Genomic DNA, 69924 nt, shown 5'->3' with positions numbered 1-69924 from the left:
GCAGCTGAGGGAGCTGGGCTTTTTCAGCCTGGAGAAGAGGAGGGTCAGGGGAGACCTTATTGCCATCTACAACTACCTGAAAGGAAGTTGTAGCCAGGTGGGGTTGGTCTCTTCTCCCAGGCAACCAGCACCAGAACGAGAGGACACAGTCTCAAGCTGTACCAGGGGAGGTTTAGGCTGGATGTTAGGAAGAAATTCTTCACCGAAAGAGAGATTGGCCATTGGAATGTGCTGCCCAGGGAGGTGGTGGAGTCACCACCACTGGAAGTGTTTAGGTAGAGCCTGGATGAAGCACTTAGTGCCATGATTTAGTTGACAGATGGTGTTGGATGATAGGTTGGACTCAATGATCTTGAGGGTCTTGATGGACCTCAAAGGTGTTTTCCCACCTGGTTACTTCTGCATTCTGTAAAACCATTTGCAGGCTGGTCAAAACCAGATTTGTTCCAAAACATTACATACCTGCTAGTAAGGTGGTAGCAGCACAAACTTCTTTTGCACTATAATGGTCATTAAAGAAGTGATACACATGTCACCAGCAGTAACTATAAAGGTAGACATAAAATTTCAGTATAGATAGAATCATAGAATGGATTACATTGGAAGGGAATTTCAAGGTCACCAAGTTCCAACTCCTCTCACCATGGGCAGGGACACTTTCCACCAGATCAGGTTGCTCAAGACCTTGAATACTTCCAGGGCAAGGACATAAACAAATTTCCTGGGCAACTTGTTCCAGTGTCTCCCCACCCTCACTCTAAAGAATTTCTTCCCAATCTCCAGTCTAAATCTCCCATTTTCTCTCTCATCGTGTCACTCCCAGCCCTTGTAAAAAGTCCTTTCCCAGCTCTCCTGTAGCCCCTTCAGGTACTGGAAAGCTGCTCTAAGGTCTCTCTGGAGCCATTTTTCTCCAGGCTGAACAGCCCCAACTCTCCCAGCCTGTCAAAGTGCTCCAGCCTTCTGATCATCTTAGGGGCCTCCTCTGGACAAACTTCAACAGTTTGATGTCCCTCAGATGCATTTGCCCTAGGGCTGAATGCAGTGTTTCAGGTGGAGTCTCAGCAGAGCAGAGCAGAGTAGAGGGGGAGAATCACCTCCCTCATCCTGCTGGTCACACTGCTATTCATAGAATCACAGAATTGTCATCCTTGGAAGGGACCCCAAGGATCATCCAGTTCCAACCCTCCTGCCATGAGCAGGGACACCTCACACTACAGCAGGTTGCTCACAGCCACAGCCAGCCTGGCTACAAAAACCTCCAGGGATGAGGCTGCCACCACCTCCCTGGGCAACCTGTGCCAGTCTCTCACCACCCTCATGGGGAACAACTTCTTCCTAACATCCAACCTCAATCTACCCATTTCTAGTTTTTTCTATTCCTTCCAGCCCTATCACTCCCTGACACCCTAAAAAGTCCCTCCCCAGCTTTCTTGGAGCCCCCTTCAGATACTGGAATGCTGCAATTAGGTCTCCTTGGAGCCTTCTCTTCTCCAGACTGAACATCCCCAACTCTCTCAGTCTTCTCTCCAGAGCAGAGCAGCTCCAGCCCTCTGCTCATCTGTGTGGCCCTTCTCTGGACACCTTCCAGCACCTCCAGATCCTTTCTGTTCTAGGGGCTCCATAACTGGATGCAGTACTCCAGGTGGGGTCTCAGTCCAGTGTATGGTTGGCCTCCTTATCTCTGTACAGCTGGACAAATTTCAACCTGGAATTTTGATTTCAGGAATGCTGATTTGTTTGCCTAACTGCAGCAGTTCCTCTGAAATTTAAAGTGTTTCCCTGTAAAATTTATGTCTTTCTAATACAATTTGCAGTCTGGGAAAAGATACTAGAAGAAGAATGATCAAGTAGGTCAAGAAGATTGATTCCTCTCTTTTCATGGTCTTTATTTCCCAGTCTTACTCCAAGAATATTCACCCCTCCCCAAAAAAATATATTCTGCTCTAATTAATTTTAGACAGTGCTTTTATATGGAGATTATGTTTGGACTTGCAGGGATCTATATGTAAATAAACCCCAGCAGTTCCTTAGCATTCACTTCACATCTTCCCCTCAGTCCTTTTGTGCAAGTACTTAGTTTTGTACTCCTGTGCCTCTGCTACTTCTTGGTTCGTTGCTGACACACTTCTGAGTTTCAGAGACTTATATCTCATCTCCTCATCTGTTTTGCCGTAAGCTATATGTATTTTAACTCTCTTTCCTCACATTTAATTTCCTTCAAGGCTTTTATCACTTGGTAATATTCCATTGGACTGGCTAAGCTGCTGAAGAGGAGCTCTCCTGTGTGCTGTGGCCATGTGTGTGTTATCAGGCGGATATGATAGAAACAGAGAGAACAGAAATCAGTCAGAACTGCACATGGACCTGGGAAGTGGAGTTAATTAAAAACACTACAAAAGCTTCATCTCTGCTGTTTGGAAAACAGGAAGCTGACTGGAAGCTCATTGTACAGAACAAGGGACAGAGTTGAACTGTATCTGAACTTCTTGGCTTTAATTTCTAGAGGGTGGTGTGAAGAAGTACCTGGACAAAGCAGCAAGGAATCATAGAATGGTAGGGGGTGGAAGGGACCTCTAGACATCATTGCCCATTGCTGCCTCCTGTCCATCTTCTCTCCCACCATCACTCCCAAGTCCTTTTCTGCAGGACTGCTCTCAGTCTCATCATCTCCCAGCCTGGAGTGCTATCAAAGATTGTCCCGACTAAGGTGCAGGACCTTGTACTTTGGCTTATTGAACCTCATGAGGTTCTCCTGAGCATCTGCATTACCACTTCAGTTCGTATTTGTGATACTGAAGAGGCAGAGCAGAGCTGGCTTACAAGATCTCAAAGGAAAAAGAAGCAAACAAACAAAAGCAGGATAACCAAATGTAGCTGGAGGACCAGCAGGGTGTCTGCTCTGCAGAAGATAATTGGAAGCGAAAAGTGCTATTTCCAAAATGACAAAACGAAGAGCCCAAGTCCAGCTCATTCTGCTTGGCACACATGTATGCAGTCCTTGAGGACTCTATGCTCTGCCTCTTCAGTATCACAAATATGAACTGAAGTGGTAATGAGGATGCTCAGGAGAACCTCCTGAGGTTCAACAAGGCAAAGTGCATGGGGCTTAGCCTGTCATCTGAAAGAATCCTGTGGGAAATGGACTTGCAGGAAGCAACATCTGATGCTCACATATGTCTTGACCAGAAGGAAAGGGACTTATGTGTTTCCCAAGGTTTGAACTTTTTTGTTTCAGTAACTTCTGTGAGAGTCTTCAGTCCTCTTCATCTCCACTAGAGGCACAAAGCAGAGCAGAAGCTGAATTTCATTCATTCTACTGTTTCAGAATGTTAAGGCCTGGGGAATCTGAGTGTTAATTAAAATATGAGATTTAGAATAAACCTTTATTTAGAATAAACCAAACCAGGTTGGAAGAGACCTTCAAGATCATTGCGTCCAACCCATCAACCAATCCAACCCACCCAAACAGCTAACCCATGGCACCAAGCACCCCATCAAGTCTCCTCCTGAACACCTCCAATGACAGCGACTCCACCACCTCCTTGGGCAGCCCATTCCAATGGGCAATCACTCTCTTTGTGTAGAACTTCCTCCTAACATCCAACCTGAACCTCCCTTGGTGCAGCCTGAGACTGAGTCCTCTTGTTCTGGTGCTGGCTGCCTGGGAGAAGAGACCATCATCAGCCTGTCTACAACCTCCCTTCAGGTAGCTGTAGAGAGTGATAAGGTCACCCCTGAGTCTCCTCTTCTCCAGGCTGAGCAACCCCAGCTCCGTCAGCCTCTCTTCATAGGGCTTGTGTTCCAAAACCCCTCACCAACTTTGTTGCTCTTCTCTGGACTCATTCCAGCAAGTCAACCTCCTTCCTAAACTGAGGGGCCCAGAACTGGACACAGGACTCGAGGTGTGGCCTAACCAGTGCAGTGTACAGGGGCAGAATGACCTCCCTGCTCCTGCTGGCCACACTGTTCTTGATGCAGGCCAGGATGCCATTGGCCCTCTTGGCTACCTGGGCACACTGCAGGCTCATGTTCAGCCTACCATCTCCCAGCACCCCCAGGTCCCTCTCTGCCTGGCTGCTCTCCAGCCACTCTGACCCCAGCCTGTAGCACTGCATGGGGTTATTGTGGCCAATGTGCAGAACCTGGCACTTGGGTGTGTTCAATCTCATGCCCTTGGACTCTGCCCATCTGTCCAGCCTGTCGAGGTCCCTCTGCAGAGCCTCTCTACCCTCCAGCAGATCAACTCCTGCCCCCAGCTTGGTGTCGTCATCAAATTTACTGATGATGGACTCAATGCCCTCATCCAGATCATCAATAAAGATGTTAAAGAGCATGGGGCCCAGCACTGATCCTTGGGGCACACCACTAGTGCCTGGCTGCCAGCTGGATGTGGCACCATTCACCACCACTCTCTGGGCTCGGCCATCCAGCCAGTTCCTAACCCATCGCAGTGTGCTCCCATCCAAGCCATGGGCTGACAGCTTGGCCAGGAGTTTGCTATGGGGGATGGTGTCAAAGGCCTTGCTGAGGTCCAGATGATTCAGCTAATAGCTGCATGGTATTTGGGCATCAGCACAGGCTAAACACAAGTGACACGATAGATCACCTGGGGCATGATGGATACCAGTGGAGATATTTCACAGATTCATAGAATGGGTTGGGTTGGAAGGGACCTTAAAGATCATCTAGTTTCAACACCCACCCCCCACACACACACCACCACCATGAGCAGGGACACTTCCACTAGACCAAGTTGCTCAAGGCCTCCTCCAACCACCCAGGTCTGTTACAGTTTGAAGGGGGAACTTTAGCCTAGAACCTGACTGCAAAGGCTGAGAGTAAAAGAAATTACCATTGGATGCAAAAGGAAAATAATGCTAAGGTCTATAGAGTTCATTGGATTGCTAAAGGGATATAGAGCAGGGGCAGAAACAGTTCTATCTCCTCTCTTATTCTGTTGATTCTGCTTGCAATTTCTCTCTCTTTCTTCCATGGCCTTGCCAGGAGTACCTCTGTTTTAACTCCTGTGTGAGGTAATGGGAAGGAGGGAGGGAGTGGTGAGGAGCTGAACTGTCCCCTGGATCCACCCAGGGGGGTCTGAGGAGTTTCTGTGTTGTTTATACATTGTAAGCATGTCTATATCCTACATTTATTGTATATTTTGTACATATTCATTGCATTTCATATTTCTAGAGTTTAGTTTGCTTGTAGATGTAGTCATCCTGTATTACAAATGCTGTGTCCAGCAGGAGCAGGGAGGGGATTGTCCCCTGGAACTCAGCTCTGGGGAGGCCACACCTTGGGTATTGTATCCAGTTTTGGGCACCTCAATACAAGAGAGATATGGAGGTGCTGGGGCCAGGGCAGAGGAGGTCAGGGAAGCTGTGAAGGGCCTGGAGAAGAAATCTGATGAAGAGCAACTGAAGGAGCTAGGGCTGCTTCATTTGGAAAAGAGGAGGCTGAAGGGACACTCGTGGCTGTCTACAGCTACCTGAAAGGAGGTTGTGGAGAGGTTGGTGCTGGTCTCTTCTCACAGGTGATAGAACAGGAGGGAATGACCTCAAGCTCTGACTAGGTAGGTTTAGACTGAATATCAGGATACATTTTTTCACAGCAAGAGTGGTCAGGTGTTGGAATGTGCTGCCCAGGGAGGTGGTTGAGTCACCAACCCTGGATATGTTTAAAGGTGGTTTGGATGTGGTGCTTGGGGATATGGTTTAGGGGTGACCCTTACAGAGTAGGGTTCTGGGTTGGGCTTGGTTATCCTGATGGTCTTTTCCAACCTGAATGTTTCTGTGATTCTGTTATTCATTTGCTTCCATCCCAAACTGAGCTGCTCTGGCAATTTATTTTGGGGGTAGTTTTCTCCAAATTAATTGGGGTGGTAATTTCAACCCACCACAAGATCCATGTCCCTCTTGTGCTGGGGGCCCCATAGCTGAACACAGTACTCCAGGTGGGGTCTCACCAGAGCAGAGCAGAGTGGCAGAATCACCTCTCTTGACCTGCCCTCTATCTACACTCTCTCTATCATTGCAAACGAAGATTCTAACTGTATGAGAGCACCAGAGGAAGACTTCCTGGGGCACTACTGGTGTAATTGCAATTATTTGATGAGTCTACATTAATTGCAATGAGACTATCAACTCAACAAATCAGATTTGATTCAGTAGTTTCCTGATTTTCCACAGTGTTCTTAGTTTTCCTTTTATTTTTTTTCCATCTGAATGTTAGAGGCCTAATGCCAGAAGCTTTCCCAAAGTCTGAGTGTATTTTATCAGCAGGGCCTCCTCCATTATCTTTCATATTTGTAATCTTGTCAGAGAAAGATCTCAAATCTCTTTGACATAATCTGCTTTCCATTAAGCTGCACTCTCCTTGTTAAACTTGTGAGGAAGGTTCAAGCTTGCCCTGCAAGGAGAGGAGGCTCTGGGAGAAAGCATTAAATAAGTTATTTAAGCACAAATATAGGCTGGGAAAGGGGTGGCTTGAGGGCAGTCTCAAGGAGGACATGGGGACATGAGCCAGCACCGTGTGCTTGCAGCCCAGAAGGCAGCTGTGTGCTGGTCTGCATCGAGAGAAGTGTGATCAGCAGGACAGGGAGGGGATTCTGCCCTTCTGTTCCTCTCTTGTGAGCCCCCAGCTGCAGTGTCCAGTTCTGGGGCCCCCAGCAGAAGCAGAACATGAAACTGTTAAAGTGGGTCCAGAGAGGGCCATTAAGATGATCACTGGGCTGGAGAATCTCTGCTATGGGGACAGGCTGGGAGAGTTGGGGCTGTTCAGACTGGAGGAGAAGAGAAGGCTCTGGGTGGACCTTAGAGCAGCTTTCCAGTACCTAAAGGGGTCTACAGAAGACCAGGGCAGGGACTTTGTACAAGGGCTTGTAGTGATAGGGCAAGGGGCAATGGCTTTGAGATGGAAGAGGGGAGATTGAGCCTGGAGATTGGGAATAAATTCTTTAGAGTGAGGGTGAGGAGACACTGGAACGGGTTGTCCAGGGTGGTTGTGGGTGGCCCCTCCCTGGAGGTGTTCAAGGCCAGTCTGGATATGGCCTTGAGCAACCAAGTCTATTTGGAAGGCATCCCTGCCCATAGCAGGGGGGTTGGAATAGATAATCTCTAAATTCCCCTCCAACCTGATTATTTTATGTTCCTCAGAATCTCTTCCTTTCCCCCTCAATAACAAACAAGTCAGCTTGTTTTGTTGTGAAAGATGGCAAGTTAGTTTCCCAGTCTTAACCCATAGCTGCTGCTGTAATCCAGTTTGTATTATTGGTACCAGGCCTCTCTGTGCTTCTCCTTCCACAGAATCATAGAACACTTGAGGTTAGAAGAAAGCTTTGAGATCATCAAGTCCAACCACTCACCTAGAGCTCACAATCCCACCACTACTGCTTAGCCACTACCACTATACCACATCCCTCAGCACCACATCCACACAGCATATAGAATAGAATAAACCAGGTTGGAAGAGACCTTCAAGATCATTGTGTCCAACCTATCATCCAGCACCACCCAACCAACTAAACCATGCAACCAAACACCCTATCAAGTCTCCTGCACACCTCCAGTGATGGTGACTCCACCACCTCCTCGGGCAGCCCATTCCAATGGGCAATCACTCTCTTTGTGTAGAACTTCCTCCTAACCTCCAGCCTAAACCTCCTCTGGTACAGCTTGAGACTGTGTCCTCTTGTTCTGGTGCTGGCTGCCAGGGAAAAGAGACCAAACTCTGCCTGTCTACAACCTCCCTTAAGGTAGTTGTAGAGAGTGATAAGGTCACCCCTGAGTCTCCTTTTCTCCAGGCTAAGCAGCCCCAACTCCCTCAGTCTCTCCTCACAGGGCTTGTGTTCCAAACTCCTCATCAACTTTGTTGCCCTTCTCTGGACATGCTCCAGCAAGTCAACATCCTTCTGTCATAGTTTGGGCTGGGTGCCCTCTGCTGCAGGGGTGTTTCCTGTGTCCAGAAGTCCAGCCCAGTGGGTGGACACAGGAAATTAGGTTATTTCCTACCATGATCCCTTGCACCACTATAAGTTTCACGGAGGGGCCTGGCACTTCCTCTTTCCTTCCTCTCCGCCACCTGGTAACTGGGGGAGAGATCTCCTGGCCATGGGCCTGGTTAGGCCCAAGGCCACAGGGGGATGGGCAGTCTCAGATCTGGCCAGCTGAGACTAGCCTAGCAGTGGGGGGGGGGGGAGGGAAAGAGGAGCCCTGGGGGTTTTGGGTGCACCCTCAGGTGGGTATGGGATCTTTCTGGGTCTGTTTTGGGGTTCTTGTCACTGTGTTTCTAGTTCTTTGCACGCACTCACTGTTCTCTATTTAAACTTTCCATCACTTTTGCAATCTCTTTGTTTGAGTTGTTATTTCTGCACGTGGTGGGGAGGGGGGGTCTGCCCCAACCCATTACACCTTCTTAAACTGAGGGGCCCAGAACTGGACACAGGACTCGAGGTGTGGCCTAACCAGTGCAGTATACAGGGGCAGAATGACCTCCCTGCTCCTGCTGGCCACACTGTTCCTGATGCAGGCCAGGATGCCATTGGCCCTCTTGGCTACCTGGGCACACTGCAGGCTCATGTTCAGCCTACCATCAACCAGCACCCCCAGGTCCCTCTCTGCCTGGCTGCTCTCAGCCACTCTGACCCCAGCCTGTAGCACTGCATGGGGTTGTTGTGGCCGATGTGCAGAACCCGGCACTTGGATGTGTTCAATCTCATGCCCTTGGACTCTGCCCATCTGTCCAGCCTGTCGAGGTCCCTCTGCAGAGCCTCTCTACCCTCCAGCAGATCAACTCCTGCCCCCAGCTTGGTGTCATCTGCAAATTTACTGATGATTGTCAAGGGTTGGAGGGGAAGGCCAGGCTTTCTCCCCTCCCTGTAAAGTGAAGGGAAAGAAAATTGACAGGGAAAAAAAAAACCACAGCCAGATTAGCAAAGGGATTGTATGCTGTGTTTACAAAGCAGTTTAGGGAATGCAGGTTTATATACAGAATTTACAGTATTTACAATATATACACAGAAATATACAACAAAGTAACACAGAATGAGATTCCCTTCCCCCGTCTGGAGGAAGGGTTTCCCCCTGTACCCCCTTCTCTCCCCTTTTTCCCCAAAGAGGGTTAGAAAGAGGGAAAAAAAGAGCAAATGTTAATTAAAAACAGTTATGTGTTAGAAGAGGCCTTATCTGCTCCAAGGTCAGTCTGGCCGAAAGCCCAGAAGCTGTGAGCTGCAGGAAGGAGGGGGAAAAGTGCAAGACTGAGTGAGACCAGTCTCACTGGGAATCAAAACTGAAGGCAGTGCTCTGCTTTTCCACCAATGAAATTAGTTTAGACCTGTCTTGTTTATAAAACATTCTGCCATGGTGTCCCTTTGTTAAAGGCACCACCTCAAATGGTCACAATGATGGACTCAATGCCCTCATCCAGATCATCAATAAAGATGTTAAAGAGCACAGGGCCCAGCACTGATCCTTGGGGGACACCACTGGTGACTGGCCACCAGCTGGATGTGGCACCATTCACCACCACTCTCCGGGCTCGGCCCTCCAGCCAGTTCCTAACCCAGCACAGTGTGCTCCCATCCAAGCCATGGGCTGACAGCTTGGCCAGGAGTTTGCTATGGGGGACAGTGTCAAAGGCCTTGCTGAAGTCCAGGTAGACCACATCCACAGGCCTCCTCACATCTACCAGGTGGATCATATAAACAACTCCAGGGATGGGAACTCCACCACTTCCCAGGGCAGCCTGTGCCAGTGCTTGAGAACCCTTGCTGGGATAACACTTTTCCTAATATCCAACCTAAACCTCCCCAGGCAACTTGGAGGCCATTTCCTCCTATCCTGGCACTTGTTGACTGCTTCTGAATCATTACTGTGAAGTCTGAAAAATTTTTATGTATTTAAAATTTCCTTTAAAGAATGATCAGAAGTTTAAGGGACTGGAGCACTGCCCTGTGAGGAGAGGCTGAGAGCCCTGGGGCTGTTTATTCTGGAGAGGAGAAGACTGAGAGGGTATTCAATAGATGTTTATATATACCTGAGGGATGGGTGTCAGGAGGGAGGGGACAGGCTCTGCTCAGTTGCACCATGTGATAGAACAAGGGGCAATGGATATAAACTCCAGCACAGGAGGTTCCACCTCAACAGGAGGAGGAACTTCTTGACTGTGAGGCTCACAGTGCACTGGAGCAGGCTGCCCAGAGAGGTTGTGGAGTCTCCTTCTCTGGAGACTTTCAAGACCCATCTGGATGTGCTCCCATGTGACCTGTGCTATGGTCCTGCTCTAGCAGGGGGGTTGGACTTGATGGTCTTCAAAGGTCCCATCCAAGCCCTAACATTCTGTGAGCCTAAGAACTACCACCTGGCTCCAGTCTCCTTCGAGGCAGTTGTATAGGGCACTGAAGTCTGCCCTTAACCCCCTCTAATAAACAGCCACAGTTCCCTCAGTCATTCCTCATCAGACTTGTGTTCAAGAGCCTTCACCAGCTTAGCTACTGTTGTTTGGACCTGTTCCAGTACCTCAGTGTCCTTCTTGGAGTGAGGGGCCCAAAATTGAGCTCAGTATTCAATGTGCAGCCTCACCAGTGCCCAAGGAGGACAATCACATCCCTAGTCCTGGTGGCCTCACCATTCCTGATGCAAGCCAGGATGCAATTGGCTTTTTTAGCCACCTAAGCACACTGGTGGCTCATATTCAGCCAGCCATCAATCAACACCCTCAGGCCCTTCTCCACCAAATATCTCTCTAGCCACTCTGCCCCAAGCCTGTAGCATTTCATAGGGTTGTTGTGGCCCAATTGCAGCTCTCAACATTTGACCTTATTGAATCTCATACAACTGGCGTCAGACCCATTGATCCAACCTGTCCATATCTCTCTGCAGAGACTCCCTGCCCTCCAGCAGCTCTTCACAGCTGCCAAACCTGGTGTTGCCTGAAGACTTGATAAGACTGCACTCAGTCCGCACCTTTGCAACACCCTGGAACAAAGCAGGTGTTTCCCTGTGGAAGCTGACTTTTCAGCCAGCTGTGTCTCACTGTTCCAGACTTGGAGAGCATTTGAGGTAAGGAGAAGAGTCAGCAAGTTAAAAATCTCAGACACATCATTCAGCTTGTCTGAAGGATATGGAAATCAGCAGCCCATTAGCATATTGCCTTCTTACTTCTCCTTTTGCTGTAGTTCACCTTTAGGCAAAAGTGCCTTGGAGAAAGCTTTTGCTGTATCTGTGTGCTGCTGGAACTCAATTATCTGTGCAGTTCAACACTGCTCATAGAGTCATACAATTGCAGGGTTGGAAGGGACCTCAAATATCATCCAGTTCCAACCAGTTCCAACCCCCCTGCCATGGACAGGGACACCTCACACTACAGCAGGTTGCTCACAGCCACATCCAGCCTGGCCTTCAAAACCTTCAGGGATGAGGCTGCCACCAGGGCCCTGGGCAGCCTGTGCCAGTGTCTCACCACCCTCATGGGAAAGAACTTTCTAACATCCAATCTGAATCTACCCATTTCTAGTTTTACTCCATCCCCCCCCAGTCCTATCACTCCCTGACACCCTAAAAAGTCCCTCCCCGGCTTTCTTGTAGTCCCCTTCAGATACTGGAAGGCCACATAAAAGTCCCTTTGGAATCTTCTCTTCTCCAGACTAAACAACCCCAACTCTCAGTCTGTCTCCACAGCAGAGCATCTCCAGCCCTCTGCTCATCCTCATGGTCCTTCTCTGGACACCCTCCAGCCCCTCTAGATCTTTCCTGTCCTAGGAGCTTCAGAACTGGATACAGAGCTCCAGCTGTGGTCTCAGCAGAGTGGAGCAGATGGGGACAATCACCTCCCTTCACCTTCTGGCCACACTTCTCTTGCTGCAGCCCAGGCTCTGCTTGGCTCTCTGGGCTGCAAGTGCTCACTGCTGGCTCATGTTGAGCTTCTCATGGACCAGCAGCTTGAAGACATTTGCAGATGACACCAAAATGAATGGAGAGGTTGATAGTCCAGAAGGGAGGACCGCAACCCAGGGAGATCTGGGCAGGCTGAGTGAGTGATCTAACAAGAACCTTATGATGGAGACAAATGTAGGGTCTTGCACCTGGGAATGCATAACTCATAAGTGCAGCTCAGACTGGGATCTACCTGGCTGGAGAGCAGTCCTTTGGAAAGGAACCTTGGGGGTCTTGGTGGAGTGTGCTGCAGGGGCAAAGAAAGCCAATAAGGACATCAGCAGCAGAGATGAAGTCATCGTCCAATTTTACTCAGCACTTGTCAGGCCACACCTGCAGCACTGTGTGCAGTTTTGGCCCCTGCTGTACAAAACCGATGTGGACAGGCTGGAAAGTATCCAGAAAAGGGCCTGGAGAATGATCAGAGGGCTGGCAGATCTGCCAGGTTGGAGAGGCTGAGAGTTGGGTTTGTTTAGCCTTGAGAAGGCTTAAGGGAGACCTTATTCCCATGGACCAGGATGTAAAGGGTGGCTACCAGGAGGATGGAGAGTCCCTTTCACAACGAGTCCCACGGAAAACACAAGGGCTGATGGGGACAAGGTACTGCTGGGGAGATTCCTGTTGGACTCCAGAAGAAAATGTTTCCCCATGAGCACAGTTAGACACTGGAATCATCTCCCAAGGGAAGCAGTGGATTCCCTTGCATTGGATAGTTTGAAGACTCAGCCTGACAGGCTGCTGGGCCAGCTCATTACACTATCACCTAGAAAGGCTGAACCAGATGATCCTTTGGGGGCTCTTCCAACCTGGCATCTGGTGATTCTGTGATCTTGATGTTCCTGGTGTTTTGCTCATGAGGTTTGTGATAAATGAGTGAAGGTTGTGTTCAAAGCAAGAATCACTCCATGAGTTTCTTCTGTTCAACTTAAAGGTTTTGCCAAATAGATTCTCTGATGTCTTTTTGTTATGTGCATTTAGTGGGAAGGGGCAATAAGAGCAAGTATAAAGTTCCTGCATCTGGGGAGGGACAACCCCATGGATCAGCACAGGTTGGAGGCTGATCTGTCGGAGAACAGCTCTAGGGAAAAAGGACCTGGAAATCCTGGTGATGACCATGAGCCACCAGTGTGCCCTTGTGGTCAGAAGGCCAATGGCATCCTGGGGTGCATCACGAAGAGTGTGGCAAGCAGGTCAAGGAAGGTTCTCATCCCCTTCTACTTTGCCCTGATAAAGCCAGATCTGGAATACTGTGTCCACTTCTGGGTTCCCCAGTTCAAGAAGGACAGGGTGGAGAGGGTACAGCAAAGGTCTACAAAGATGCTGAGGGGACTGGAACATCTCTGTGATGAGGAAAGGCTGAGAGAATTTGGGCATTTTAGTCTGGAGCAGAGCTGACTGGGGGGGATCTCATCAATAATGATTAATAATTCAATGGTGAGTGTCAGAGGGATGGGATCAGACTTTTCTCAGTGGTGCACAGGACAAGAGCTAATGGTCTCAAACTTGACCATAGAAGTTCCATTTAAATGTGAGGAGGAACTTCTTTAATTTAAGGTTGACAGAGCACTGGAGCAGGCTGCCCAGAGAGGTGGTGGAGTAACTGTCTCTGGAGAGATTGCAAACCCACCTGGATGTGTTCCTGTGAGGCCTGCTCTAGGTGAAGCTGGCTTGGCAGGGGAGTTGGACTGGATGATCTCTGGAGGTCCTTTCCAACCCCTACCATTCTGTGACTGGTTCTGTGATTCTGGGAAGGAGAATGGATAGCCAGGAGTCTTTTGGTTTAGCTTTTTTATCTACAAGTAGCTCACACTCCATCTACTGAACAACAGGGCAATGAGCATTTACAGAATACAAAATTAACCAGATTGGAAAAGACATTTGAGATCTTTGAGTCCAACCTATCACCCAACACCATCTAATCCACTAAACCAGGGTACCAAGTGCCTCATTCAGTCTGCTCCTAAACACCTCCAGGGATGGTGACTCTACCACGTCCCTGGGCAGCACGTTCCAATGGCCAATCACTCTTTCTGGGAAGAACTTCTTCCTAACATCAGCCTGAACCTCCCCTGGTGTAGCTTGAGGCTGTGTCCTCTCATTCTGCCACTGGGTGCCTGGGAGAAGAGACGAACATCCACCTGGCTACAACCTCCCTTCAGGTTGCTGTAGACAGCAATAAGGTCTTCCCTTCAGGCTGAACACCCCCAGCTCCCTCAGCCTGTCCTCACAGGGCTGTGCTCCAGACCCCTCCCCAGCTTTGTTGCTGTTCTCTGGACACCTTCCAGCATCTCAACATCTTTCTTAACCTGAGGAGCCCAGAACTGGACACAGGACTCAAGATGTGGCCTAACCAGTGCTGAGTACAGGGGCAGAATGACTTCCCTGCTCCTGCTGGCCACACTATTCCTGATACAGTCTGCTCCTGTAACTGTATCCAACACCTTCATTTTCTACCCTAAGAATGTTGGATGATCCTGGAAGGAGAGAGAGACTGTTTACAAAGGCCTGCAGTGATAGGACAAGGGACAATGGCTTCAGACTAGAGAGGGGCAGATTTAGATTGGATGTTCGGAACAAGTTCTGTACCATGAGGGTAGTGGAATACTGGAAGAGGTTGCCTGAGGAGGTGCTTGGGGCTCCATCCCTGGAGATATTCAAGGTAAGGCTCAACAGGGCTCTGGGAAACCTGATTATGGAGCTAAACTAGAAATGGATGGATTCAGATTGGATGCTAGGAAGAAGTTCTTCTCCATGAGGATGGTGAGACACTGGCACAGGTTGCCCAGGGAGGTGGTGGCAGCCTCATCCCTGGAGGTTTTTAAGGCCAGGCTGGCTGTAGCTGTGAGCAACCTGATGCAGTGTGAGGTGTCCCTGCCCATGGCAGGGGTATTGGAACTGGATGATCCTTGAAGTCCCTTCCAACCCTAAAAATTCTATGATTCTATATCTCTAAACCACCTACCAGGCCCTTTAATCTGTGATCAAAGAGAGAAGCTGGGGTCCTTGAGACATGCCCTGAATGTTTTAAGGTTCCAAACTGCTGACAGATCAAAACAGGGCAGTTGCTTTGCTGATGCAAAAGCAGAATGTTGTGGGCTCACAGAACTCTGGAGTTAAGGAGCTAATGCTCTTCAGCAGTGTGTCTCCAAGTTTAGGAGAGACAGAGAAGGCATTTCAGGATTACACTTTAAGAAATCTGCCCTTAATTTCCAAGTAAGAAGTATTTTAAGCAATCTCTTATCATCCGGGCTTTGAAGGCTAGTCCTAAGCACACCCAGTGCCAGCTGGCGAAACTGAGTAGGGGACACACTTCCTAGACATCTAATAGAAATATTTTGTACCTGGTAAAGAGACATCTGAAATTAATTTCCCTCTAACATGCTAACCAACACACTGCCCATTTACATTGCAAATATGTTTCTCTAACTTACAAATGCAAGTCTACAGGGGTAGAGGACTAAAGCGTGCAGCCCAAGGCCTAGAGAACTGAAACTGTACAGCCCAGGTGAAATGAAACAATAAAATGATCTTCAGCAGAAATGAACCAGCACTGTGAAGTGCAGGAACAAGAACGTTTTCTACAAGGCATTTTTAAAAGAAGGCAAAACAGAGGCAAAAAAATTAAAAAATTGTTATTTTCTTGCACCTTAAGGATCTACATGGGAGATTCCTAGAGGTGCATGACACAGTTGCTACTGGAAGAGGAGATCTGCTTGCTGTCCCTTGGCTGGAAAATCTTGATTTCAAGTGCATGCACATCATAGAATTGTCAGGGCTGGAAGGGACCTCAAGGCTCAGCCAGTCCCAACCCCCCTGCCATGGGCAGGGACACCTCACACTACAGCAGCTTGCTCACAGACACAGCCAGCCTGGCTGCAAAAACCTCCAGGGGTGAGGCTGCCACCACCTCCCTGGGCAACCTGTTCCAGTGTCTCACCACCCTCATGGGGAACAACTTCTTCCTAACATCCAATCTGAATCTACCCACTTCTGGTTTTGCTCCATTCCCCCCAGTCCTATCACTTCCTGACACCCTACAAAGTCCCTCCCCAGCTTTCCCCTTCAGATACTGGAAGACCACAATTAGGTCTCCTCAGAGCCTTCTCTTCTCCAGACTAGTCTTATTTAATGATCTTGGCTTTTAGACTTTTTTAGGTGCATTTTCTCTGAGGTATTTTAAATTAATAAATCAATAGTGGACAAACATGAGAATTCCACTTTAAATTAAGATGCAATTAGGAGTGTAATGGGCATGAGCAGGCAGTGTGAGCTTGCAGCACAGAAGGTAAATCATATCCTGGGCTGCACCAAAAACAGCATTGCCTGGAGAGCCAGAGAGGTGATTCTGCCACTTGGCTCTGGTGAGACCTCACCGGGAGTGCTGTGTGCAGGCCTGGAGCCCTCGATATGAGAAGGACCTGGACCTGATGGGAGGGTTCAGAGGAGACCATGAAAATCACCAGGGGGTTGGAGCAGCTCTGTTATGAGAACAGGCTGAGAGAGCTGGGGGTGTTCAGTCTGGAGAAGAGGAGGCTCCAGAGAGGCTCCAGAGAGACCTAATAGCAGCCTGCCAGTACCTGAAGGAGGCTACAGGAAGGATGGAGAGAGACTATTTAGAAAGACCTGGAGTGACAGAACGAGGGGCAGTGGCTTCAAACTAGAGCAGAGAAGATTTAGGTTGCATATAAGGAACAAGTTCTTTACTATGAGGGTGGTGGAACACTGAAACAGGTTGCTCAGGGAGGTGCTTGAGGCTCCTTCCCTGAAGATATTCAAGGTGAGGCTTGACGAGGCCCTGGGCAACCTGATCTAGTTGGGGATGTCCCTGATGACTATGGGCAGGTCAGACTGGCTGACCTTTGGTGATCCCTTCTGGCCCAGACTATGCTATGATTCTGTGATATATATATATATGTGTATGTGTGTGTGTGTGTATCCTAACTCTCTCTCTCTAAATAAATATTGCCTTCCCTTTCTTTGTCCTCTGAAAAGATTAAAACAGACAAGCATGCAGTAATGAATGTGAACACAATTTTTTAGGCATATTTAAAATGTTCTAAGTATTTTCTGCATTAGAAATGCTCTGGCCTGACAGGGAGGGAAGTTAAGACATTAATCAGCCCTGGTGTTTCCTGCAACAATCCCTGATTCCCAGGGTTTAAGCTGGCTGCTGTCCTCACTTGCCCTGCAGTCCCAGTGCTGGGGGGAAGCAGCACACTGCTCAATATCACTGGATTTCTGTTTTTGATCTGTGGCAAGGGCACAAAAAAACAGTGTTAGGGACCCCAAGGGATAAAATGATCCTCATGGCTGCTCCATGACCTATATCCCCTCCCAAACCCAGCTCAGTCCAGAGTGCTGGGATACATTCTCCCACACCAACCACATCCCTAATGACCTCATAATTGCCCTTTCTCTTCAGCTTCCTGCTTTGAGTCTTAAATCCTCTCAATCTAGGCTTGTTTCCCTGGATCTGGATGTGTGCTCCTTTCTCCCTATGCAGAGAGCAGCACAAGACGAGCCAGTCCTGTGGACAGAATGTGGATGGATGGATAGAAGAATGGATGGATGGATGGATGGAGAGGTGGATGGACACATTTATACACACATACATGCATACATAATGGGTGGATGTGTAAGTAGCTAACTTGATTGATAGATACCTGGGTAAATGGGGATAAATGGATGGATGGATGGGTAGATAGATAGATAGATAGATAGATAGATAGATAGATAGATAGATAGATAGATAGATAGATAGATAGATAGATAGATAGATAAAGAGACCTGCCTCTTTCTCCGGGGCACTCAGTCCCTGGCTTCTGCCCAGCCCAGTTGTTTCCCAGCCTCTCCCAGCCTTTCCCAGCATCTCCTTCCCGTGACTCGCGAATCCGCCGCTCGCTTTTCCCCGGGTGGCTGCTGCCCTCTGCTGCTGAAGAAGTGGAATTGCAGCGGCCACGGAAGAGGCAATCGAATCGGCTCCCTGCTGCTCATCCCCGTCCCTGGGCAGGGCAAAGGGCAGACTTTCTGGTAACCAAAACTGCATTGAAGTGGTTCCAAGATGTGCACTAGCCTTTTTGGGTGGTCTAGAGCAGATAACATTTTGATATGTGGCAGTGCTCATAGACTACAGGTTGTTTTCTATTGGTCTTCACTGGTGGAAAAAAGTCTTTTAATATAAAAATAGATCAACTTCTCCCCCCCTCCCCCCATGCACCCAGAGTCATAGACTGGTTTGGATGGGGATGGACTTTTAAAGGGCATCTAGTCCAAACCCCCCTGCAGCCAGCAGAGACATCTGCAACTCGAATAGGTTGCTCAGAGACCCAAACAACCTGACCTGGAAATGTCTCTAGGGATGGGGCCTCTCCCAACTCTCTGGGCAACCTGGGACAGGGTATCAGCACTCTCACCATCAAAAATCTCTTATAGCCACCATGGATCTCCCTCTTTTAGCTCCAAAACTTCCCTCCTTGTCCTGTCACAACAGGCTCTGCTCAAAAGTCTGTCCCCAACTTCCTTCTAAGCATTGGAAAGTTTCAAGAAGAATCTTGACAGAAAGGGTGTGTTGCAACTGTCCAGGTATAAATTCTTTCCAAAGTAAATTAGCTGTCATGAACCTTCAGCAGTACCTTCTAAATGTGCTGTTCTCATATCTGTTTACTTGATAGTTATTCAGTACAAATTGGTTTAGTTCACCTATAAGTTGCTGTCAAGCTTTGCATTCATAGAACCATAGAATTGTTTCAGCTGGAAGAGGTTTTTAAGGTCATCAAGTCCAACTTTCAAGCTAAGAACACCACGGCTGTTAAACCGTGTCCCCAAGTGCCATGGCCACAGGTTTCTGGAACGCCTCCAGGGACAGGGATTCCACCACCCCCTTGGGCAGCCTGTGTCAATCTCTGACCACCATTGCAGCGAAGAAATTTTTCCTCATCTCCAGCCTATCCCTCCCTTGGCACAATTTCAGGCCCCTATCCCTCCCTTGGCACAATTTCAGGCCATTTCCTCTCTTTCTGTCCCCTGACACTAGGGAGAGCAGACTCATTGTCAGTGTGTCCACTCCATTGGTAAATGTGACACTTATGTGACGATACAAACAAACCCTTTCTAGATTTTTCCCCACAGGATGGATTTTTTCTGTTCTGTAAGTATCCTTTCTTCCACAGTATCTACAGATCAGCAGTACCAAGCCCATGATAATATTGCCCAACAGCACAATGGCTTTCTAGAGCTCAATTTTGACAAGATACAGCAGGTATTTTTAAAAAAAAAAAATAAATAAAATGAAATCATTAAGATGCTGTTAGGATACTGACAGCCCAAACTTCCCTACTCTGTGTAGAAGACTTCCTGGGAAGTTCCAAGGTCACCCTGTATTTCTGGGAAGGAGTTCGTTATGTCAGAGACACAAAGGTTATCCTGTGGTTCCAGAGGGAGTCTGGTTTCTACTTGCTGCTGGAATCATGATGTGAGAGGAAGAGAGCTGTAACTGAGAGCAGAGGATGGTAAAGAGAGAGTACTAAAAGCCTTGGGTTCCTTGGATATCTTCACAAACCCTGAAAGTCTCTGCTACTTCTATAAAGCACAGGGCAGATTTATCTGTGTTGGGGTCATGATGATTTAGCTGGATTTGGGCTATGAATGGTGCTGGCTGCTTAGTGAACATCCAGGCTGGTTACAGTGTCTTCAGAAGTACTAAACATGAAGCAGCAGGTGATGCCCTCACATTGGCTCATCTGTTCTGTTCACCTGGGACACAACTAAACAGGCAACCCCCTTGAGCTTTCTGTCTCCTTTGAAAGTCTCCATTCAGAAGCTGTTTTCCTAGCAGGAAGTGACCACACTGCCCATGAAGCTGTGCTTGAATCACTTCCCCAATGGCCTCCCTTCTAGCTAGCACTGGGACAGGTGCTTCCATCTTCTTAACAGGTTCATGACATCCAAGGGTCACAGGACTGGGAAGCTGGCTTGAAGACAGGCTAAGCCTGACATCAGGAGGCAGAAAGTTAGACACTGGTGCTTCCTTTCTCTAGGCACTTCAGCCCATTAAAGTAGCTGAGATATGAGAGCTTGCTGCCACCTTGTGATAATTTTCTTGCTCATCAAGTGGAAGGAGAAGCATTCTGAGGGAGAAAGATGCAAAAGGTCCTAAGGCCACTGCAAAAAGTCCACTGAGAATGGAGGAAAGGCAAAAGACAAATACAAACATGAAGAACTGGATCTCAGCCTTTCTTCTTCCCACCTTCCTCTTGTGCCTCACTGTTGTTCTTGATACCTATTGGTGCTCCTTTGTGATTCATGCACCTGCCTTAACTTCAGACTGCATCTACTGCCCTTCCTGATTTGCTCCAGAATTCCCTATTCCCTTTTGACAATCTGGATGATTGATCCCCACTTTCTCTTTACTAGTGTCCATTCTGATCTTTTTCTTACAGGTCCTACACCACAAGCTCTTCCTAAATGGCCTTCAGGATGGATCCCACATGTATTTTTCTGTCCTTACTCTCCTTGATCAGCCCTGTCAACCAGAGAGGTTCTTGTTTGTCCTTTCTTGGCCCTCTTGCATAGCAATTTTACTTCCTCTAACCATTGCTATCCCTGCACTCCTGTTCTCTCTTACTTTCCTCCATTTCCAAATCACTTCTTAGTTCAAATCCTGCTTCTCTTCTCAGGTGACCAGTTGGAATCTCAAAATTAGCCCAGTCAAGGCCAATCACTCCCCAGATCATCTCTGGCCAGCCCACCAAACAGAAAATATGTTATTTCTGTGGCCCAGACAACATACATCTCTTTCCCCTTTTCTGACTAGATCACTCTATGTGCTGGTCTCTAAATTGGAAGGACATGGATTTGATGGATGGATCACTCAGTGGATAAGGAACTGGCCTGATGGCTTCCCTCAAAGAGTTGTGTCCAAATGGAATCCTGTACTGAGTGGAGCCCCTCAGGTCTGGTGCTGGGACTGGTGCTCTTTGACATCTTTGTTGGTGATATGGGTCATGGAGAAGAGGAGGCTCAGGGGAGACCTTCTTGCTCTCTACAGCTACCTGAAAGGAGGCTGTAGCCAGGTGGGGATTGGTCTCTTCTCCCAGGCAACTAGTGGCAGGAGAGGATACAGTCTCAAGCTGCACCAAGGGAGGTTTAGGCTGCATGTTAGGAAGAAATTCTGCCCAGAAAGAGAGATTGGCCACTGGAATGTGCTGCCCAGGGAGGTGGTGGAGTCACTGTCTCTGGAAGGAGAAGAGAAGAGAAGAGAAGAGAAGAGAAAGAGAAGAGAAGAGAAGAGAAGAGAAGAGAAGAGAAGAGAAGAGAAGAGAAGAGAAGAGAAGAGAAGAGAAGAGAAGAGAAGAGAAGAGAAGAGAAGAGAAGAGAAGAGAAGAGAAGAGAAGAGAAGAGAAGAGAAGAGAAGAGAAGAGAAGAGAAGAGAAGAGAAGAGAAGAGAAGAGAAGAGAAGAGAAGAGAAGAGAGAAAGAGAAGAGAGAGAGAAAAGAGAAGAGAAGAGAAGAGAAGAGAAGAGAAGAGAAGAGAAGAGAAGAGAAGAGAAGAGAAGAGAAGAGAAGAGAAGAGAAGAGAAGAGAAGAGAAGAGAAGAGAAGAGAAGAGAAGAGACCTTCAAGATCATCATGTCCAACCTATCACCCAACACCACCCAACCAACTAAACCATGCAACCAAGCACCCTGTCAAGTCTCCTCCTGAACACCTCCAGTGATGGTGACTTCACCACCTCCCCAGGCAGCCCATTCCAATGGGCAATCACTCTCTCTGTGTAAAACTTCCTCCTGACCTCCAGCCTGAACCTCCCCTGGTGCAGCCTGAGGCTGTGTCCCCTGAGGCACTTAGTGCCATGGTTGATTTGAATAGATGGTGTTGGGTGATAGGTGGGACTTGATAATCTCAGAGGTCTTTTCGAACCTGGTTAATTCTGTAATTGAGGCACCCCCAGCAATGACACCAAGCTGTGTGGTGTGGCTGACATGCTGGAGGGAAGGGATGTCCTCCAGAGGGACTTGGACAGGCCCATGCCAACCTCATGAAGTTCAACAAGGCGAAGTGCAAGGTCCTGCACCTGGCTTGGAGCAATCCTATGCACAAATACAGGCTGTGTGATGAGTGGATTGAGAGCAGCCCTACAGAGAGGACTGGAGTGGGTGGAGAGAAGGGCAAGGAAGCTGTGAAGGACCTGGAAAATAAATCTTACAAAGAGCAACTGAAGAAACTGGGGATGGTTAGTTTGGAAAAGAGAAGGCTGAGGGGAGACCTCATTTCTCTCTACAACTACCTGAAAGGAGGTTGTGGAGAGGTTGGTGCAGGTCTCTCCTCACAGGTAATTAGTGACAGAACAAGAGGGAATGGCCTCAAGCCATGACCAGGTGGGTTTAGACTGGACATCAGGAAAAAATCTTTCCCATCAAGAGTGGTCAGGTATTGGAATGTGCTGCCCAGAGAAGTGTTTGGATGTGTTTAAAGGTGGTTTGGATGTGGTGCTTGGGGATATGGTTTAGGGGTGAACCTTGAAGAGTAGGGTTCTGGGTTGGACTTGGTGACCCTGAGGGTCTTTTCCAACCTGAATGTTTCTGTGAGAGGGCCTTGGGGATGGTGGTTGATGAGGTGCTTGACATGAGCTGACAATGTGCTCTGGCAGCCCAAAAAGCCAGCTGTGTCCTGGGCTGCATCAAAAGATACCTGGGCAGTGGGTCAAGGATGGTGACTATCCCCCTCCTGCTCTGTTCTTTTGAGAACACACCTGGAGTACTGCACTCAGTTCTGGAGCCCCCAACACAAAAAGGACCTGGAACTGTTGGGGTGGGTCCAGAGGAGGGCCACAAAGATGATTAGAGGGCTGGAACACCTCTTCCATGAGGACAGGCTGAGGGACCTGGGGCTGTTCATCCTGGAGAAAACTCTGGGGACACCTTTCAGGCCATTTCCTCTCATCCTATCACCTGAGACTAGGGAAAAGAGCCCAACCCCCACCTCACTGCAGCCTCCTTTCAGGGAGTTGTAGAGAGCAATGAGGTCTCCCTTCAGCCTCCTCTTCTCCACACTAAACACCCCCAGCTCCCTCATCTGTTCCTGCCCAGCCCTGTTCTCCAGACCCTTCCCCAGTTTTGTTGCCCTTCTCTGGACCTGCTCCAGCTCCTCAATGTCCTTGTAGTGAGGGGCCCAAAACTGAACACAGTATTCAAGGTGCAGCCTTACCAGTGTTGAGTACAGGGGCACGACCACTTCCCTACTCCTGCTCCCCACACCATTGCTGATCCAAGCCAGGCTGCTGGTGGCCTTCTTGACCACCTGGGCACACACTGGCTTGTGTTCATATGGCTGTCACCCAGCACCCCCAGGTCCTTTTCTGCTGGGCAGTTTCCAGCCACTCTGCCCCAAACCAGTAGCATTGCATGGGGTCATTGTGACACAAGTGCAGGACTCAGATCTCGACCTCCTTGAATCTCATTGAGCTCAGCCAACAGATGGTCTCACAAAGTCATGTTAGTAGAAAGCAAGTCCTGCTGCCTAGGAGGAAATGTGGTTCCCCATTGTGTCTGAGGAAAATGAGCAACATTTCTGCCTCACTAAGGAAAAGGCATAGTCCCTGGACCAAGAGGAGATGTGCAAAGCAATACCTGCACACTCCTCTTCAAGATGTTCTTTGAAAATCCATTGCAGCTGATCCAAGGGATAGTGGAGGTTCATGCTGCTATTAACACTGAGATGATTCTTAACTTCAGCTGGAGATCTCCTTGTGAAATAGAAAATGCTCAAAATTGTGACCTCCTGCAATCAGTCTGCGCTTGAAAACACCTTAATTGCCTCTCTAACTTCTGGAAAATGTAGGGCACAACACATGAGCAACACTTGCTGTGATTGCCCAGGGACTGCACATTTATTAAAGCACATTTGACAGAAGGTTTGTAGAGGACACCTTCTAGATACTTGATGCTTGCCTGGATTATTGGTGCCAAACCAAACATCTAAGTACTGAGAAAGTGCAAGGCTTCAGGTGGGACTTGTTTCACTTTTTGCTTCATCAACAACCACAACTCCAAGAAGGTTAAATGAAGAGTGCTGCACCTGAGGAGGAACACCACTATGCACCAGTACAGGTGAGAGGTTGACCTGCTGGAGAGTAGCTCCACACAGAAGGACTGTGGAGTCCTGGTTGATAATTAGTTATCCATGTGACAGCAATGTGCCCTAGTGGCCAAGAAGGCCAGTGGTGTACTTTGGTGCATCAAGAAGAGTGTCGACAGCAGGTCAAGCAAGTTTGCCCTCCCCCTCTACTCTGCTCTAGTTAGACCACATCTGGAATATCATGTACAGTTCTGGGCATCCCAGTTCGGGATGGACAGGGAACTACTGGAGAGATTTCCATGGAAAGCTACAAGGATGATTAAGGGACGAGATCATCTCTCTTATGAAGAAAGACTGAGAGACCTGGGGCTGAGAGGGGATCTCATCAATGTCTACAAATATCTGCAGGGTGGCTATCAGGAGGATGGAGCCAGTCTCTTTCCAGTGATACCCAGTGATAGGATGAGGGGCAATGGACATAAACTCAATCACAGGAAATTCCATCTCAACATGAGAATTATTTTTTTTCCACTGTGAGGGTGCTGGAGCCCTGGAGCAGGCTGCCCAGAGAGGCCGTGGAGTCTCCTTCTCTAGACATGTTCAAAACCCTCCTGGGTGCGTTCCTGTGTGACCCGACCTATGTGGTCCTGCTTTGGCAGGGCGGTTGGACTCAATGATCTGTGGAAGTCCTTCCCAACTCCTACTATACCATGATTCGAAGGAGATGGTATGGGGGTGGATCCCACGTGCAGTTCCTGCGTCGGACGCCCGGTGCCGCTGTTGAGCGGTGCTCTGCTTGCGTTGCTTCTGCTGGGCGGAGAGTTCTCATGCAGGAAGAGATCGGTGAGCATCAGTCAGCGGCTGCATGGCTGACATCATCGGAGACACCAGCCAAAATGTCCTGGCTGCCCTGGAATATGCCTTATTGAAAAGGCTTTCCAAGGAATGTGCTGGGAACCGCCGCATCGAGAACCGACTGGAAACGCCAAGGGCAGAAGACAAAGCCCGGGGATGGGAAGGAGGAAGATGGTCTGGCAGGTCCATCCCTGGAGGGCTCTGGGAGGATTTCGCTGCAGGTCTGGGGTGACTCAGGCAAGGTCCGTTAGTTGGTAAGCACCGATTTACTACCGCGAGGAGAAATGTTTACGTAGAGAGGAATAGTGGGGGAAGCTTTGCCTGATCTGCGTGCAGAGAGGAGAGTGGTTTCTCAGAACATGAACCACAGGCAGGACATGAAGCAGTCGTATTTGCAACCTCACGGGGACGCAGAATATTGGGAAGGATTCTCCCGCTTTTCTTCATCTTTGTATCCAACGGAGAGCTCAGGGCAGCAGTTCCGTGGGAGAGTTGGGAATTCAGACGCTGCCGGAGTGCTGAGGCGAGAGAAGAAATCCGTCCTGGAGCCGGCTGGGAGGAGACAGGAAGGCTGATCCCGCTTTGCGCTCAGGCATGGAAACCACAATGAGTCGGGAAAGCATCTCTGCTTCTAATCTGCAGGCAACTGCTCCTCGCAAGCCAGGCTGCTAGCCCTGCTCTCAGGGCATGCTGGAGGTGGGTGGGCAGTGGCTCCAGGTGGGAAAGAAGCCTTTATCCAGGGAATGCACAACAAAACCCTGCGTGGGGTCTCTGAGATTTCACCCAACGAATCTGAATTCGAAAAAGCAAGAAAGGAATATGAGGAACTGAAGCTGCTCAGGCTGCAGAACTGTGAGCAGGATTTTCTTTTATGAACCCTGTGTTCTGAAAATTGAGACACGCCAGGAACTTAGCAGAATGCATCACTGTAGCTCTTTCTGGTGTAAAGATGTAAATCTTGGAGTAAAGAGAAGTGGTTTTCAGTTATTTTAAGCTACTTTCTTATGATAAAGAGGTCATCAGGTCATCACTACACAAACAAACTAAACAAACTAAATAAAACCAAACAAACCAGCAAACAAAAAACAAAGCACAAAACAAACCGAGAAGTCTGCAACATCACTGCGTGCTCAGAGAGAGAAGTGAATTCTTGGACACGTTTATGCAAATGACAATCCTTTGTGGCCCCGTTGACCTGAAAAGCAGTGTTTCTTCCTCTGGCAGCATAAATATTGGGGTTTTTTTCACACATGCACACCGATTTTATTGCTGTGATACAACAGAAAACAGCAACATTAGCTGTCCAGTGATGTCACATATAAATCTGAAGGAATATGAGTTTTGATCTATGAACAGCATTTTCTGATGGGCAAAGATACTATGCTAGCCAAGTGCTCTCCATTAGGGATCACTATTCCTCTTACACCCTTCTACAGACAGAGCTGAAGGACACAGTTTCCCTTCTGAAATGAGAGGACTAACAATTACCAGGTTACTGTAGTTGTGGAAAGTGTCTGTGGAAGCTCTTCTCAGCTTGTGTCTGTTTTCTGCCGTGTAGTGGTGCTAGGGATTAGGTTATGGAGAAGCAAATATACCTTCCTCTCTCTGAGGTGCCAAGAGCTGAGCCAGGAGCACTGGCAAGGGAACAAAGCAAATAGGGTCCAAGTGTCACTTCCGTTTTTCCATGGCACAAATGAGAGAAGCCACGTTCCCAGCACGTCTACTGCTGTACTTGGATTGAACTTAGGTTTACATCAAGCTTTGGTGTGGGTGACGATGATAGAAGCTCTAGACATGGACACATCCTTGGAGATAAATCAACGTTTTAGATTCTATCACACTGCCAAGTCAGAAGAAAATCGATTAAAAATGGCTGCATCTGTGCGAAATCCTCTGGTAGCTTAAATTCTGGGGAATCCTAAAGCACCTCTGGTTGTTCCGCTCTCCTACATCCACAATGATTTTTATTTACATCAAATGAAGGGATGGATTAATTTCTGTGACTTCAGCAGGTGAGTATTGTTTGACATCGTCGGCTCTTTCAGCAAAGAAAACTAAGAGGAAAACATCTAGGAAATAAAAGAAGAGGCATGAGGATACTTACTACAGAAAGTAAATATACATAATAAACTAATCTGTTTATACTTCTTAATACACATATACAGCTTTGGGCTTTTAGACTCCTTATCAATTACTACGTTTTTCCTTGTAGTTTACACTGGAATGGTTCTTTTAATGGCCCATTCACCGGTGTCGTTCGATCCCTAATCTTTGCTATTGTCTCCATTAACTCCTCCTCTTTAAAGTTTGTGTACTTGGGAGGTTAATTTCTGAGCCCTCCTGGCTGTTTCTTTGCCTGATGTACGAAACAGTAGTTGGCCAGGAGGCCTTATACAGGCACAGGAGTTCAGTTTTGACCTCTCAGTACAGAGACTCTGAAAGTATTTCAAAGCCTGTGTGACACTATCAGAGGGAAAAGGTCTGTGTACCTCCAGAATGTGCAAACAGGTTGCAGCGTTTGTGTGCGACTGGGGACATGTTTCATGAAAGTCAAAGACAGTTACACAGCTTGTGCTGGGTGCCAGGGTCAGGAGGCAACAGGGGAGGACACTCCTCTCAATTCAGGAGAATCCTCTCAAGGAAGGACAGTCCAGGTCCCATGGTCAGTAGCAGTGCTGCTCTGACGCGCCCCATATGCTGATTATTCTATGCTCATCCACAAGTGAACAAGAGAAAGAAAACCCCGCACTACGTCCTATCCTGTGGGGGCAGCGAAGCCCAAAGCAGGAGCGCCGGCAAGAAGCAGAGGAACCATTCCCGCTGCCGACGCTGGGTGGCGGTGTTGACCACGGACTGGCAGCTTCCTCTGCCCTCCCCTGCTCTGCAGCACCAGCACATAAAAGCAGCTGACAGAGCTACTCGGGAGAGGTGGAGCGGCAGGCACCCGGGCTTCTCGGGGCTCTCAGAAGCCTTTCCTCTCCATTCCTGACAAACACGGCTCAGCTTGGGACGTTTCCTGCAAATGCCGGCAAGCCGGGAGGACGATGTCTGGCTTTTGGGGAAAGGAATGGCGTGGAACGAGAGACGGAGCGGAGGAAGCCTCAGGCAAGTGATCTTGTTCCTTCTATGCGTTTGCGCGTGGCAGAGCGGGGCCGAAAGCCTCCGCTATTCTCTGGCGGAGGAGATGGAGAGGGACTCCTTTGTGGGCAATATTGCCCAGGACCTGGGGCTTACTCCGAGCCAGCTGGCAGCTCGCAAGGCGCGCGTTGTGTCCGAGGGGAACCAGCAGCTTTTCCGCCTCAACCCGAGCACCGGAGTGCTGACGGCCACGGAGTCTCTGGACCGAGAGGAGCTCTGTCCACAGAGCGAGACCTGCACGCTCTTTTTTACGGTCTTTTTAGACAACCCGTTGCAGCTGATCCGAGGGGAGATGGAGGTTGTTGACGTGAACGACAATTCTCCCATCTTCCCGGAGAAGGAAATGGTTTTCGAGATTCCCGAAACGACACTTCCTGGGTCTAGTTTCCCCTTGAAGAACGCTCGGGACAAGGACGTTGGCAGCAACGGCTTGCAGAACTATAGCCTTGAGTACAATTCGCATTTCTCCCTTGCTGTCACAACAAGGAATGATGGTGCAAAATATGCAGAGCTGGTCCTAGACCAGCAGCTGGACCGAGAAGATAATCGGGAGATGAATTTACTCCTGACAGCCACGGACGGAGGTTCGCCACCCAGGTCGGGTACGGCTCAGATCCGGATCGTGGTGCTGGATGCCAACGACAACACCCCGATTTTCAACCAGAAGGTCTATGATTTGCACCTTGCCGAAAACAGTCCCCTGGGCCAGCTGGTGGTCAGAGTTCATGCTGCAGATGCCGACGAAGGGTCCTATGGAAAAGTGCAGTACACCTTGACTGAGACATCGGAAGGATATGAGCAGCTCTTCGATCTGAACCCTGACACGGGGGAGATTCGAGTGGCAGGCAGCCTGGACTTTGAGGAAATGAAAAAACACGAGATGGTAGTGAAAGCCACTGACGGCGGGGGTCTGTCTGCGCATTGCAAAGTGCAGGTCCAGGTCATGGACGTAAATGACAACGTCCCCGAGATACAGCTGACCTCACACACTGCCTCCGTTCCCGAGGACGCTCCGCCACGCACACTGGTGGCCCTCTTCAGTGTTCGGGACAGAGACGCCGGTGACAATGGCAGAACAGAATGCACCATCGATGAGGACTTGCCCTTCACTCTCAGCCCCACCTTCGGCAATTTCTACGAGCTGAGAACCAACGCGGAGCTCGACAGGGAGACGACGGCAGACTATAACATCAGCATCCGAGCTACCGACTGGGGCCCGCGGCGCCTGAGCTCTCGGGAGAGCCTGTGGGTGCAGGTGACGGACGTGAACGACAACGCCCCCGCCTTCAGCCAGGAGCTGTACAGCATGTGGGTGACGGAGAACAACAGCCCCATGGTGCGCATCGGCAGCGTGCAGGCCAGCGACGCGGACGCGGGCAGCAACGCCCGCGTGCAGTACGCGCTGGTGCGTGAGGAGGGCCAGGAGCAGGCGGCGGTGTCGGTGAGCTCGGAGAGCGGCGAGGTGTACGTGGTGCGCTCGCTGGACTACGAGCGGGCGCGCGCCTTGGAGGTGTGGGTGAGCGCGGCCGACGGCGGGTCGCCGGCGCTGAGCGCGCGGGCGCTGCTGCGCGTGCTGGTGCGCGACGAGAACGACAACGCGCCGGTGGTGCTGCACCCTGGTGCCGAGAGCGGCGCGGGCGCGGGCGAGCTGGTGCCGCGCTGGGCGCCGGCAGGCTACCTGGTGGCCAAGGTGGTGGCGGTGGACGCGGACGCGGGGCAGAACGCCTGGCTGTCCTACGAGCTGGCCAAGGCCACGGAGCCGGGGCTCTTCCGCCTCGGGCTGCACAGCGGCGAGCTGCGCACGGCGCGGGCCGTGGCCGAGCGCGACGCGCCCCGACACAGGCTCGTCGTGCTCGTGCGAGACCGCGGCCAGCCGCCGCGCTCGGCCAGCGCCACCCTCGCCATCGCCCTGCTCCACGACTTCTCCGACGCCCATGTGCGCCTCAGCCAGGACGCGCCGCCCGCCGAGCCCGACCACACGCTCACTCTCTACCTCATCGCCTGCCTGGCCTGCGTCTCCGCGCTCTGCCTGGCCACCGGCCTGGCCGCCCTGCTCATGAAGCTGCGGCGGGACAGGCAGAGACACGACGAGCCCTTGCCCACCTTCCCGACAGCTGTCACCGAGAGCGACGCAGGCTCCCTACCCCGCAGCTTGGTGTACGATGTGTGCTTGGCCACCGGCACCCTGAGCAGCGACTTTCACTTCCTTGGTCCACTCTTGCCCTGCTTCCCTGCTGGCATGTCCCCTGGTCCTGCTCCACAGCGGATCTCGATGTGCTCTCAAGAGGCGTCCAGTTTCGGGGAAGGAGACGACTGTGCTGCACAGGTGAGGAACTGGAGTCGAGGCGAGGGGAGAGTGAGGAGGGGGCAGAGCGGGTGTGGTGTTTCCGCGATGCTACAAGGACTCTGAATTGTGCCAATTTGGTGCAGAGGGATTCGGTGGGGAAGGGTAGAGAGATTCCCTGAGAGGCTGCTGTGAACTTAAAGTGAGCCTTTGAGCTATGTATGACTCTTCAAAGAATATAGAGGTGACAGAAGGCTGTCCTTTAAACATCAAGTTATGCCCTCTCTCTCCCTTTTTGAGTCCAGACTCACAAAAGGTTTGCAGCAGTGTCTTTGTTGTGTTCAAAACGTGAAAAGTGGTTTTTGGACTTAGATTTTCCTTGTTCAGGTCAGAGACCTGTTACCTGCTCCAAACTCCTCTTTAACTCTGGATATACTGGTGTAACACAGTGTAAACTACAAGGACACTGGTGGTGTCAGCCATGCCCTCTGAGCTTCTTCCTGATGCCTGCTTATCTTCCACACTCAATGACAGCCTCTCTTGTCTCTTCTTTGCAGGGCAGAGCTCCCCGTTCTGAAGACGCTGGTCCCAGACCTGCTGAAGCCGCTTGTGCTGCAAACATTGGGGTGAAGCTAAACGTCACTTCTGATCAGAACCCTTGGCTCACGCGTCAGTGAGGTGAAATACAAGCTTGTCTGACCCCTCCTCACAGGGACAGGACAACAAAGATACGAAACATCCACCAAAACGTACCAAGGAAGTACAAATCTATTGTGTGAGAGAGCAAAACCTTTCTCGTCTTGAGCAGCGTTTTATTCATGTAGTTGTTTTGAATTGTGACACGGACCAAGGAGGACTCTGTTGCATGTTGATTTCACTGAAACTTGGTGTGCAGTTGTGAGAGTGCTACTGCTTCTCAAGCTAAGCTTTCCCTTCAACACTTTTTCTGTGTATTTTGTCTGACAAACAGTGCTCTGTTACAATGTCTTAACTGTCTGCAGTCTGGCCAATCCCAGGCAGATAGACAGCGGAGTTCAGTGGTGCTTGCAAAGAAATAGCTTAATTACAGACAGAAGCTGATTACATTAGAAACGGCTGACACTGGCAGGCTTCTCCTGTTTGAGCAGGAGTTTACAGGTTCTGCTGGCTCTGAAGAGTGAGCTTTGAACAATATATATTGGGTTTGATTGTGTTTTTTACTTGTAATATGAAGTTGAGATTAACATTTCAGGTTATTGAGTATAATGCTGTAGAGAATAAATACACTGTTTTGTGTTTTTTGCAGTAAAATTGCATAAAACGTCTATAGTGAGCTTAAGGCACTGTAGAATATAGGGCGTCAAGAAGCTTTCTGTTTTCCTTTCATTAACTGGTAAGGATCTATTAAGTTATCTGATATTTCCTTTTAAATGTCAAATGCCTGGTAAGGGAGAGCAATAAACCCTACTTCTACTTACCTAGGCTGTGTGTGCTCTCTGGAACATCATTTGTCACAATCATCATCGAGTGAATTCCCTCCCTAAGAGCAGGATTTCAGGATCAAATGCAAGCCTTTGGAGTGGAATGTATGGAGGGAAAAACAGAGCAACCTGGAAAGAGGCCAGTCTCAGAAGTCGGAGCGAAGTGGAGGGCTCCCAGCCAGGGAGATTGTGAAGTAGGGCAAGAATCTTGGTCTGTTCCAGAAACCAATGATCACTACCGTGCTTTGTGGACCAGTTCACTGTGGATGCTGGACACCTGTAACCATACACAGCTTATTCAGCTAAACAGCCTAAAAATTTCATGGGCAGAAAGAGATCTCTATTTCAGTCTCAGGCTGGACTGGCAGATCCATACAGCTCACAGAGGCAAGAAATCCCTTTTCTGCTGCCCAGAGTTACTTCTAATGATCCCCAGATGAATCCTTTCTGCTGCCATGGCATGGTAATTCCAAGGCCAGTGCTTTGTCTCTCTGCTTTCCTTTGTCACTCTCCAAGATCAGCTTCATAAGGGGCTCAGGTAGCAGCAAGTTCCAGTTCCTGATGCCCATCTACTCAGCCTGCCACCGCAGCACTGTGTCATGGCTGGGGGCACCAACAATGAACATGCTTTCCACTGTGGCCCCGTCATCATGGAAGATGTGGCACCAGACAATCCAGGGATGCTCTCTCCAGAACAGGTCTTTCCTTTCAATAGCATGGAGACAGCACAACCAGAGCCTTCATACCTCATGACAGGAAAGGCATCCAGGCTACAGCATGAGTCAGTGGTTCCTCCAGATCAAATCTGTACTTGCAGATCCTGTCACTGATTTCCCACCGATTTTGACCTTCATCCATTTCTTCAGCAAGCACACCATGAACCTGCTCAGAAGGATGCTATGAGGGACCAAAAGCCTTCTGAAGATGCAGAAAAACTACATCCACCACCTTCCCTTTATCCCCTGGGCAGGGGATGGAATCAGTTAAACAGGACTTTCCCTTGGTGAACGTTGATCGGACATAAAGATTTACTTTGCTCTTGAAATGCCTTTCAGTAGTACCCAGAATCATCTTCATATTGTCTCCAGGAACTGAGGTCACACTAACAGATCTATGGGTTCCTGGATCTTCCCTTATGACCTTCTTGTAAACTGGAAGAACACTGGCTAGTTTTCAGTCAGCAGAGATCTGCATATTTTTTCCAAGGCCTTTAGCAGGTGACAAAGAGAGGTGCGGCTGTAACACCCTGATGTGACCCAAGCCTCAACCCTGAGCTTAGAGACAGAGCTGTGTTGGGTTCTGAGATTCACCACAGACAAAGGTGAATCCAGCACCAAGCAATTCTTTATTGAATGTGAACACCAATGCACTAAAGGAGCTGTTCTTCATCTTGTCAAGAAATCAGAGGATTGGAAGAGAGAAAAGAAGGAAAAGAGAGCACAGAAATAACCCAAAGGGGACAAAGAGATTACCACCCCAGGCTCCAGCATCATGCAGCATGGTCTTCGTTCTGGGGTTCCAAGGTGGTGGGGCACCCACTTGGCTTGGCTAACTCTGGCCCTGTTATGGTCTGCTGTCCCTTGGGGTCCTTCCCCTTGGGTGGAGTTTATTAGGTACACACATTACCATGCACTGGAAGGTTCCCAGAATGGGTCAGAGGGTTTTGGAATGTTCATTAAATGGGTCTGTGGGGAGAAGAGTGTCTCAGGGACTGAGGTAATACCCCTGCTGCTGTGCCCATGGCGTGACCGTTGGGTACACTCATGCACCCTTTGACTTGAGCTGGAGCAGGGCAGCCACCTCAGGAGAGACACCACCCCACTTTCCCAAGCCTTGCTGCCTCTTGCTACTCACCGCCCCTGCAAAAACAAAGCCTTTAGGGCAGATCCTTCAGGTCACAGGCATGACACATCCAACAGTGCATTCACTGGTCTGGGATGAATCCCATCAAGATCCATGGAATCATGAACATTCAGCCAGTAGAGCTGGTCACATACAATTTCAGTGTCTGCAAGTGGAAAGTCACTCTTCCCATATTTGTAGTCCTCTAGCTCAGGCCATTGGGCAGCCCGAAGTCTCTCAGTATTATTAGAAGGAGGCAAAAAATTAATCAAATACCTTCACTTCTCTATCCCTGTAAGTCAGGTGCTATCTTCATCAGCTGAAAGTTTTCTGTTAGACATCCCTTTGCTTTTAACGTAGTTTCCCCCTTATCCTTTACAAAGTTTCTGTTTGAACCTCTGTGATTCTGCATTTGAATAGCTCCTTTAAAGGCACATCCATCGCTACCCTTCGATAGCTCTTCGCAGTTTCTCACCTTAGCTCCTCTTCCTTAGCCTTTGTAGTATATGAGGCTTTAATTAGCGACCTCTTCTAGTTGCTGTTTGTATGAAATAATTGTCCCTGTGTCCATACACAGGTACAGCACCTCAGGTTTGACCTCTGAGTACAGGGACCTGAAAATCACTTCTAAGCCTCTGCTGCAACATCAAAGAATAAAGTTCTGTGTGCCTCGAGAACATGTAAACAATTTGCAGCATTTCAATGATTGTGTGCAGCTGAGGACGTGTTTCGCAAATGGCTTAGAAACTGACACATCTCAATAGTACGCTCAGGAGGAGGCTGGGAAGAATACTGCTCTCAATTCACGGCATACAGGTTTAAATTGGGCAGGTTTGGGGCAACACGTGAAAACATAAATGGAAAAATAGAATTAGAGTGATTTATCCTAGAAACAGCATTGCCGCCGTCGTGTGGTGATGAGCTCGCGTGATGGGGAAGACTTTGCTTTGGGGGGGTTTCTCTGACACTACCCTTTGGCTCTGCTTTGGAAAGGAGAAAGCAAATGAAGGCAGCAGATCCGACATGAAGCAGAGGAACCGACGCTGGGTGGCGGTGTTGACCACGGACTGGCAGCTTCCTCTGCCCGCCCTGCCTCGGCAGCACCGGCACACAAAAACAGCCGACAGAGCTGCTCGGGAGCGGCAGACGGGAACGCAGCCGGGCTGATCGGGGGCTGGCAGAAGCTCTTCCCCACCATTCCTGGCAAACACTGCTCCGCCTGGGACGCTGATTCCAAATGCCGACAAGCCGGGAGGACGCTGTCTGGCTTTTGGGGAGAGCAATAGCGTGGAACGGGAGACGGAGCGGAGGCAGCCTCAGGCAAGTGATCTTGCTCCTTCTGTTCGTTTGCGTGCGGCAGAGCGGGGCCGAAAGCCTCCGCTATTCTCTGGCGGAGGAGATGGAGAGGGACTCCTTTGTGGGCAATATTGCCCAGGACCTGGGGCTTACGCCGAGCCAGCTGGCAGCTCGCAAGGCGCGCGTTGTGTCCGAGGGGAACCAGCAGCTTTTCCGCCTCAACCCGAGCACCGGAGTGCTGACGGCCAAGGAGTCTCTGGACCGAGAGGAGATCTGTCCTCAGAGCGAGACCTGCACGCTCTTTTTTAAGGTCTTCTTGGACAACCCGTTGCAGCTGATCCGAGGGGAGGTGGAGGTTGTTGACGTGAACGACAATTCTCCCGTCTTTCCGGAGAAGGAAATTCTTTTAAACGTTCTTGAAACGACATCCCCAGGGTCCCGTTTCCCTCTTGAAAGTGCCCGGGACAAGGATGTGGGTAGCAACGGCTTGCAGAATTACAGCCTGGAGTCAAATTTGCATTTCTCCCTTGCTGTCAAAACAAGGAATGACGGAGTAAAATATGCAGAGCTAGTTTTAGATCAACAGCTGGACCGCGAAGAGCAACAAGAGCTGAATTTACTCCTTATTGCTACAGACGGAGGCTCGCCACCCAGATCGGGCACGGCTCAGGTCCGGATCGTAGTGCTGGATACCAATGACAACACTCCGATATTAAGCCGAGAGGTCTACGAGGTGCGCCTGGCGGAGAACAGCCCCCCGGGACACCTGGTGGTAAGAATCTGGGCAACAGATCCCGACGAAGGGTCCAATGGGAAAGTGCAGTACGCCTTCACACAGATATCAGATGGGTCCCGTCAGCTTTTCGATCTCAACACTGACACGGGGGAGATTCGTGTCGCAGGTAATGTGGACTTTGAAGAAATGAAAAAACACGAGATGATGGTGAGAGCTACAGACGGCGGGGGTCTCTCTGCGCATTGCAAAGTGCTTGTGCAGGTCGTCGACGTGAACGACAACACCCCGGAGATACAGCTGAACTCATACACTGCCTCCGTTCCCGAGGACGCTCCGCCACGCACCCTGGTGGCTCTCTTCAGCGTGCGGGACCGGGACGCCGGCGACAACGGTAGGATAGAGTGCACCATCGATGGGGACTTGCCCTTCACTCTCAGCCCCACTTTCGATAATTACTACGAGCTGAGAACCAACGCGGCGCTGGACAGGGAGACGACGGCAGAGTACAACATCAGCATCCGAGCGACGGACTGGGGCCCGCGGCGCCTGAGCTCTCGGGAGAGTCTGTGGGTGCAGGTGACGGACGTGAACGACAACGCCCCCGCCTTCAGCCAGGAGCTGTACAGCATGTGGGTGACGGAGAACAACAGCCCCATGGTGCGCATCGGCAGCGTGCAGGCCAGCGACGCGGACGCGGGCAGCAACGCCCGCGTGCAGTACGCGCTGGTGCGTGAGGAGGGCCAGGAGCAGGCGGCGGTGTCGGTGAGCTCGGAGAGCGGCGAGGTGTACGTGGTGCGCTCGCTGGACTACGAGCGGGTGCGCGCCTTGGAGGTGTGGGTGAGCGCGGCCGACGGCGGGTCGCCGGCGCTGAGCGCGCGGGCGCTGCTGCGCGTGCTGGTGCGCGACGAGAACGACAACGCGCCGGTGGTGCTGCACCCTGGTGCCGAGAGCGGCGCGGGCGCGGGCGAGCTGGTGCCGCGCTGGGCGCCGGCAGGCTACCTGGTGGCCAAGGTGGTGGCGGTGGACGCGGACGCGGGGCAGAACGCCTGGCTGTCCTACGAGCTGACCAAGGCCACGGAGCCGGGGCTCTTCCGCCTCGGGCTGCACAGCGGCGAGCTGCGCACGGCGCGGGCCGTGGCCGAGCGCGACGCGCCCCGACACAGGCTCGTCGTGCTCGTGCGAGACCGCGGCCAGCCGCCGCGCTCGGCCAGCGCCACCCTCGCCATCGCCCTGCTCCACGACTTCTCCGACGCCCATGTGCGCCTCAGCCAGGACGCGCCGCCCGCCGAGCCCGACGACACGCTCACTCTCTACCTCATCGCCTGCCTGGCCTGCGTCTCCGCGCTCTGCCTGGCCACCGGCCTGGCCGCCCTGCTCATGAAGCTGCGGCGGGACAGGCAGAGACAGGCCGAGCCCTTGCCCACCTTCCCCACGGCTGTCACCGAGAGCGACGCAGGCTCCCTTCCCCGCAGCCTTGTGTACGACGTGTGCTTGGCCACTGGCACCCTGAGCAGTGACTTTCACTTCCTCGGTCCGCTCTTGCCCTGCTTCCCTGCCGGGGTGCCTCCCGGTTTGGACCCACAGCGGAGCTCGATGTGCTCTCAAGAGGCATCCAACCTCGGCGAAGAAGGCAACTGTGCCACACAGGTGAGGAAATGGAGGGGAGACAGAGTGGACATGGGAAGGGATATTACTGGGGCAGTGTTTTCTCCCCGGTACTGTCGATGGTGCAGACGGATACAGTGGGGTGGGAAGAGGGGAGAATAGAGAGGGTCTCAGAACAGCTGGCAGGCTACTTCCAAGACGGTCAGGCACAGTTCAGATAGTCTCAAAGTGGTTTCTCACCCTTTCCCTCTGCATTCTTCTGTGCATTCTCATTATTCACCTTAGATTATTTCTTTCCTCTCACCTTAAAGGGAAGCAGCTGAAACTTGAGGATATGATCAATAGGGTTGTGGATGTGTGAGCCACCATAGTGAGTCTTGTCCACCCACCAAGAAGAGATCATAGGGATCTAGAGCAGGAATGGGGGATCAGACTTGGGAGATTGGGATACTGGCATTGTGAAGCTGGTGTTGAAGTGATGTGGCATGATGGGAGGTGGTTAGAGAAAGCCACTGGTGAGGACTTCCCAGAGAATCAAGGACATGTCATCTTCTCCCCAAAATATGACCTACTTACAACTCTCTCCAGTCATCTCTCTGCCCTGAATATTTGCCTAGTATAACTTTTTTTGTGTGTGTCACCACAAAATGGGACAGCTGGATCATGAGATGCTGCAAAGTAGGTGTATGGATGCATGGATGTGTAAGCCACCATAGTGGGTCCGATCCTCACACTGAGTAGTGGTTGTAGGGACCTCTATTCCTCGGGATACCTCCCGCTGGATACGGCAGTCCTGAGACTGTAGTGTTCAGTCCTGTCCAGCATAAGCTGGCGGTTATCATATCACTGACACAATCAACTGCACTGCTGTTAGGAAGGTGTGCCCCATGCTGCCGAATGTTACCCACAAGCACGGGGTCAGTACTGAACTAAAACTGTCTTACAAGCTGCAGAAATCCACTCAAGTGGGGTCCTTAGTAATTAAATTTCCTTATTATTTTGTGGCTTCTATGAACAATACTGGAGACAAACTGTGGCAATCAGGGGTTGCAAAGTACCCCGACAGTCCCTGACTTATTTGGGTGGTCGTAGGCAGGTCTAGATGCTGTGATCTTGAAGTGATTCATGTTTAACATGCTGTTATACTCCAGCTGCTCAAAGAGGAAGATCTGGAGACACTCAAAACCTGCCTTCTCCTCTCCTTCAATGTGGTTATTTCCAGGGATCCACCCAGCACTTCGGGGGGGTCCTAAAGGCAAACATATACAAAGCTGAACATCTACAAGCATCATCCTATGGTCATCCCACAACCTGTCTTGGTACATCAGCATTGAATTTCTTTTATTGTTTGTGATTAAATGTTTTATTTGGGACTCTTACTATCTTAAGTTACTGCCTCAGACTCATGAAGGTTTTGTAGCCTTTGTAATATCTACAGTGCAGGATCTTTTCTGGCTTTAGATTTTCCCCATTCAGATCAGAGACCCAGCACCTTATTGAAATTCCTCCTCGGCTCTGGTTAGAGAAAGGTGGTGTCACACACACAGTGGTGTCAGACATACCCTCTATGCTTCATGCTGATGTCTGCTTACCTTCCATACCCAAATGACAACTTCTTCTCTCTTCTTTGCAGGGCAGAGTTGCCCTCTCTGGAGACATGAATCCCAGACCTGCTGAAGCAGCTTGTGCCGCAAACAGGGCGGTGGAGCTAAACGTCAGTTCGGATCGCGACCCTTGGCTCACCCAGGAGTGAGTGAGGAGAAGGACAAGCTTGCCTGTCCTTACCGACTCACGTCCTCAGGCGGAAAAGAGAACAAAGCGATCAAACACCAATCCAAAAAAGCACCCGAGAAGTTCAAGTCTTGTTTGAGAGAGCAAAACTCCCTCTCTTCTTGAGCAGTACTTTATTCATGTAGGTATTTTGTAATTGTGAGACAAACGGAGGATGAGGACTGTGTTGCATGCTGGTTACTTTGATGCCTGCGTGTATGATTGTGAGAGCGCTACTGCTTCTGAACCCAGGTTTCCCATACATCACCTTTTCTGTGGATTTCGTCTTAAGCAGAGGGCTCTGTAGGAATGTCTTAATTTTCAGCAATCTGGCCAGTACCAGGCAAACAGCTGTTCAGTAGAATTCAGCGGAGCTTGCAAAATAATTGCTTAATGACAGGCAGAAGCCGATTACATTAGCAACAGCTGACATTGGCACACTTCTCCTGTTTGAGCATAAGTTTTCAGGTTCTCCTGATTCTAAAGAGTTCGGTTGGAGCAGTGTATGCTTGGTTTTAGTGTTATGTAGTCGAAATAAACATTTCAAGGTTTCTTCATGTAAGATTGTAGAGAATTCATGGCATTCTTTGTAGTTTCCAATTAAAATAGGTTTTTACGATGATTTTAGGCTGCTGTAGAGTATAGTGCATCAAGAAGCTTCCTGTTTTCCTTTCATTAACTGGTAATGATGTATAATATAGTCTGATATTTGCTGTCACTCATACACCTTTAAGAGTCGAATGCCTCATAAGAGAAAACAATAAAACTTACTTGGAACTCCCTAGGCTGAGTGTGCTGTATGGAAATTCACTTATGACAGTCATCACTGAGGAAATCATCGCCTCAGGAGCAGGATTTTGGGAAGAAGTCCATTACTATAGAATGAGGTTTGTGGACGGACAATCAGTGAGACCTTGAAATATGCCTTTCTTGGAAGCTAGTGAAATATGATTGGTGATTCTCCAAGCCAAGCTGCTGTCCCAGGGATCCTGCCCCCAAACCCTTCTTGATGACTCACAGACTAAGAGGTCGTGAAACTGCCCAAGAATGGCTACAGGAAACTAGGTGGTGGTCACTTCAACAGTCTATGGGCCAGCTCTCAATGGATGCTGGACACACTCTGACACCGGACAGCTCAGGGACACTCTGTTGAGCAGTTCAATAGTCTTCCCTCTCACTAGCATAGAGTCAGCACAGCAAGAGACTATGTGCCTTAGGAGAGGAAAGGATCCAGTCTACCCAATGTGATCTCCATAATGTCTCCAGGAAGTGAGGTCAGATTAACAGGACCGTCGTTTCCTGGGTCCTCTCTCATGCCCTTCTTGTAAATTGGAAAAACATAGGTGTCCTCGGTTAGCTAGGATAGGGTTAAGTTTTTGGCTTCCTTCAGAAGAAGCTGGGAGAGCAGCTGAACCAGCCAGTGGGTGTTTGACAGAAGCAGAGGAACCATTCCCGCTGCTGACGCTGGGTGGCGGTGTTGACCATGAACCGGCAGCCTCCTCTGCCCGCCCCGCCTCGGCAGCACCGGCACACAAAAACAGCCGACAGAGCTGCTCGGGAACGGCAGAGGGGAACGCAGCCGGGCTGATCGGGGGCTGGCAGATGCTCTTCCCCACCATTCCGGGCAAATACTGCTCCGCCTGGGACGCTGATTCCAAATGCCCGCAAGCCGGGAGGACGCTGTCTGGCTTTTGGGGAGAGGAATGGCGTGGAACAAGAGACGGAGCAGGGGCAGCCTCAGGCAAGTGATCTTGTTCCTTCTGTGCGTTTGCGTGCGGCAGAGCGGGGCCGAAAGCCTCCGCTATTCTCTGGCGGAGGAGATGGAGAGGGACTCCTTTGTGGGCAATATTGCCCAGGACCTGGGGCTTGCTCCGAGCCAGCTGGTAGCTCGCAAGGCGCGCGTTGTGTCCGAGGGGAACCAGCAGCTTTTCCGCCTCAACCCGAGCACCGGAGTGCTGACGGCCAAGGACTCTCTGGACCGAGAGGAGATCTGTCCTCAGAGCGAGACCTGCACGCTCTTTTTTAAGGTCTTCTTGGACAATCCGTTGCAGCTGATCCGAGGGGAGGTGGAGGTTCTTGACGTGAACGACAACTCCCCCATGTTCCCTAAGAAGGAGATGGTTTTCGAGATTCTGGAAACGACAGCTCCCAGTTTCCGTTTTCCTCTGGAAACTGCCCAGGACGCTGATGTGGGTAGCAATGGTTTACGGAATTACAGCCTCGGTTCCAATTCGCATTTCTCCCTAGCTCTTGCAACAGAGAAAGGGGGAGCTATAAGCTCCGAGCTCGTCCTAGACCGGCAGCTGGACCGAGAAGAGAACCCAGAGATGAATTTACTCCTCACCGCCTTAGATGGGGGCTCGCCGCCCAAGTCAGGTACAGTTCAGATTCACATTCTGGTGCTGGATGCCAATGACAATACGCCGAAGTTCACTCGGGAGGTGTATGAGGTGCGCCTGCCAGAGAACAGTCCACCGGGGCAGGTGGTAGTCAGAGTTGCGGCCACAGATCCTGACGATGGGTCCTACGGGAAAGTGCAGTATGCCTTCACAAAGGTTTCAAGGGGTTCCGGGGAGCTCTTTGATCTGAACCCTGATACAGGAGAGATTCGTGTGGCGGGAAACCTGGACTTTGAGGAAATGAAAAAACACGAGATGGTGGTGAAAGCCAGCGACGGTGGAGGACTATTTACTCATTGCAAAGTGCAGGTGGAGGTCGTGGACGTGAATGACAATGCCCCAGAGATACAGCTGACCTCACACACTGCCTCCATTCCCGAGAATGCTCCGCCACGCACACTGGTGGCCCTCTTCAGCGTGCGGGACAGAGACGCCGGCGACAACGGCAGGACGGACTGCATCATCGGAGGGGACTTGCCCTTCACTCTCAGCCCCACCTTCGACAATTTTTACGAGCTGAGAACCAACGCGGCGCTGGACAGGGAGACGACGGCAGACTATAACATCAGCATCCGAGCTACCGACTGGGGCCCGCGGCGCCTGAGCTCTCGGGAGAGCCTGTGGGTGCAGGTGACGGACGTGAACGACAACGCCCCCGCCTTCAGCCAGGAGCTGTACAGCATGTGGGTGACGGAGAACAACAGCCCCATGGTGCGCATCGGCAGCGTGCAGGCCAGCGACGCGGACGCGGGCAGCAACGCCCGCGTGCAGTACGCGCTGGTGCGTGAGGAGGGCCAGGAGCAGGCGGCGGTGTCGGTGAGCTCGGAGAGCGGCGAGGTGTACGTGGTGCGCTCGCTGGACTACGAGCGGGTGCGCGCCTTGGAGGTGTGGGTGAGCGCGGCCGACGGCGGGTCGCCGGCGCTGAGCGCGCGGGCGCTGCTGCGCGTGCTGGTGCGCGACGAGAACGACAACGCGCCGGTGGTGCTGCACCCTGGTGCCGAGAGCGGCGCGGGCGCGGGCGAGTTGGTGCCGCGCTGGGCGCCGGCAGGCTACCTGGTGGCCAAGGTGGTGGCGGTGGACGCGGACGCGGGGCAGAACGCCTGGCTGTCCTACGAGCTGGCCAAGGCCACGGAGCCGGGGCTCTTCCGCCTCGGGCTGCACAGCGGCGAGCTGCGCACGGCGCGGGCCGTGGCCGAGCGCGACGCGCCCCGACACCGGCTCGTCGTGCTCGTGCGAGACCGCGGCCAGCCGCCGCGCTCGGCCAGCGCCACCCTCGCCATCACCCTGCTTCACGACTTCTCCGACGCCCATGTGCGCCTCAGCCAGGACGCGCCGCCCGCCGAGCCCGACGACACGCTCACTCTCTACCTCATCGCCTGCCTGGCCTGCGTCTCCGCGCTCTGCCTGGCCACCGGCCTGGCCGCCCTGCTCATGAAGCTGCGGCGGGACAGGCAGAGACCGGCCGAGCCCTTGCCCACCTTCCCGACAGCTGTCACCGAGAGCGATGCAGGCTCCCTTCCCCGCAGCTTGGTCTACGATGTGTGCTTGGCCACCGGCACCCTGAGCAGCGACTTTCACTTCCTCGGTCCGCTCTTGCCCTGCTTCCCTGCTGGGATGTCCCCTGGCCCTGCTCCACAGCGGAGCTCCGTGTGCTCTCAAGAGGCGTCCAATTTCGGGGAAAGAGGCGACTGTGCTGCACAGGTGAGAAACAGGAGTTAAGGCGAGAGGAAAGTAGGGAGGGGACAGTGCTGGGGCAGGTATTGAGGCCTGGGAGTCAGGGATGCAGATGTTTTGGAGATGATCACCGATAAAGGAGGACGTTAGAGAAAGCCACTGGCGAGTGCTTTCCCGGAGAGTCAGAGGAGTGTCGTTTTCTCCCAAAATGCAGAGCTATCGCCGGTGTCTGCAGCTAGCTCTTCCACAGCAGCGGGACGTGAGCAGGTCAGGGGGAGGGGGACCGACGGAGGGCGGAGATGGTCTGGTGTTTCTTCCCTGGCACAATGCCTCCGTATGGATGGTGCAGAGTTGGTGCGGAGATATCCAGCTGGGGAGAAGGATGGGAGGGTAGACAGTGTCTCAGAGCAGATGACAGGTGCCTTCCATGAGGGTGGGGGAAAAAGCTGATTTCTAAGTGGTTTTTAACCTCGCCATCAGGAAGTAGAAATCCCCTGAGAAGGAGGATCTGGTTTGGACTCTTACCATCCCAAATTAACTGCTTCATTTTCACGAAAAGTCTGCACCAGCACTTCTGTAATGTGGAGAGTGGTTTCTGGCTTTGTTTTCCATGGTCAGGTCAGACTCCTGTCAGCTGGTCCAGCCTGCCCTTTGGCTCTAGGTAGAGAAAGGTGGTGTCACAGATGCAGTGTTGTCCGACATGGCCTCTAAGCTTCTCGCTGACGTCTGCTTACCTTAAATGGCTAAAGGACAACGTCTCGTCTCTTCTTTGCAGGGCAGAGCTCCGCTCTCTGACGACAGCGGTCCCAGACCTGCCGGAGCAGAGTGTGTTGTAAACAGGGGGATGGAGCCAAATGTCAGTTCTGATCAAAACCCTTGGCTCACCCATCAGTGAGTGGGGAGTGTAACAAGCTTGCCTGTCCTCACCGGCTAACGTCCTCACATGGGAAAGGCAAGAAAGAGACCAAACACCAATCAGAAAAGCACCGGAGAGGTGCAAGCCTCCTCTGAGAGAGAGCAAAACTCCCTCTCCTCTTGAGCAGTGCTTTATTCATGTTGATGTTTAGTAGCAGTTACATGGCTGGAGGAAGACTTTGTTGCATGCTGATTACATCGAGACACAGCGTTACCGCTGCCGAAACGAAGTTTGTGTGTGTGGTGCTGGGGTGGTTGGTTTTGGGTTTGTTGAGGTTTTTTTTTTTGTAGTTTGTTTGTTTCTTTGGTTTGGGTTTTTTGTTTGTTTGGGTTGGGTTTTGTTGTTGTTGTTTGTTTTCTGTGTGTGTGTTTTTCTCTGTGTGTGGTTGGTTGGTTGCGGTTTTGGTTTTGGATATGGGGTTTGCTGAAGGGTTTTTTTTGGTTCGATTTTTGTATTTTGTCCTAAGCAGAGGAGTCTGTAACAGTGCCTGAATTTTCCGCCGTCTGGTCGAAGCTGGCAAACAGATCTTCAGCAGAATTCACTGGTGCTTGCAAAGGGATTGTTTAATATCAGGCAGAAGCTGAATCCGTTAAAAACTGCTAACATTGCCACACTTCTCCTGTTGAACAGCAGTTTACAGGTTCTTCTGACTCTATAGAGTGGGATTTGAGCAACGTGTGCTTGTTTTTCATATCGTAAAGTTGAAATTGACATTTCAAGGTTTTGTTTCTTTTTTTTTCCTTTCTTTTTTTCCTTTTTTCTTTTTTTCGGTGTAAGATTACAGGGATTTAAAAACATTCTTTGTAGATTTGCATTAAAATAGGCTTTCACAGAGATTTTTAGGGCTCTGTAAACTATAGGGTGTCAATAAGCTTTCTGCTTTCCTTTCCTTAACCGGTAATGATCTATAAAGTTCTGTGATAGTTGCTGTGGCTCACACGTTTTAAGAGTCAAATGCTTGTTAAGAAGAAACAATAAAAACTGCTTGCAACTCCTTCGTCTCTGTGCTCTCTGCAAGGTCACTTGTCACAGTCATCGCCGAGGGTTTGGTGAAGAGGTTTGTGCCTTTAGAGTGGATTTTATGGAAGGAAAGTCAGAGATGCCTAGAAAGAGGCAGTTCTCAGAAACTACTGGAATGTTCTTAGAGCTTCTCGAAGCCAAGCTGGCATCGTAGGGATGCTGCCTCCAAACTGTTCTTGGTGGCTTCCAGTCTTAGACGTCGTGAATTGGGGGAAACCAATCAAGAATTTCTGTGGGAAAGTACATGGGGAAGTTCCACGGTTCATGGGACAGCTCACTCCACACGTTTATGAGGACGTGGCACCAGACAGCACAGGGACACTTTCTCTGGAACTGTTCAATAGTCATTCCACTCATTAGCATGGAGTCATCACATCCAGAGGCTTCGTGCCTTAAGGAGGGCACAATGGGAAAAGATCCAGGCTACAACACATGACAATGGTTTCTCGAGAAGAAATTTGCATCAGGAAACGACATCACTGGTTACAGTCACATTTTAAGTCTAAAGAAAAGTTATCTCCAAGCAAAAATAAGCCAACCAAACAAATGAAGCTCAAGTCTCACTGCCTCAGGCAACAGTATGTTTCAGCTCTTCTACAGCCATTTCTGAAATGCCTCAGGAGTGGGGCTTGTTCCAGGTGGTCCTGCTAATTTCTCGTCTCACTTGCTCTCAGAGAAGATTCCAGACATTTTGTCTTGTGCTGTATTGCAATGACAAGGTCTGACAGACAAACCACATACCCTCTGAGCTGCATGCAGACCTCATGCTAGCTCAGAAAAGGAAGGAATTGTGATTACTCTGCTACAATATGGTGCAAGCATAGGACCCTTTCATCTGTGGGTTCCAGATGTCTCTGAGACATGTGGGCTCTTGTGTGTTTTGTCTTCTGGTCACTCTGTGCAGCCTTTGGGTTTCCATATAAGCTACACAAAGGATTCCCAGTGAAGCAGGGAATTGCTCACATCCAGCCAGTGCTGTGCACCCAATTCCATCTCAGCAGGCAAGAAAGGTATTTTGGCCTTTTCAGTACCGCAGCCTCATGAGAGCAGTGAAATGTGTGAAATCTTCCTTAGGCTTGAACATGAGGGCTAGGTAGTCCTGGGACTGTCTTGGAAATAGAGCAGCACTAATGGTGTTGGGGTGGGATAGGAAGGGGTGGGGTGGGATGGGATGGAATAGAATAGAATAGAATAGGACTATTTCAGGTGGAAGAGGCTTGCAACAATCATCTAGGCCATCTGCCCACCTACTCCAGAGCTGACCACAAGTTAAAGCATATTTTTAAAGGCATTGCCCAAATGTCTCCTAAACACTGGTCAGCTTGGGGCATCAAACACCTCTCTAGGAAGCCCATTCCAGTTTGATCAGCTTCTCTATAAAGACATGCTTCCTAATTTCAAGGCTTAAACCTAAGGCAGGCCACACAAGAATGCTTCCTGGTGGGTTTTGGAAGTCTCCAGAGAAGGAGTCTCTGCAGCCTCTCTGGGCAGTCTGTTCTAGTGCTCTGTCACCCCCACCGTAAAGAATTTTCTTCTCCTATTGAGGTGGAATTTCCTGGGTTCCAGCTTATACCTGATGTCTTTTTGTCCTCTTGCTGGGCACCACCAAAAAGAGACTGGCACCTTCATCTTCACCACCACCCCCCTCAGATATTTATAGCCATTAATAAGATCCCCTTCCAGCCTCCTCTTCTCAAGAGTTAACAGCTCCGATTCACTCAGTCTTTTTTCATAGGAGAGATGAGCAGAAACTGAACTCTGAGGACGACCACTCATGACTGGCTGCCAGCCAGATGTTGCTGCCCATTCACTACAACCCTTTGAGGTTCCTGACCTTCAGCCATTTCTTCATCAAGCACACCACAAACCTACTCCCATCACTGTTGGATGTGTCCATAAAGATGTTGTGAGGGACAATACCAAAAGTCTTATAAAGATCCAGAAAAAAAATATATCCACCACCTTCCCTTAATCCACTGGGCAGGTGACCTTGTCATAGGATATGAAATGAGTTAAACAAGACATTCCTTTGGTGAACCCATGATGACCACACCTGATGGTTGCATTGCTCTTGATATGACCTTCAGGCATCAGGATGATCACAATACTGTCTCCAGTATGGTCAGACTAAGAGGTATGTGGATTTCAGAGTCTTCTCTTATGATCTTCTTCTAGATTGGATAACAGCAGCTAGTTTCCAGTCAGCAGGGATCTATACATTCTTCCAAGACCTTTGGTTGATGATGGAGAGCATTTGCCCTTTCTCCTTGAGCTCTGTGAACTGTGTTTGAGCCTTGTCTTACCTGTTCCTCTTCAGAAGGACTGGCACCCCAGGTGTAATAATTGTTTGAATGCAGGTGCATGGCACAGACCATTGGGAAAAACTTCACTCCATGTTGTGCTGCAGTTCCAAAGACTAACATTGGAACCAGGATCCCCTTGTTGTTGCAAGGAGTTGCTAGCAGGCCTCTGTGGGTCTCCTGAGCACTGAGCTTCTGTGCCCTCTAAGAGAGGCTTTGAGTGTGCAAGATCTCTGCAAAGTGGTGAGATGGCAAGAGGGAGCTTTGTAACTCTTCCAACATATCCAGCTGCAGATGGCAAAGGTAAGGATGTAATGGGAGACTCCAAGAAGATGCTCCTGACCAATTACAAGGTTCACACTGGATCCTATTACTTCCTAAACTCCTCAGAGTCTGGGTGTGACTGGATCCAGTCTTAGCTGCAGACTGTAAAGAAGAGATCAGAACCCAAGTTATGTGACTGAGGTGGTTTATTCCAGCCTGAACTGGGACCACCCCTTCCTTGACAAAACCCTCTCACTTGTTCTCCTGTGCATTTAAGGTCTTATAATCTCTTGCACAAGGTGTACATGCCTGTGTGCAATCACCTCGTTAGTAGCTGCTCCTCATCTACAATGGCTGGAGAAACATCTTTGGTGTTTTATGAACTCATGTAAATTCTTCATCCTCCCTTCTTATGTGGGAGGTACCAGGGACTCATCTGTCTTCTGGGGACTTCAGATGGAATGGTTTCTTTCTTTCTTGAAGGTTTTTCCTGGGTTAACTGGTTTAGTCCAGTTAATAGTAGCATTGTGCAAGACTCCCAGTACTTCCTTTTAACTAAGCAAGGATTCAAGTGAAGCTGAGCTTTAGTTCCTAGCCTAAGGCTTCATCTCTTCAATCTCTCACTCTAAGCATAGTCACTCACACTGTTATGCAAATCAAGATTCAACTTAACCTAATTTGTGAAGATCACAACATTCATTCTAATATTGTAAAACTTATTTTATTCCCAGCAGTCCCATCTTTGCTCCATGCAGCAGACCTAATATTTTAAGTGGAGTTGTATCCTCCACTCTTTTTTTTTTCCCTAAGAGTTGAACTGGTCTTGATTACTTCTCCAGTACATTTCATGTGCTTTCCCAGCAGGCTGATGCTGGCTCTGCAGAGGCAGTTGCAATCTAAGTCAGCTCTCAAAGCCAGTGATGAATGCCTGGCACTGGTTTGGGTTTAGGTTGGTTTTTGGTTTGTTTTTGGTTTTTTTTTCTTTCTGGTCACCACTGACAGAGCCTGGTTCACACAAGGAGATTAGATAGTTGACTCTTCCCTCCCAGCTCAGTTTCCCCTTGATTCTTCCTCTTAAGTCCACTCATGGCTGACTCTAATGTTGATTCTAAAACTCCCATAATAAGCTTTATCTATTCCTTAAACCCCTCTAAACATCTCGTAATAGCTTTGCACTTTACAATCACAATTCAAGATTAAATTGTTTTCTCCCTTATCCTTTACAAAGTTTCTGTTTGAACCTCTTGGAGTTTACTCTTGAACGGGTAGTTTAATGGCCCACACAGCGGTGTCTTTAGATTCCTGCCCTTTCCTATTGTGTTCATTAGCTCCTCCTGTTTAAAGTTTGTCAGTCTAGGGCTTTAATTTATGACCTCCTCCTTTGATTTCTTGCTTTGGGCTTATGTCCTTACACAGTACAGGAGTTCAGAATTTAATTCTGATTTCCAAGCCAGTGCAGTAACATTAGAGGAGAAATATCTTTGTATCTCCAGAACATGAACACAGGTTGCAGCGTTTCGGTCGTTGTGTGCAGCTGGTGATATTTTTCACGAAAAGGTTAGGAAATTAGACACTGTCTACACACAATTCAGGACAGAAGGGGGCGTGAATTAGCTGTCTTTAGGCGGACGCGTGAAAGAAAAAGTGAAAAAATGAAATTAGAGTGATGGGTTCTAGAAACAGCATTGCCATTCTCGTGTGTTGGTGAGTTCGGTTGATGGGGAAGACGACTTTGGGGATTTTGCCCGTGCACCAGGCTTTTCGCTCAGCTTCGGCACGGAGAGATCAGGTCGAAGCAGCAAAGCCTAAGTAAGGCAGCAGCACCGGCCAGCAACAGAGGAACCATTCCCGCTGCCAACGCTGGGTGGCGGTGTTGACCATGAACCGGCAGCTGCTTCGGCCCGCCCTGCCTCGGCAGCAACGGCACACAAAAACAGCAGACAGAGCTGCTCGGGAACAGCAGAGAGAAACGCAGCCGGGCTGCCTGGGGGCTTGCAGAAGACCTTCCCAGCCATCCCTGGCAAATACTGCTCAACTTGGGACGCTGCTTACAAATGCCGACAAGCCGGGAGGACGCTGTCTGGCTTTTGTAGAGCGGAATGGCGTGGAACGGGAGACGGAGCGGAGGCAGCCTCAGGCAAGTGAGCTTGTTCCTTCTGTGCGTTTGCGTGTGGCAAAGCGGGGCCGAAAGCCTCCGCTATTCTCTGGCGGAGGAGATGGAGAGAGACTCCTTTGTGGGCAATATTGCCCAAGACCTGGGGCTTACGCCGAGCCAGCTGGCAGCTCGCAAGGCGCGCGTTGTGTCCGAGGGGAACCAGCAGCTTTTCCGCCTCAACCCGAGCACCGGAGTGCTGACGGCCAAGGAGTCTCTAGACCGAGAGGCGATCTGTCCTCAGAGTGAGACTTGTACGCTCTTCTTTACGCTCTTCTTGGACAATCCTTTACAGCTGATCCGAGGGGAGGTGAAGGTTCTTGACGTGAACGACAACTCTCCCGTCTTCCCTAAGAAGGAGATGGTTTTACAGATTCTTGAAACAACATCTCCAGGGTCCCGTTTCCCTCTGGACACTGCCCAGGACGCTGACGTAGGCAGCAACGGCTTGCAAAATTATAGCCTCAGTTCCAATTCGCATTTCTCTCTCGCAGTCGGAGCGGAGAATGATGGAGGAAAATATGCAGAGCTCCTCCTATACCGGCAACTGGACCGTGAAGAGCAGTCGGAGATAAATTTACTCGTCACCGCCACCGACGGGGGTTCACCACCCAGATCAGGAACGGCTCAAGTCCGGATCGTGGTGTTGGATAGCAATGACAACACTCCGATGTTCAGTCGGGAAGTGTATGAGGTGCACCTGGCCGAGAACAGCCCCCTGGGGCAGCTGGTGGTCAGAGTGGCAGCCACGGATCCCGACGAAGGGTCCAATGGGAAAGTGCAGTACGCCTTCACACAGATTTCAAAGGGTTCCGGGGAGCTCTTTGACCTGAACCATGACACAGGGGAGGTTCGGGTGGCGGGAAACCTGGACTTTGAGGACATGAAAAACCACAAGATGGTGATAAGAGCCACAGACGGCGGGGGGTTTTCTACACATTGCAAAGTGCAGATTGAGCTGGTGGATGTGAACGACAACACCCCGGAGATAGCTCTTACTTCACACACTGCATCCATTCCCGAGGACGCTCCACCACGCACACTGGTGGCCCTTTTCAGTGTGAGGGACCGGGACACTGGAGACAACGGCAGAACGGAGTGCACCATCGATGGGGACTTGCCCTTCACTCTCAGCCCCACCTTCGGCAATTTCTACGAGCTGAGAACCAACGCGGCGCTGGACAGGGAGACAATGGCAGAGTATAACATCAGCATCCGAGCGACGGACTGGGGCCCGAGGCGCCTGAGCTCTCGGGAGAGCCTGTGGGTGCAGGTGTCGGACGTGAACGACAATGCCCCCGCCTTCAGCCAGGAGCTGTACAGCATGTGGGTGACGGAGAACAACAGCCCCATGGTGCGCATCGGCAGCGTGCAGGCCAGCGATGCGGACGCGGGCAGCAACGCCCGCGTGCAGTACGCGCTGGTGCGTGAGGAGGGCCAGGAGCAGGCGGCGGTGTCGGTGAGCTCGGAGAGCGGCGAGGTGTACGTGGTGCGCTCGCTGGACTACGAGCGGGTGCGCGCCTTGGAGGTGTGGGTGAGCGCGGCCGACGGCGGGTCGCCGGCGCTGAGCGCGCGGGCGCTGCTGCGCGTGCTGGTGCGCGACGAGAACGACAACGCGCCGGTGGTGCTGCACCCTGGTGCCGAGAGCGGCGCGGGCGCGGGCGAGCTGGTGCCGCGCTGGGCGCCGGCAGGCTACCTGGTGGCCAAGGTGGTGGCGGTGGACGCGGACGCGGGGCAGAACGCCTGGCTCTCCTACGAGCTGGCCAAGGCCACGGAGCCGGGGCTTTTCCGCCTCGGGCTGCACAGCGGCGAGCTGCGCACGGCGCGGGCCGTGGCCGAGCGCGACGCGCCCCGACACAGGCTCGTCGTGCTCGTGCGAGACCGCGGCCAGCCGCCGCGCTCGGCCAGCGCCACCCTCGCCATCGCCCTGCTCCACGACTTCTCCGACGCCCATGTGCGCCTCAGCCAGGACGCGCCGCCCGCCGAGCCCGACGACACGCTCACTCTCTACCTCATCGCCTGCCTGGCCTGCGTCTCCACGCTCTGCCTGGCCACCGGCCTGGCCGCCCTGCTCATGAAGCTGCGGCGGGACAGGCAGCGACAGGCCGAGCCCTTGCCCACCTTCCCGACGGCTGTGGCCGAGAGCGATGCAGGCTCCCTACCCCGCAGCCTTGTTTACGACGTGTGCTTGGCCACCGGCACCCTGAGCAGCGACTTTCACTTCCTCGGTCCACTCTTGCCCTGCTTTCCTGCCGGGATGCCTTCCGGCGCAGCCCTACAGCGGAGCTCGATGTTCTCGCAGGAGGCAGCCAGCATTGCGGAAGGGGATGACCGGGCTGCACAGGTGAGGAACCGGAGCTGCTTGAGGGGAGGCGGGAGCGCACACCTCGGAGCACAGGGCAGGAGTTCAGACCTGAGAGTGAGGTTTCGAGGAACTGGAATTTAGGGAGTCACTGGGGCTCTTTAAACGGGGAGGGGTTTATCGAAATCCACTTACAAGGGCTTCCCATGAGAACCAGAGGATTATCATCTTTTTGTGAAAGCTGAGCTACCTTAGCCACCTCTATGCCATGACTATTTGCCTACGATCATGTTTTATGTGTTACCATAAAATCGAGCAGCTGGAGCCTGAGATGGCTGCAAAGCAGGGGTTGGATGTGTGTGTCACCACAGTGGGTTGTATCCACGCACTGAGTAGAGCATGTACTCTTTATGAGAAAGGAATCTTACTTAGGGCTCTTAACTTACACCCTCGGAGTTATGAAAAATTTGCATCAGTGACTTTGTGATATCCACAGTGCAGGGTGTTTTCTCGATTTAGATTTTCCCTGTTCAGGTTGGAAACATACCAACTGGTCCAACCTGCTCTTTATGTCTGGGTAGAGCAGACTGGTGTCACACACGCAGAGGTGTCAGACACGCCCTCTAAACTTCTTGCTGATGCCTGCTTACCTTCCATTCTCAATGGCAGCCTCTTTTGTCTTTCCTTCACAGGGCCGAGCTCCTCTCTCTGAAGACACAAATCCCACACCTGCCGAAGCAGCCTGTGCTACAAGCAGGAATGTGGAGCTAAATGTTAGTTCTGATCAAAACCCTTGGTTCACCCATCAGTAAGTGAGGAGAAAGTTAAGCTTGTCTGTTCTCACCAGCTAATGTTCTGACACGGAAAAGGGAACAAAGAGAACAAACATCCACCAAAAGGCACCAGAGAGGTACAAGGCTTCTTTGCCAGAAAGCAAACCTCCTCTCCTCTTGAGCAGTGCTTTATTCATGTAGGTATTTTGTAACTGTGACATGGATGGAGGATGAACACTATGTTGCATGTTGATTGCACTGAGACTTGATGCATGTTTGTGAGACTGCTTCTGAATCTTAAGGGGAAATCCTATAAGCAGAAGTTTAAGGTAACATTCTCCTATATCACATTTTCGGTGTTTTGCTATGGGTTCTATACAACTCTGTAACAATCTCCTATATCACATTTTCGGTGTTTTGCTATGGGTTCTGTACAACTCTGTAACAATCTCCTAATTTTCTGCAGTCTGATCAATCCCAGGAAGACAGATAATCAGCAGAACGCAGTGGTGCTTGCACAGAAATTGCTTAATAACAGACAGAAGATGATTACATTACAGTATCACAGTATAACTAAGGTTGGAAGAGACCTCAAGGATCATTGAGTCCAACCTATCACCACAGACCTCATGACTAGGCCATGGCACCAAGTGCCATGTCCAATCCCCTGTTGGACACCTGCAGGGACAGTGACTCCACCACCTCCCTGGGCAGCACATTCCAATGACAAACGACTCTGCTTGGTGAAGAACTTTCTCCTCGCCTCGAGTCTAAACCTCCCCTGGCGCAGCTTGAGACTGTATCCCCTTGTTCTGGTGCTGGTTGCCTGGGAGAAGAGACCAACCCCTTCCTAGCTACAACCACCTTTCAGGTAGTTGTAGAGGGCAATGAGGTCACCCCTGAGCCTCCTCTTCTCCAGGCTAAACAATCCCAGCTCCCTCAGCCTCTCCTCATAGGGCTTGTGCTCAAGGCCTCTCACCAGCCTTCTTGCCCTTCTCTGGACACGTTCAAGAAACCACTGACATTGGCACACTTCTGTCTGAGCAGGAGTCTACAGGTTGGCCTGACTCTGAAGAGTGGGCTTTGAGCAATGTGTCCTTTTATTTTTTTTTCTTTTTTTCCCCAACATTAATTTGAAATAAACATTTTAGATATTGCAGTATAATATTATAGAGAATTAAAAGCACTGTTCTGGGTTTAGCAGTAAAATGGGCTGAAACGTTTGTAGTGAGCTTAAGGTTCTGTAAAGTTTAAGGCATCAAGCAGCTTTCTGTTTTCCTGCCATTACCCTGCAATGATCTATAAAGTCATGTGAGATGTCTTTTCAAGCGTCAAATACCTGATAATGGAAAAAACCAAAACTGAAACACAATAAAACCTACTTAGAACTCCCTTGGCTGAGTGTGCTATCTGTGATATCACTTGCCATAGTCACCAGCAAGCATATTGCATTCCCAAGAGCAGGGTTTTGGGAACAAATCCAAGTCTGGAGCGGAATTTATGGAGGGGAAAACAGAGCAACCTGGAAACAGGATGTTCTCAGAACGCAGAGCAAATTGAAAGGCTCTCAGCCTGAGAGTGTGAATTAGGACAATAATCTTGGTCTGTTTCACAAACCCATGATCACTGCTGAATCCCTGGACACCTGTAACCATACACAACTTGTTCAGCTAAACAACCTAAAAGCTTCATGTGCACAAAGAGATCTATGTTTTGGTCTCAGGATGTACTGGCAGTCCTGTACAGATCACAGTGGCAGGAGATCCTTTTGCTGCTGCTTGGAATTGCTTTCCATGGGCAATCCTCAGATGGATGGTCTGCTACCATGGCATGGCAATAACAAGGCCAGTGCAAGTCTCTCTCCCTCTCTGGACCAAGACACCTTCTTGCAAACTGGAGGAACACTGGCTAGTTTCCAGGCAGAAGGGATCTCTGCAGATTTCCAAGACATTTACCAGATGATGGACAGGGGTCCTGCAGTAATACCCTGATCTGGCCCAAGCCTCAAACCCTGAACTTAGAAACAGAGGCAGGCTGGGTTCTGACATTCATCTCAGACAAATAAAAGTGAAGCTAGCACCAAGAGACTGTTGAAGCCAGTTGAACTCTTTATTGAATGCAAACAACAATGCAGAAAAGGAGGAGTTCTTCAACTTGTCAAGGAATTAGAGGAGATTAGAAGAGAGGAAAGAAGGAAAATGGAGGACAGAAATAACCAAAAGGGGAGAGAGTTATCATTACCCCAGGCTCCAGCATCATGCAGTGTGGTCTTCATTCTGGGGTTCTAATGTAGTAGGGCCACCCACTTGGCTTGGCTAATTTTGCCCCTTTTATAGTTTCCTGTCCCTTGGGCTCCTCCTCCTTGGGGCATTTCCTGGACATGAGTGCTGTCATGCTCTGGGAAGTTCCCAAAATGGGTCTGGGAGTCAAGAGCGTCTCAGGATGTAGTGGATCTCAGAGGTCATAATAATCTCCCTGCTGCAGTGACTGGCAGGACCCATGGGTACACGATTGTGCCCTTTTTCCTGATCTGGAATAGGGCAGCTACCACAGGAGGAGCACCATCCCACCTGCACAGGCCTTGGTGCCTCTCACTACTGACTGGCCTTGCCAAATATCATGTTTAAGGCAGAGCCTTTAGGTCATGGCCATGATACATCCAACAGCACATTCATCCCATTAAATCCCATGGACTTGTGAACATTCAGCCAATACATGGACAATTTCAGTATCCACAAATGGAAAGTCACTGCTCCCACACTCACAGTCCTCTGGCTCAGACTTATTAAAGAAGGAGGCAAAAAAAAAACATTGAATACCTTCACTTCTTCATCCAGGTTAGTCAGGTGATTGTCCTCATCAAGTCCAAAGTTTTCAGGAGACCTCTTCTTGCTGTTAAAATACTTCAGAAAAACTTTCCTGTTGCCTAACACAACACTTGGCCTCTTTACAGTCTGAGTTTTGTCTTTTCCCATCTTCTCCCTCCTTATATGAACCTTCTGTCATCTTCCTGCAAAGCCTGACCTCGCTTCCAGAGATTATACAGTTTCTTTTCCTCTTGAGTTCCATGAGTTGTTTCTTGTTCAGCCAAAGAGAACTTCTGCCACATTTGCTTGACACATTGAAATTGCCTGAAAATAGACTGAAACTGTACAGTTTCTTGTCTTTGGGAGGACTGTAGGGAAAGCAAAAGTTGCTTTGAAGGATGTTGTCAGAAGCAAGATTAAGATGAACATGGCAAAGGTCCATTTATTTCAGACTCACCTATGCTGCTCCCAAATTCAGAGGTTTCTTCATGACAGTGGAAAGCTGGGTTTGTGCTAGAGAATTTGCATTCCCTTTTTTGCCCTTTCTCCTTCTGCTCTCTGAACTGTGCTTGAACCTTTTCTTACCTGTTCCTCTTCAGAAGGACTGTCAGCCTGTGTCTAACAATGGATTGTTTGAATGCAGGCTTGTGGCACAGAACATTGGGTAACCTTCAGGCTGTGTTTTGCTACAGTTCCAAAGTGTAATATTGGAAACCAGGATCCCTTTGTGTGTGAAAGTGAAATAAAGAGAACACCTGAAGGCCTTGGGTGGAGACAGTGGTCTGTATAGAGATGTTGTTTCTGGGAAAGCTCGGTGAATGTTCTCAGAGGAGTGGAAGTCTTTTTCTCCCTTTGTGCCTTGGCTGAGGTAAGGGTGAGCAGGCACATTCCTTCAGCTTGGAGGTGAAGCTTATAGTGCATTGAGGACAACTGTGGGGAGCAGAGACTTGCTGGCAGGCCTCAGTGGGTCTTCTGAACACTGAACTTCAGATTGTGACCAGGCCCAGTTTGATCCTGTTCACTAGAACCTGGGCCCTACCCTAAAGGAGTCTTGGGTACGCAAAGGCCGCTGCAAAGAAGTGAGGTGGGAAGAACATTTCCAACTCCTGTGCTCAGCACAGTCAATCCCACTAAGCTAAGCAAAACAAAATTCAAGTCAACCTAATATTAAGCAATTCCATTGAACTTCCTACACATAATTTCTTTTCCTCTCCAGGATTCCCCTCTTGCTTGTATTCAGTAAAGCAGCTAATGCTGTAGAAATGATCCTTTTCCAGGTGTTGGTTTGGGTTTGGTATTTCTTTGTTGCTTGGTTGGTTTTGTGGGGGGGTTTGTTTGTTTGGTTGGTTTGGTTGGTTGGGTTTGGGGGTTTGGGTTTTGTTTGTTTGTAATATGAGAGTTAGACTCTCAGCTGTTTGCATCTCCAATACGTTGTGAGTGCATTTTCGAGATTACTGCTGGCTCTACAGGGGCAGTCACGGTGTCAGTCGATCCTCAGGATCAGAGATTAATGTCTGATCATGGGGGTTGATCCTCGACACAGATCCTGACTCACCCCTCCCACTTCCCCTTCCCCATGGTTGCTCCTCTTCGATTCACTGTTGCCAAGTTCGATCCTGCCTCTAATCATCTAATCATAGGTGCTGCATACTCCCAAACCTTCCCTCAAAAATCTCGAATTCAGTTTGCTCCTTCCTATTAAGTCTTTTCTGATAATTTATTTTGGTTGTTTGTTTCTGTTATTGTTTAGAAAGTTTCTGATTAAACCTCTTGCAGTTTACATTTGAATAGTTCCTGTAATGGTCCATTCATCAGAATCCTTGAATCCCTCCTTTTCGCTATTGGCACTGTTAAGTCCTAGTAATTAGCGCTTGTGCGCATGGGGGAGTTAATTTCTGAGCTCACCTGGTTGTTCTCTTCCTTTGGTATCAAACGGCTGATGACCCTGAGTCCTTCCACAGGTACAGGAGTTCAGGTTTCAAGTTTAAGTGCATGAACCATGAAAGCGTTTCTAACCTCGGGAGGTAATAGAAGAGGAGAAAGATCAGTGTGCCTCCGGAATGTACTAACAGGTTGCAGCGCTTGGATATGTGCAGCTGAGAACACGTTTAACGAATGTGTGAGAAAGTGACAAAGTTTAAACTGAGCGCCAGAGTAAGCAGTCAGAGTGGGAGGACACTCCTCTCGAAACAGGACAGAAGAGCATTAATATCATGCTTCCTTTCAGGGACCTGTGATACAGAATGCGAAAAAAAATGCAATTAAAGTGAAGTGTCCTACAAACAGCATTATCATTTTCGTGTGGAAATGAACTCCGGTGATGGAGAAAACTTTGGTACTGAGATTTTTCACTGGCACTGAACTTTTAGCTCTGCTTTGACCCAAGGAAGGCAGATGGATGCAGCAAAGTCCAAGACAGCAGCAGCGGTCAGAAGTAGAGGAACCATTCCCACTGCCGACGCTGGGTGGCGGTGTTGACCACTGACTGGCAGCTTCCTCTGCCCGCCCCGGCTCTGCAGCACCGGCACACAAAAACAGCCGACAAAGCTGCTCGGAAACGGCGGAAGGTCGAGCAGTCAGGCTGCTTGGAAGCTTGCAGAAGCCTTTCACCGCTGAAAAACACTGCTCTGCCTGGGACGCTGCTTGCAAATGCCGACAAGCCGGGAGGACGCTGTCTGGCTTTTATGGAGAGGAATGGTGTGGAACGGGAGACGGAGCAGAAGCAGCCTCAGGCAAGTGATCTCCTTGTTCCTTCTGTGCGTTTGCGTGTGGCAGAGCGGGGCCGAAAGCCTCCGCTATTCTCTGGCGGAGGAGATGGAGAGGGACTCCTTTGTGGGCAATATTGCCCAGGACCTGGGGCTTGTTCCGAGCCAGCTGGCAGCTCGCAAGGCGCACGTTGTGTCCGAGGGGAACCAGCAGCTTTTCCGCCTTAACCCGAGCACCGGAGTGCTGATGGCCAAGGAGTCTCTGGACCGAGAGGAGATCTGTCCTCAGAGCGAGACCTGTACTCTCTACTTTAGGCTCTTCTTGGACAATCCTCTACAGCTGATCCAAGGGGAGGTGGAGATTCTGGATGTGAATGACAACTCTCCTGTGTTCCCAGAGAAGGAGGTGGTTTTAGAGATTCTTGAAACGACACCTCCGGGCTCTCATTTCCCTCTAGAAAGTGCCCGAGGCAAGGACGTTGGCAGTAATGGTTTGAAGAACTATAGTCTCGAATCCAACCCGTATTTCTCCCTTGCTGTAGAAACAAAAAATGATGGAGCAAAATATGCAGAGCTCGTCTTAGAACGGCAGCTGGACCGCGAAGAGCAGCAGGAGCTCGGATTACTCCTGATTGCCTCCGATGGGGGTTCTCAACCAAGGTCGGGTACGGCTCAAGTCCGGATCGTGGTGCTGGATGCCAATGACAACACCCCGGTTTTCAGTCGGGAGGTGCGCTTGGCAGAAAACAGCCATCTGGGGCAGCTAGTGGTCAGAGTCGCGGCCACAGACTCTGACGAAGGGTCCTATGGGAAAGTGCAGTACACATTTAGCCAAACATCAGATGGGACGCAGCAGCTCTTCGATCTTAATCCTGACACAGGGGAGATTCGGGTGGCGGGAAAAGTGGATTTTGAGGAAGTGAAAAACCACGACATGAGGGTGAGAGCCGCCGACGGCGGGGGTCTGTCGACGCATTCCAAAATGCTTGTGCAGGTCGTCGATGTGAACGATAACGCCCCGGAGATACAGCTGACCTCACACATTGCATCCATTCCCGAGGATGCTCCGCCACGCACCCTAGTGGCTCTCTTCAGCGAACGGGACCGGGACGCTGGCGACAATGGCAAGACAGAGTGCACCATCGATGGAGACTTGCCCTTCACTCTCACCTCCACTTTCGATAATTACTACGAGCTGAGAACCAACGCGGCGCTGGACAGGCAGACGACGGCAGACTATCATATCAGCATCTGAGGGACGGATTAGGGCCCGCAGCGCCTGAGCTCTTGGGAGAGCCTGTGGGTGCAGGTGTCGGACGTGAACGACAACGCCCCCGCCTTCAGCCAGGAGCTGTACAGCATGTGGGTGACGGAGAACAACAGCCCCATGGTGCGCATCGGCAGCGTGCAGGCCAGCGATGCGGACGTGCAGTACGCGCTGGTGCGTGAGGAGGGCCAGGAGCAGGCGGCGGTGTCGGTGAGCTCGGAGAGCGGCGAGGTGTACGTGGTGCGCTCGCTGGACTACGAGCGGGTGCGCGCCTTGGAGGTGTGGGTGAGCGCAGCCGACGGCGGGTCGCCGGCGCTGAGCGCGCGGGCGCTGCTGCGCGACGAGAACGACAACGCGCCGGTGGTGCTGCACCCTGGTGCCGAGAGCGGCGCGGGCGAGCTGGTGCCGCGCTGGGCGCCGGCAGGCTACCTGGTGGCCAAGGTGGTGGCGGTGGACGCGGACGCGGGGCAGAACGCCTGGCTGTCCTACGAGCTGGTCAAAGCCACGGAGCCGGGGCTCTTCCGCCTCGGGCTGCACAGCGGCGAGCTGCGCACGGCGCGGGCCGTGGCCGAGCGCGACGCGCCCCGACACAGGCTCGTCGTGCTCGTGCGAGACCGCGGCCAGCCGCCGCGCTCGGCCAGCGCCACCCTCGCCATCGCCCTGCTCCACGACTTCTCCGACGCCCATGTGCGCCTCAGCCAGGACTCGCCGCCCGCCGAGCCCGACCACACGCTCACTCTCTACCTCATCGCCTGCCTGGCCTGCGTCTCCGCGCTCTGCCTGGCCACCGGCCTGGCCGCCCTGCTCATGAAGCTGCGGCGGGACAGGCAGAGACAGGCCGAGCCCTTGCCCACCTTCCCGACGGCTGTGGCCGAGAGCGACGCAGGCTCCCTTCCCCGCAGCCTTGTGTACGACGTGTGCTTGGCCACCGGAACCCTGAGCAGCGACTTTCACTTCCTCGGTCCTCTCCTGCCTTGCTTCCCTTCCGGGATGCCCCCTGGCGGTGCCCCGCATCGGAGCTCCGTGTGCTCTCAAGAGGCGTCCAGAACTGCGGAAGGAGTCGATTGGTCTGCACAGGTTAGGGACGCTTCATGGCCTAGGTGGTTGGGGAGCGGGGAGACGTCAGTGAGGGGGCTGTGTTTCTTGCCTGGCTCAAGGACTCTGGATGGTGCCATGTTGCTGCAGTGGGATCCAGTGGGGCAGGAGGCAGTGAGGGTAGAGAGGGTCTGAAAGCGGTTGTTGGGCACCTCCCAGGTGGGTCAGGCAGTGCTCACCTTCTCTCAAGGTGCCTTCAACCACACCCTTCTGCATTCCCCTCTATGTCCTGAGTGTCCACCTTGGTTTAATTCTTTGCTTTTGCTCCAAGGGGAGGTAGTGCTAACATGTGGAGATTACAAACAGGGTTATGGATCTGTGAAGCAGCACAGCAGGCTCTGTGCACACATGGAGTACAAATTGTAGTTATCCAAAGCAGTAATGATAGCACTCCTTGGGATACATCATCCTTAAGGCAGCAGCACTGGGAATGTAGTTGTCCTGTCTAGTGTCAACCAAGACCTGGTGAACAATCCCATAAAGTGGTGCCACAGTGCTGATGGTATTCCTACATTGCTGTAAGGATATTGTATGTCGGGCTGTCAACCACAGGGATTGTGGCAGTGCTGAACTCGATCTGTCTGACAAGGTGCTGGAAGCCACAGAAGTCAGTTTGTCCCCCATTAAATGGCTTTAGAAATTTTCTGTCTTCTATAAGCAGTGTTGGTGACACTGACATAGTCCCAGCCCTCCCTGACCCAGGCAGTTGATCCTGCACTGTACTAACACTTCTCTTTCAACTATTGCCAGGATCATACAATGAGTCATGTCTGAGACCCTCCTTGTACTCCAGCTGCACAAACAGCTTTAGGGAGACAAGAGATGGTCTTTTAATCAGTTCCTCTCTTCTCTTGATTTTAGTACTTTCCAGTGATCCTTTTGGCACTTCACAAGTACCAAATGTGAGGATGAATGGCCCAAAACACTTTCTTATGGTCACCCCACAATCTGTCATGATCCATAATCACAATATTACAGTATCCCCAAGGTTGGAAGAGACCTCAAAGATCATCAAATCCAACCGAGGTTTCTTTTTGGGCTCTTGCTATATTAAATTACCCTCTGTGATTCATAAACGGTTCAGAGCAATGTCTTTGTGATGTCCACAGTGGAGGAGGTGTTCTGGGTTTAGATTTCCCCAGTTCGGGTCTGAGATCCAGCACCTGCTCCAGCCTCCTCTTTGGCTCTGGGTAGAGCATACATGCAGTGGTGTCAGACATGCCCTCTGAACTTCTTGCTGATGCCTGCTTACGTTCCATACCCAATGACAGCCTCTCTGTCTCTCCTTTGCAGGGCAGAGCTCCCCTCTCTGAAGACATGGGTGCCAGACCTGTTGAAGAAGCTTGTGCTGCAAAGAGGGGGGTGGAGCAACATGCCAGTTCTGATCAAAACCCTTGGATCACCCATCATTAAGTGAGGAGAAAGACCAACTTGTCTGTCCTCACTGACTAACATCCTCACATGGAAAACAGAATAAATACCCAAACATCCATCCAAAAGTACCAGAGAGGTACAAGTGCTCTTTGCCAGAAAGCAAACCCCTCTTGAGCACTACTTTATTCATGTAGGTATTTTGTAATTGTGACATGGATGGAGGATGAGGACTGTTGCATGCTGATTACACCGAGACTTGATGTATGTTTGTGATACTGCTCCTGCATCTTAAGGGAAATAATGAAAACTGGAAGCAGATCTTTAAGGTAACTTCCTCCTACATCACATTTTCTGTGTTTTGGTTTTTTTTTGTATGGCTGTTACAATGTCTTAATTGTCTGCAGTCTGGTCAACCCCAGGCAAACATGTTCAGCAGAATTCAGTGGTGATTGCAAAAGAATTACTTAATAGTAGGAACAAGCTGATTGCATCAGAAATGGTTGAGGCACACTTCTCTTTGAGTACGAGCTTACAGGTTCTGCTGACCCTGAGACTCTGAAGAGTAGGCTTTGAGCAATGTGTGCTCTTTTTTCATAAGGTGAAGTTGAAATGAACATTTCCAATTTCTCAGCAGAAGGTCTTGGAAAATTCAAAGCACTATTTGTGGTTTAGCAAGAAAATTGGCTGAAATGCTTGCAGTGATCTTAAGGCACGTAGGGTATGAAGATGCTTTCAGTTTACCTGTCGTTAACCACTGATAATTTCTAAAGCCATGTGATATTTCCTCTTAAGTGTCAAATGCCTGAAAACAGAAAACAATAAAACCTTCTTAGAACTCCCATGGATGAGTGTGCTCTTTGGAACATCACTTCTCACAATCATTATTGAGGAAATCGTCTCCCAAGAGCAGGATTTGGGAAAGAAATCCAAGCATTTGGAGTGGATTTTAAGGAGGGGAAAACAGAGCAACCTGGAAATAGACCAATCTCAGAGGTCAGAGCAAAGTGGAGGGCTCCCAAACAGAGATACTGTGAATTAGGACAACAATCTTGGTCTGTTCCAGAAACCCATGATCTCTGATGTGCTTCATGGACCATCTGACTCTGGATGCTGGACACCTGTAACCACACAGTTTGTTCAGCTAAACAGCCTCAAAGCTTCATGTGCACAAAGAGATCTGTATTTTGGTCTCAGGTTGGCCTGGTAGTCCAGTACAGATCACAGTGGCAGGAGATCCTTTTGCTGCTGTTTAGAGTTGCTTTCCATGGGCACTCCTCAGATGGATGGTCTGCTACCATGGCATGGCAATAGCAAGGCCAGTGCTTTGGCTCTCTGCATTCCTCTCCATGTCACTCACTCAAAATCAGCTTCAGAACAGGCCCAAGTAGCAGAGAGTTCAAGTTCCTGAAGCCCATCTGCCCAGCCTGCCAACACAGCACTGTGCCATGGCTTGGGACACCAATGTTGCCCTTTCTCAAGCTATATTATGCTTCAGCTTTGCTACAGCCATTTCTGCAATACTTCAAGAATGAGGTTAGATCTGAGGCCCCAGCTAAGTTCTGTCACTTGCTGCCCAGTCAAGGCTGTAGACCTCTTACTCCATGCTGTGAAGCAATGACAAGGCTGGGCAGACAAATCACTTGCTCAGTGGGCTGCACATGGCACTTGTCTCAGGTCAGAAAAGCCAGGAGGCTGTGAATCCTGTGTAACAATGGTGCAAGTGTGAGGCTTTTTCTCCCCTGGGTTTTGGATGTCTCTGAGAAAGATGTGTGGGCTCTGTGTGTTTTGCCTTCTGGCCCCTGTGTCTCTCCAGAGAGTGGTTGTGTGTCTTTAGATGCTGCACAAAGGCTTCTAGTGAGTTCAGAACTGCTCACATTCATCCATTCTGGTGTTGGCAATTCTATCTCATCAGTCAAGAAAGAGATTTCATACCTTTGGGTACAGCAGTGTCATGTTCTGCGGGGGAGAGCAGCAAAATTCTTGAGATCTTCCTTTGATCTGAGAAGGGGATAAGGTGGCCTCTGTGCTTGGTGTTGCCTTATAGAATGTTATGGAGTAGAATATAAGGGAGAAGAGATCAACACCTGCCCCTCTACTTCCTCTCATCAAGAAGGTCTAGGGAATAATGAGGTCACCCCTCAGCCTCCTTTTCTCCAAACTAGACAAACCCAAATCCTTAGTGACTCCTCAAGGGACATTCATTTCCGCCCTGTCTCCAGATTTGTTGTCCTTCTCTGGCTGCATTGCAGTACCTTCACATTCTTGTTCAAGTGTGGGACCCAGAACTGCACACAGTCCTCAAGGTGAGGCACAGCAATGTTAAACACAGCAGGATAATCTTCCCTTCTAACTGGCTGGTCATGCTGTGTGTCAGGATCTGAGCTGACTCTGCTGTTGTGTGTTCAGTACCGTGCTGTTGTCGTGCCAGCTTCAAAATGGAAATGCTGTCTGGAGCAAACTGTCATGAAGCTTGAAATTCAGATTGTAATACGAGAGGCTTCCTGTTCTGGTTGCTGCTCCTGGTTTCTGTTTTTGGAGTGCTGGCCTTTTCCACTGGGTGGGCTGAGGATTGGGGGGAAGGGGCAGGGTGTCACTGGCTTCTGCTGCTGCTTCTGCATTTTGCCGCACTTTTCTTCAAACAGGCTAAGGTAATTGTGCATTGTATTATCTCATTAAATCCCTTATCTCAGCTCTGAGGGAGTTTTCTGTGTTTCTTTCCTTCCCATTTGTGTTGGGGAAGAGCGAGAGTGGGCTGTCCCTTTCTTGGCCTCCCAACATGGGGTTCAAAAAGCAGGTGTCTTAACAAAGACAGCGTATTTTGGCAGGAGATTAAAGTGTTGAAATAATGACAAATAAGGTAACCAGAAGATTCAATTAAGACTTGAAGCTTGTTCAGAGAGTTTTCTATGTGCTTTTTCCTTGTTTTCTGTGGTGTATTTGCTATGTTGATGCATTTGCTTTCTGAGGGTGTCTGGGGCCAGTGTGCTGGTGTCTTGTATGTGCTTTTTCTGGTGCTGTGTGTAACCTCTGGTAAATGGCTTAGAGCTGTGCTGCTGCTGTGGTGGTTATTGACATGCGAGGTTTAGTGCAGAGTGATGGAGGTCTTTCCCAAGAGCAACACCTTGAGATCTGCCCCAGGGCTGGATAATTATGAGTGGCAGGGCATGTGGAAGAGTATTGGCAAGGGCCTAGGCCAGTGGTCACCTCTGGTGTTTGGGAATTTCACCTCTGAATATGTGCAAAACCCTCATGAGCTGCTGAAATCACAGTGAAGCATTAGGGCCTGGCCCATGCCTATCAAGCCCCTCTTATCATTGTTCAGAGAGCTCAGGGGCAAGAGGAAGTCTCTGGACCTACAGGCAGACAAGCAGGCACCACAGCTACTCAGACCCCAACAGCAAGCATGGCAGCTGCACCAAAGAACCTATCTGTGACATTATCAATCAAACCTACACGGAAAAAGAAACACAAGGAAGCAGCTCATCTGGCAAAGGATGAGGATGAATCAAGATAATCATGGGGAAAAGAGGAAGAAACAGATGTGGTCACTCATTCTTTATCCCTGGCCTTGAAAGATGATGGCCAAGGACAAACTGTGGATGAACCAACTATCATATTCCAGCAATATGAGGAAGGTTTCTTTTCCTCTGTACAGATTTGTGTTTCAGCTGTGAAGGAATTGTCCCAGAAGGTTTGTCAAAGAGAATCTCTCCCTTTCCCCAGCTCTGTGGTCCCGTATTTCATCCATGAGAAGTGGGTACTTTGTATTATTTATATTAAACTCCTTATCTCCACCCAGGGCTCCTTGTGATGCTTTCCCTACTGAGTGACTGTCATGAAGAGGTTGAAATCAGTGTTCTGCCACATGGTTGATTTATTTCAGCTTGAGAAACAATGTGTAATTTCTGTCCAATCAGCTTTTCAGGAGCCACTCTTCCTCTACAATGATTGGAGTAACATCTTTCAAACGTTATCTACTCATGCAGTTTCATCCTCCTCCTGTCTTCTCTGACAGGCACCTGGGATCTGATTTTTAAAAACTCCCAGTTCGTTTCCATTTCAGTGAGGCAAAGGTTCAAGAGAAGTTCAGTTACAGTTTGCAGATTGATGCCTCCTTTCTTCAGTCTCTCGTGCTCACACAGTCACTGAGGCTAAGCTAAGGAGAAAATGTTTCACTTTGACCTAACATGAAGCCCTTATGCAATTGCATCAAATATTTTACAAATAAATTGTTTCATCCCCAACACTCCCCTCTTGGTTTTATTGAGCAAAGCCGAGTATGCTGTAAACATTGTTCTGCTTTTTTTGTCTGGTTGGTTAGTGTTTTGTTTTCTTTCATTGGTTTATTAATATGTTTATTATGTAAGTTAGACTGGTCTGAGTGAAGGTAGCTACTTACATCTCCAATGTGTTGTGTGCATTTCCCGGAGCTTGCTGCTGGGTCCGCAGGTGCAGTCTCAGTGTCAGTAGATCATAGAATCATAGAATTGTTAGGGTTGGAAGAGACCTCAAGGATCATCCAGTTCCAACCCCCCTGCCAGGGGCAGAGACACCTCACACTACAGCAGGCTACACACAGTCACAGCCAGCCTGGCCTTAAAAACCTCCAGAGATGAAGCTTCTACCACCTCCCTGGGCAACCTGTGCCAGTCTCTCACCACCCTCCTGGGAAACAACTTCTTCCTAACATCCCATCTCAGTTTTCCTATTAATAGTATTTTTCCATTCCCCCTAGTCCTATCATTACCTGACACCCTAAAAAGTCACTCCCCAGCTTTCTTGGAGCCCCCTTAAGATACTGGAAGGTCACAATTAGGTCTCCTCGAAGACTTCTCCAGACTGAACAGCCCTAACTCCCTCAGTCTGTCCTCATATCAGAGGAGCTCCAGCCCTCTGCTCATCCTCGTGGCCCTTCTTTGGACATGCTCCAGCACGTCCAGATCCTTCCTGTAATAGGGGCTTCAGAATTGGGTGCATTGCTCCAGGTGGAGTCTCACCAAAGTGGAGTAGAGGGGGAGAAACACATCTCTCGCCCCGTTGGCTATGCTTCTCTCGATGCAGCCCAGGGTACGATTGGCTTTTTGGGCTGCAAGATCCTCAGGGTCAGTGGCGAGTCTCTGACCATGAGCGTTTTAGGTGCTCTCTGGCACGGACCCCAGCTCACACTGCCAGGCTGTACTCAGAATCACTCTCCCCTCCCATCTCCGTTTGCCTATGGTTGTTCCTTTGAGGATCACTGTTGGACCGAGTTTGATCCTGCCCCTAAGCATCCCATTACAAACTTTGCATATTCCCAGAACACTCCTCAAAAATCTCGCAATTTATGGCTTTCGCTCCCACCGCCCGCCCCCGGCCCCCGGCCCCTTTTCCGTTATAGTTTAGAAAGCTCCGGGTTGAACCTCTAGGAGTTTCCATTTGAATGCTCCGTTTAATGGGCCACTCATGAATGTCTTTAGATCCCCGCTCTTTGTTGTTGTCTCTGCTAACTCCAGCTCTTTATCCTTTGTGTACCTGGGGTGTAATTTCTGATCTCTCCTGGTGGGTTTGTAGGGAATAATTGCTGGCTGTGTGTCCCTACAGAGGTACAGGAATCCAGGTTTGACAGGGAGGTTGAAATAATTTCAAAGGCTGTCTGACAACATCAAAGGAGAAATGTTTGTGTACCTCCACAAGATGCAAATAGGTTGCAGCTGGGGAAACGTTTCGCGGATGTATTAGACACAGCATAAACTGAGTTTCAGCGTCAGCAGGGGGGACGTCTCAATTCGTGAGAGAAAACGGTTTTAAATTAGCATATTTACGGCGAGGTGATACAGAATGTGAAACAGTCGAATTAGGGTGATGCATCCTAGAAACAGCATTTCCATTCCAGTGTGGTGGTGATGAGCTCGGGTGATGAGGAAGACTTCTCTTTGGCGATTTGTCGCTGGCACCAGTCTTTTGGCTCCTCTGTGGCAAGGAGAACGAAGCTGGAAGCAGCAAAGGCCAAGGTAGTCGCGCGGTCAGAAGCAGAAGAACCATTCCCGCTGCTGACGCTGGGTGGCGGTGTTGACCATGAACCGGCAGCTTCCTCTGCCCGCCCCGCCTCGGCAGCACCGGCGCACAAAAACAGCCGACAGAGCTGCTCGGGAACGGCAGAGGGGAACGCAGCCGGGCTGATCGGGGGCTTGAAGAAGCCTTTCGCCCTATATTCCTGACAAACACGGCTCAGCTTGGGACGCTTCTTGCAAATGCCGACAAGCCGGGAGGACGCTGTCCGGCTTTTGGGGAGAGCAATGGAGTGGAACGGGAGACGGAGCAGAAGCAGCCTCAGGCAAGTGAGCTTGTTCCTTCTGTGCGTTTGCGTGTGGCAGAGCGGGGCCGAAAGCCTCCGCTATTCTCTGGCGGAGGAGATGGAGAGGGACTCCTTTGTGGGCAATATTGCCCAGGACCTGGGGCTTGCTCCGAGCCAGCTGGCAGCTCGCAAGGCGCGCGTTGTGTCCGAGGGGAACCAGCAGCTTTTCCGCCTTAACCCGAGCACCGGAGTACTGACGGCCAAGGAGACTCTGGACCGAGAGGCGATCTGTCCTCAGAGTGAGACCTGCACGCTCTTCTTTTCACTCTTTCTTGACAATCCATTGCAGCTGATCCGAGGGGAGGTGGAGGTTCTTGACGTGAACGACAATTCCCCAGTGTTCCCAGAAAAGGAGATGATTCTAGAGATTCCGGAAACGACGCCTCCCGGGTCTCGTTTCCCTTTAGAAAGTGCCCGGGACAAGGACGTGGGTAGCAACGGCTTGCAGAACTACAGCCTCGAGTCCAATTCGCATTTCTCCCTCGCTTTCGGAAAAAGGAAAGGTGGCACAAAATACCCAGAGCTTATCCTGGAGCAGCAGCTCGACAGAGAACAGCAGCGAGACATGAATTTCCTCTTGACTGCATCCGACGGGGGCTCACCACCCAAGTCAGGCATGGCTCAGATCCGGATCGTGGTACTGGATGCCAATGACAACCCCCCGATGTTCAGTAGAGAGGTCTACGAGGTGCATATGGCTGAGAACAGCCCCCCGGGGCAGCTGGTGATCAGAGTCGCGGCTATGGATCCTGATGAAGGGTCTAACGGAAAAGTGCAGTACGCCTTCAGCCAGGCATCGGACGGGTCTCAGGAGCTCTTCGAGCTGAACCCTGAGACGGGAGAAATTCGCGTGGCTGGAAAACTGGACTTCGAGGAAATTAAAAACCACGAGATGATGGTGAAAGCCACGGACGGTGGAGGTCTCTCTACGCATTGCAAAGTCCAGGTGGAGGTGATGGACATGAACGACAACGCCCCAGAGATAGCTCTGACCTCTCACACCGCCTGCATGCCCGAGGATGCTCCGCCACGCACCGTTGTGGCTCTCTTCAGCATACGGGACCGGGATTCTGGAGAAAACGGCAGAACAGAGTGCACCATCGATGGAGACTTGCCCTTCACTCTCACCCCCACCTTCGGCAATTTCTACGAGCTGAGAACCAACGCGGCGCTGGACAGGGAGACGACGGCAGAGTATAACATCAGCATCCGAGCGACGGACTGGGGCCCGCGGCGCCTGAGCTCTCGGGAGAGTCTGTGGGTGCAGGTGTCGGACGTGAACGACAACGCCCCCGCCTTCAGCCAGGAGCTGTACAGCATGTGGGTGACGGAGAACAACAGCCCCATGGTGCGCATCGGCAGCGTGCAGGCCAGGGACGCGGACGCGGGCAGCAACGCCCGCGTGCAGTACGCGCTGGTGCGTGAGGAGGGCCAGGAGCAGGCGGCGGTGTCGGTGAGCTCGGAGAGCGGCGACGTGTACGTGGTGCGCTCGCTGGACTACGAGCGGGTGCGCGCCTTGGAGGTGTGGGTGAGCGCGGCCGACGGCGGGT

General features: G+C 50.5%; 5 protein-coding genes and 1 pseudogene across 5 annotated transcripts in view; all 6 read left to right on the top strand.

Moving 5' to 3' along the window:
• Window positions 1-27807: 27807 nt before the first annotated feature.
• LOC137455090 (protocadherin beta-15-like) lies at window positions 27808-30217 on the top strand (the record flags this gene model as incomplete). The annotated part of the gene is made up of 1 exon (XM_068165633.1): window positions 27808-30217. A coding segment is annotated over exon 1 (2334 nt), but the record flags the coding sequence as incomplete, so codon positions are not given.
• Window positions 30218-34822: 4605 nt separating this feature from the next.
• On the top strand, window positions 34823-39764 carry LOC137455127 (protocadherin beta-15-like). Its single transcript, XM_068165682.1, has 2 exons — window positions 34823-37264; window positions 38856-39764. Exons 1-2 carry the CDS (start codon window positions 34823-34825, stop codon window positions 38973-38975), a joined length of 2562 nt encoding a protein of 853 aa, XP_068021783.1. The 3' UTR covers window positions 38976-39764.
• A 924-nt stretch (window positions 39765-40688) lies between these two features.
• LOC137455087 (protocadherin beta-15-like) lies at window positions 40689-44962 on the top strand. The gene is made up of 2 exons (XM_068165626.1): window positions 40689-43092; window positions 43841-44962. Exons 1-2 carry the CDS (start codon window positions 40696-40698, stop codon window positions 43958-43960), a joined length of 2517 nt encoding a protein of 838 aa, XP_068021727.1. The 5' UTR covers window positions 40689-40695; the 3' UTR covers window positions 43961-44962.
• A 4654-nt stretch (window positions 44963-49616) lies between these two features.
• On the top strand, window positions 49617-51956 carry LOC137455126 (protocadherin beta-15-like; the record flags this gene model as incomplete). The annotated part of the gene is made up of 1 exon (XM_068165680.1): window positions 49617-51956. A coding segment is annotated over exon 1 (2292 nt), but the record flags the coding sequence as incomplete, so codon positions are not given.
• Window positions 51957-58248: 6292 nt separating this feature from the next.
• Window positions 58249-60291, top strand: LOC137455125 (protocadherin beta-4-like; annotated as a pseudogene).
• Window positions 60292-68186: 7895 nt separating this feature from the next.
• The window catches only part of LOC137455080 (protocadherin beta-15-like), a 4245-nt gene continuing 2507 nt past the window's right edge, over window positions 68187-69924 (top strand). Inside the window, exon 1 of the mRNA XM_068165617.1 lies at window positions 68187-69924. This exon is cut by the window's right edge and continues 788 nt beyond it. Coding sequence (XP_068021718.1) covers window positions 68271-69924 — 1654 coding nt within the window. The 5' untranslated portion in view covers window positions 68187-68270.

This window comes from Melanerpes formicivorus, unplaced genomic scaffold, assembly GCF_026170545.1.
Source record: "Melanerpes formicivorus ecotype bairdi unplaced genomic scaffold, bMelFor1.0.p_v2 SCAF_91, whole genome shotgun sequence".
In the NCBI taxonomy this organism is placed as follows: Eukaryota; Metazoa; Chordata; class Aves; order Piciformes; family Picidae; genus Melanerpes; species Melanerpes formicivorus.
Note: the sequence above shows the minus strand (reverse complement) of the source record. Positions and strands in the feature narration are given on the sequence as shown.

Bases quoted from the DNA above. Each gene is read 5' to 3' on its own strand.
- LOC137455087 (XM_068165626.1), top strand. From the start codon at position 40,696: ATGGCGTGGAACAAGAGACGGAGCAGGGGCAGCCTCAGGCAAGTGATC. The intron at 43,093-43,840 runs GTGAGAAACAGG...TCTTCTTTGCAG, and splicing joins GAGGCGACTGTGCTGCACAG to GGCAGAGCTCCGCTCTCTGA.
- LOC137455127 (XM_068165682.1), top strand. From the start codon at position 34,823: ATGCCGACAAGCCGGGAGGACGCTGTCTGGCTTTTGGGGAGAGCAATA. The intron at 37,265-38,855 runs GTGAGGAAATGG...TCTTCTTTGCAG, and splicing joins AAGGCAACTGTGCCACACAG to GGCAGAGTTGCCCTCTCTGG.